Here is a 72,089-nt window from a genome sequence, read left to right as displayed (position 1 = left end):
ATACAATAGAGTTATCAGCAGCCTATTTTTTTTGGGGGGGGGGGCTTATTATCTATTCCAAACAAACTCTTGCTTCCCAGAGAAAAGGAATAGTAGTGGGACATACTGTACATATTCATGACTGACAATATGTCTCTTTCATGCTAACCTCGCTGTTAGAAGAGCAGGCATAATTTTGTGCTAGAAGTGTTATATTGAAATAACATATGATTGAGCTTTTAATATTAAAATATTTAACTGAGATGAACAATTTTGTTCAAAATCTATATGAAAGTAACAGTGTAAATAACATTTACTAATGAATTGTCAGACTACGTTGCTGTGACACTTTGAAGAAAGTTCCTATTTTTTAAGTTTAAAATGGAATTAATTTCTCATTCCTTGCTTTGCAGAGTTAACACTCACTTCAAATCTTTCTCCCGCAGAGAATTGGTCTGCATATTTTTTTTTTCCAGGCATGTTTTTTTCCAAACATGTTGCTTTTGTAAAAGTAGTCTGGCAAACACTGATGAATGAATAGTATTTGGGAAGAATATTCAGCATGCAATACAATTTGCCCTTTTAAAGTCTACTAAAAACAAACTCTAAAGAAAGAAAAAGTCATTAGAAGTGAAACTCACTTAGAAAACACTGTGAAAGAGAGAAGTAATTTTGAATGGAAAATTACATCTTCCAGATGGCAATCACACCTAGTGCATCCTGAGAATAATAAACAGGTTTAAAGGAGGCAAAGAATGTCAAATACAATTTACTATTGCTCATTCAGTTGTTTGATTGAAAAACATTCTCCATAGGATCCCTTTTAAGTCTTGGAAGTGACGATATATATGGATATTTTGAAATATATCTCTGTGCTGAAATAATAGTTGTATTTACCATATTTTCCAGTGTATAAGACGACGTTCTAAACCATGAAAATCTTCTCAAAAGTCGGAGGTCGTCTTATACGTCCAGTCATCTTATACACCGGAAAATACCGTATTTTCCAGCATATAAGACCACTTTCTAAACAGCGGTTCTCAACCTGTGGGTCACGACCCTTTTGGGGGTTGAATGACGCTTTCACAGGGGTTGCCTAAGACCATCAGAAAAGACATGTTTCCAATGGTCTTAGAAACCGAGACACTGCTCCTCTATCCGGCCGCCGCAGCTGCTGACCTCCTCCTCCTCCTCCTCTGCTGGCTCCTCTGCCTCCAGGGTGCCTTTCTCCTCTGACAGCAACTGCTTCTGCTACCACAGCACCATTGCGTGTGCCCCCGATGCTGCCCTGAGCTGGCTCAGCAGCCGATCCGATCTGAGCCGGGTCTGGGCCGCTGCTGGTGCTGCCTCTGGGCTGCTCCACCACTGCTGCCGCTGCTGGCTAAGCTGAGCTGCAGTGCCGAGCTGGTCTTCACGCCTCCTGGTTGCCCGGCTGTGCTCCACCCCCGGCCACCCTCCATGCCGCGTGGAAGCCTCCCCCGCACCGCCTGGCTAGCCTCCCTCGCCGTCGGAGGCCGCCTCAGCCCTCTGGCGCCCGGCGCAGCTGTGGGGCTGCCAGGCAGGAGCAGCTCCTTTGTGGCTCGCCGGGCTCCGGGCCTCGGAAGCAGCCAGGGGGCGGGGAAGAGGGTGAGGTGGCGGCGATTTCTGCATGTGCGTTGGAGGCCAGCCGGCCAGGCCGGGAGGGGAGAAGGGGCGCCTTCCGAGCAGGAGCTGGTGCTCTGGCCACACCCCTCTTGTGTGCGATGGGCTGCACAGCGTGGAAAGGGGCTCCCGCGACCCCACAGCTGCGATGGCCTCAGGAGGCTGGGAGAGGGCAAGAGGTGCCGGGATGAGGATGGGGGCTCCAGATTGGCAGGTGTGAGAGGGCAGCTGGCGGCTCTACCAGAGCCTCCCCCCCTCTCCGGGCAATTGTGCGGAGCTGCTTGTGCATCCTTGGTGGCGCCTTCCCTCTTCAATCTCCTTCCTTCTCCATCTCCTTCCTTTCCCCTTCAATCTTCCTTCCTTCTCCATCTCCTTTCTTTCCCCTTCAATCTTCCTTCCTTCCTTCCATCTCCATCCCTTGGCGGCTGTGAGAGGGCGGCTGGCGGCTTCGAGGCACACAGATCCTCTGCACAGCTTCCGAGGCCCCGGATGTGCCGCTGCTTGGCTCTCCACCAGGCTCTCTGTCAGAGCCTCCCCCCCTCCCTGGGCAATTGTGTGGAGCTGCTTGTGCGTCCTTGGCAGTGCCTCCCCCCTTCAATCTCTCCTTCCTTCCTTCCTTCCTTCTCCATCTCCATCCCTTCCCCTTCAATCTCTCTCTCCTTCCTTCCCTCCTTCCTTCCTTCCTTCCTTCCTTCCTTTCCCCTTCAATCTTCCTTCCTTCCATCTCCATCTCCATTCCTTCCCCTTCAATCTCTCTCTCCTTCCTTCCTTCCTTCCTTCCTTCCTTCCTTCCTTCCTTCCTTCCTTCCTTCCTTCCCCCTTCAATCTCCCTCCTTTCCCGTTCAATCTTCCTTCCTTCCTTCCTTCCTTCCTTCCTTCCTTCCTTCCTTCCTTCCTTCTCCATCTCCATCTCCATCTCCATCCCTTCCCTTTCAATCTCTTTCTCCTTCTTTCCTTCCTTTCCCCTTTAATCTCCTTCCTTCTCCATCTCCTCCTTTCCCCTTCAATCTTCCTTCCTTCCATCTCCATCTCCATCTCCTTCCTTCCTTCCTTCCTTCCTTTCCCCTTCAATCTTCCTTCCTTCCATCTCCATCTCCATTCCTTCCCCTTCAATCTCTCTCTCCTTCCTTCCTTCCTTCCTTCCTTCCTTCCTTCCTTCCTTCCTTCCTTCCTTCCTTCCCCCTTCAATCTCCCTCCTTTCCCGTTCAATCTTCCTTCCTTCCTTCCTTCCTTCCTTCCTTCCTTCCTTCCTTCCTTCTCCATCTCCATCTCCATCTCCATCCCTTCCCTTTCAATCTCTTTCTCCTTCTTTCCTTCCTTTCCCCTTTAATCTCCTTCCTTCTCCATCTCCTCCTTTCCCCTTCAATCTTCCTTCCTTCCATCTCCATCTCCATCTCCTTCCTTCCTTCCTTCCTTCCTTTCCCCTTCAATCTTCCTTCCTTCCATCTCCATCTCCATTCCTTCCCCTTCAATCTCTCTCTCCTTCCTTCCTTCCTTCCTTCCTTCCTTCCTTCCTTCCTTCCTTCCTTCCTTCCCCCTTCAATCTCCCTCCTTTCCCGTTCAATCTTCCTTCCTTCCTTCCTTCCTTCCTTCCTTCCTTCCTTCCTTCCTTCCTTCCTTCCTTCCTTCCTTCTCCTTCCATTCCATCCTTCCTTCTTTCTTTCTTTCCCCCTTTAATCTCCTTCCTTCTCCATCTCCTCCTTTCCCCTTCAATCTTCCTTCCTTCCCCTTCCCTCCCTCCCAACATTTTTGAGCAAGGAAGAGCAAGCTTCTACAGCGAGCATTGCTATATTGTTTTTGTGATTAATCACTATGCTTTAATTATGTTCAATTTGTAACAATGAAAATATACCCTGCATATCAGATATTTACATTACGATTCATAACAGTAGCAAAATTACAGTTATGAAGTAGCAACGAAAATAATTTTATGGTTGGGGGTCACCACAACATGAGGAACTGTATTAAAGGGTCGTGGCATTAGGAAGGTTGAGAACCCACTGTTCTATACCATGAAAATCTTCTCAAAAGTTGGGGGTCGTCTTATACCATCTGTCGTCTTATACGCCGGAAAATACGGTACCTATTATCAGGTCTTAATGATACTGAAACATCCAGACTTGAAAGCAAATTGAATCTCCTGAACTATTTAACTTTTAATTTTCTTTATTCTACTCTGTTAGCTTCTGTGCATTTTTGCCTTGATTATTTTTATCTTATGAGAAGAGAATAATGAAGAACTTTGTTTTTCGCATACTAACTACTGAGCTGGGTTCAAAGTGCTAGTGTTAGATGATATGGGGGTGGATGAATGAAATAGAAGGATCTGATTTCTAGCCTAAAATGCTGTGGAAAATGAACTCAGGTGGAGAAGAAAAGATTAAGGGGGAAGGAGGGAAAACTCAGACATGCAATCAAGCTATATAAACATCATTATAGACTGAAGGAACTCTTTCTGGAGAAAATATAGTGAAAGAGAAGAATAAAACTGGGTGGTGTTGGAAAATGGTCTGGGAATGGTTAGTGAGGACAAGAAATCATTCTAATATTGAATCTAGAGATTGGATATAAGTTCAAGCTTTGTCTTATGAATTAAGAACAGGCTTTATTACAGTGTATTTATTTCCACCTTTTATAATATTTCTAAATTATAAAAGCAGCAAACACACACAATACTCTTTCCGCCTCCTATTTTCCCCATAATAATAACCCTGTGACGTGAGTTAGGCTGAGGGAGTAAGACTGACCCAAAATCACTCAACTGGGTTTCCATGCCTAAGTCAGGACTAGTCTCCTAGTTCCTAGTCTGATGTCTTAATCATCAGATCAAACTGATTCTCATGACCTATCTGGACTTACTAATGTTTATTTGGGAATGGTGTGAAAAAGTGGCTCCTTGCTGGGACACTCACACCTCTTGGGAACTGAGTGTCTCGAGAAGTACTTTGATCAACCAGTGAAGACATACAACAGTCTATAGTTGTCCTCAGTTACTATATTTATAGCTAGTTTTAAGAAAACTACTAGGCCTATAATAGAAAAAGACATCATGTACATAATGCTCCCAAATCAACACATGATAATAGAGCAAACATGAACTAACCATTTAAACCAGTGGGTCTCAACCTGTGGGTCGGGACCCCATTTGGGGTCGAATGACCATTTCATGGGGGTTGCCAAACAACACAGTCTGCCATTTTTTCCCCCTTTTCCTTAGCTGTGCTACTCCCTTTTATTCTATTGGCTTTTTAAAGCCAATAGAATAGACTCTTGAATAGAGTCTAATTCTATTGGCTTTCAAAAGCCAATAGGAATTGTCCAGGCTGTCTCTGCCCTGGGTGAGCCCGCCAAAAGTCCCATTCTGCAAACGGTGCTGCACCAGTTGAGTAGTCCTCGACTTACGACTGGTTGAGTAGTCCTCGACTTACGACCGGTTGGGGGTCGCGGCATTAAAAAGGTTGAGAACCACTGATTTAAACTGATGTCCAGTACTTTTGGTGTTCAGAGCTGAAAAAGTTGTATCACATGAACTTGCTTCTGTCACTGATGGTCTTTTTTTACCAATCAGTTTGAAAATGGAGAAGGTAGTATTTCAACTATAATGAAATATAGTTGAATTACACTTGGAGTGCAATTTGAGGCATTTGAAGCAAAATATTTATCCTTTGGTTTTACTCTTCAGTTTTGACCTTTTAAAGTTTGTCACCCATCTTCCCCTTGGATTTCCACAGATCAAATGTGGAACTTTTAAAGACAACTTAAAATGATTCAGTAGGTACCAATACTGTTTGAGAGAATGAGGGAGGCGTAAGCTTTTCCTTTACAGTGTCTACAGTTTCCATTTTCATGATGGAAAAATGTAATATGGATGCTGGTGCTAGTCTCTATAAAGTGAAAGCAGGGATAGGGATAAATATAAAGTACAATATGAAGAAGCAGAAGAGGTGAAATATTTCCACTATATGCTGATGAAATTACTTTATGCCAGCTAATAATGACTTTAGAGGGGGTAAAAGAAGACTTAGGTCTCCCTTATTGACTTTTCATACTTCTGTTTTATAAAGAAATGGCAGCAACCCAGTTTGATACCATTTCACTGAGTGTGGTCCTTCTAAATCCTCATAGGGGTTTTGATTTAATTACAAATGCTAGATGCTAATAAAGCCTGAATTGATTGATTGATTGATTGATCTTACTCTGTATGCAAGAAACTGAATAAAGTTAATGAGAAGCTGATTGGCTTTTAGAAAAAAAAATCAGTTTATGGAGGCCATATTTTAATGTTAAGAGGCCTACACTCATTAACAAAATACCTGCACAGTTTTGTATTTAAATAGTAATCCTGATCTAAATAAAAGAGGAAATTTAATTATTTAAAGGTTGAATCTCTGGAAAAAGAGAGATAAACATCTCTCTTACAGCTGGAAGTTTATGGTTTTTAATCCATGAGAAGAATAAGACTCTGACTCAATTATCTCTGGAACAATGAGTTTACCAGTTTTTTTTTTAATTGAAGAACTGCACCGAGAGTTTTCTGGTATTCTATATACAAGCATCATACTCTACAGAGGAAACTGAAAAGATCAAATCTCAAGAAACATTTCTAGACTTTTGGGAGATCGATAAGAACATATTTTCATTACTGAGATATGGAAAGCCTTTCAGTTGGGTATTTATTGAAAAGATCATACAAACAACCAACTAAATTTATGCAATATGACTGCTGCAGATCATGCACCTGTCATCCCATGATGATCACAACATGCTATCCAATTTTTTAGTGGCAGAATACCATTCACTTTGTCTTATCAAAATTGGGTTGGAATATATTATAAAGCTGCCCCCCCCCAAGATGGCAGAAATGATTAGTTAGAATGAGGTGTATGGTAACAGAAAGTAACAAATTCTGCAATCAGTTCCTATTTCACCAATTGGATCAAGCAGGAAAGATAAATAATATAGATTGAGGAATGTCAAAAACTGTTTTGACAGATCTGATTTATCTCTGATTGATCTGAATGTGATCTACATACCTGAATTCAATTGCATATATATTGTGCTGATTACATGTAAAGCCTTTTCACTTCTAAGAGTCCTTTTGGCAAGGGGCACAATTTCTTCCCTCATAGTAGTAACTAGAAAGCCATTTTGGACAGTAATCTGAGAAGGAAGGAAATTGAAGCAAATGACAATCTTCATTACAAATCTCTGAATGCATCTGATCTGATTTCCAACTTCAAATTAAGAAGTACTTGTCATTTCAATAAAGATACAGTGTAGAGTAGGCTTTGGCCTTATTAAGAAGCTGTAGACTGACACTTGAATGCACATTGGCATGATGGAAGAAATAGTCCTTAAACAGGCCAGTTACAGTATGTATGGGATTCAGTAAAACTACCTGATTCAGGGCAAATAATAATAATAATAATAATAATAATAATAATAATAATAATAATAATAACAACAACAACAACAACAACAACAACAACAACATTAGAAATGAAAGAAAAAGATGATTCAATTTATTTTAGAACTTGGGAAAAAATTTATCAATGGTTAGAGATACGTTAGAACTTGAAGGATTTAATATTTTAGAATAGATGACTGATTTTTAATTGAGCTCTAAGTAACATTTTGATGATACGATTACTTTTCCTGATTTACTGATTTTTATTTGTTACTTTTGATTGTTAGGATTTATTTTTTATTTTATTTTATTTCTTTTTTGTGTGATTTTATTAGTAGTGTTTACTTAATAGATCAACGTGTTTGTTTACTAATTATTTTTAATATGTTACAGTTTAAGCTTTGTTAAAAAATGGTTGAATATGATACTTACTCATTATTATGAACCGGAAAGTTGCTTGTTTGTTGAAATATGTGATTGTACCTATCCTTATTTTACCCTAATCCCCTTTTTCCTTCCCCTCCCCCTTTCCTTTTTACCCTTCCCTTTACCATACCTGTATTCTTCCTATTTTTCCTTATCTATATAAATTTAATAAAATTTTGTTAAAATAATACTAATACTAATACTAGTACTACTACTAATAATAAAGTTGGAAGGGACCTTGGAGGTCATCAGGTCCAATCCCCTGCTCAGGCAGGAAACCCTACACCATTTCAGACAAATGGCTGTCCAGTCTCTTCTTAAAAACTTCCAGTGTTGGAGCATTTACTGCTTCTGGAGGCAGGTTGTTCCACTGGTTAATTGTTCTAACTGTCAGGAAGTTTCTCCTTAGTTCTAGGTTGCTTCTCTCCTTGATTAGTTTCCATCCGTTGCTTCTTGTCCTGCCCTCAGGCGCTTTGGAGAATAGCTTGACTCCCTCTTCTTTGTGGTAGCCCCTGAGATATTGGAATACTGCTATCATGTCCCCCCTCGTCCTTCTCTTCATTAAACTAGACATACCCAATTCCAGAAACTGTTCCACATATGTTTTAGCCTCCAGTCCCCTGATCATCTTTGTTGCTCTTCTCTGTACTCTTTCTAGAATCTCAGCATCTTTTTTACATCGTGGTGACCAAAACTGGATGCAGTATTCCAAGTGTGGTCTTACCAAGGCATTGTAAAGTGGTATTAATACTTCACGTGATCTTGATTCTATCCCTCCGTTAATGCAGCCCAGCACTGAGTTGGCTTTTTTGGCAGCTGGAGCACACTGCTGGCTCATATTTAAGTGAACTGGTTGAAAACTATTTTGCTGCTTGCAAGGAGAAAGTAGCATACTTCCTAAAGCTGGTAGAAGACCTCTTCTGAGGGAAGTCAGATTTTCCATATCTCAGCTTTGTAAAGTAAGATTGTCAGAAAAGACAAAATGAATACAGATAATCCCTAAGTTATGAGCGTTCCCTTAGTGAACGTTTAAAGTTATGCGATAAGCAGCCCCTAGTGTTTATGCGAAAGTCCCAAAATTATGAATGTTGCTGCACCATGACAGTCATTCACCCTTATGAACGACCACAGTGGCACTGCAACATTACCCTGTCTATTCCCTCCCTTTCCCCCAGATCTCCCTAGGCACTAGGCCTATGGATACTCACCTTGCGAAGATCGAGAGATCCTTCACTTTCTTGGCTGTTTCACTGCTTCCTTTGATGCATTCGCAAAGAATCACCAAAGCAAGATCATGTGAGATCAGTGATGTGAGATCTCAAGCTACTGCTCTCATGTGAGATCAGGATAGTTTAGACCAGTGTTTCCCAAACTTGACAATTTTAAGGCATGTGGACTTCAACTCCCAGAATTCCACAGCCAGCATTGCTGGCGGTGGAATTCTGGGAGTTGAAGTCCACATGCCTTAAAATTGTCAAGTTTGGGAAACACTGGTTTAGACCTCTGTTCTCTGCAACAGAGGATGGAATGTAAGCCAGGGGAGAACAGACCTCTGAAGGCATGCAAAAGCCTGCCCCAGCCTCTGTTTTGGGCCTGGGAGGCAGCCTCTGAGGCCCAGAATGGACCTCTGGAAGCACGTGGCCACTGCCCATGGCTTCTGTTCTGGGCCTCAGAGGACTGGAGGAGGCCTCTGACACCCGGATTGGGCCTTCGGAGCCCCACTGAAGTGTCCTCCGGTATCCTTTCTGGGTGGCAGTGACCTGGAAAAGGCTTCCAATGCCTGCATCATGCCTGAAGCATCCCCTAGCATTCTTTCCAGGCAGCCCAGAATGGAAGCCGGGGAGGTAGCCACATGCTTCCAGAGTTCCATTCTGGGCCTCGGAGGCCTCTCTCTGCTCTTGCTTTGAGCAGAGAAAGAAACAGAGAGGCTGGAGACAGACAAAGTAAATGACCCGGCATGGAAGGATGATGGGGAGCAATTGTGGGCCCCCAGGGGAGGAAGCATGAAGTATTTCAGTGGGTTGGGGAATGCCTTGGGTGGGTGTGAAGATGACCTGTTCCATAACTAGGCCCCCTTGGCCTTCCTCACCCTGAGATACCTCATGTTCACTCAATGTGCATTCACTCACGCATTAAATTAGCAAATGCGTGGGCAAAAGCTGGGAGTGAATTGATATATTCAAGGTACGAGATTCACTCCTATAAATGGAATGGGCAGGCTCCATTACATTTGTAACTCAAGGACTACCTATAAGACATCAGGGGAGATGATCAAGAAGTGTGGCCAGGAACAATGACATAATTGTAGTGAGACGGGATGTTGTGCTCAAACCTATCCAAACCTCCTGTCTAAATTCTCCAACAAATTTATTTACTTTTATTTATGTTTGCTGTTTATAAACCACCCATCGCCTTCAGAGAATGGAAATGGTTTGTATAAAAGTCAGTGTCTAAGAAGTAGAAAGTAGTACACTGCTAATAAAATAAGAGAACATGGAAAAGAAACTATATAAATAGAGAAAAGGGGGGATTTTTTTATAGCTATCCCTCCTCCATTAGACACAGAAAGGCAATTAAAAATATTTGTTTAATGGGACCTGAGTGAAAGCAATAAAGATAACAAACCACCAATGGACTTTAAATGATTCCTGAAACAGAATGCTTAAAAGGCTGTCCTCTAAATGAGAAAGGTAGGTGGTTTGAGCCACATCTTGGGCTCCACAAAATGCACATTACTTTATTACTCCTACAGTAGAGTTTAATACCTTGCATAGGCAAAATAATTCTGTGTACTAGGTAAACAGAAGCTTTAATTCTATCTTGTCTTTAGAGGGCAGAAATAAACAGTGGATTATTAGTCAAATGCTTATTTGCCATTCATATTGCTAGAAACTTGTAAATATGTTTCATTTATTTCTTGAAAAGAAAAAAAAATAAAGCAGCATGCTCTGTAGTGTTGTGATAAGTCTCCAGCTGGATGGAATAAATGGGATTTTTCCCCTCTTAATTTCTTCATTATGTGACGGGCCTGAAATGAGTCACTGACAGTGAAGTATGACACACAGGTGCTAATCTTTATCAAGAGTGCAAAAACATTGGCTTAATGATGCTGGCTTTCTATACCTTATTAATCATATTGGTGTGCAGTAAACAAAACCACAGGCAATCAACAATGTTGTCCTCAATTTGTCCAGGCAAACAAGCAACAACTTCGTTCTTTATTCTAATAATTAGTATTTTGAAAAGATATCACCATTCATTACTTGCTTGCCCCTACGTTCCTGTATTCTGTCAATGGAATTATTATTAATAATGATAAATGAGACAGGTAGCTAAATACCTGGGAACCCATTGCATCACAAAAAAGTGATTGACAAATGTAGCATTTCACAGTATCAGGGTGAAGATGCAACATTTGTCAATCACTTTCTAGGACTGTATCTGTAACAGTCCACCACAAGATTAGATTATAAAGTAAGCTATAATAAAGCAATGGCAGGAACTGTACAAAGGTCTGATTTGCCATTTATATGCAGATGAGTTAATGTAAATGAATGAAAATATGAGGAAAGCACCTTCACCTGTTCTGTCTTCCTGCATTCTTAGATGAGCAAAATATAAATCAATGTAAAATATGGAGTAAGTAGCACTAAACAGTTTAAATCCTCCATGAGACAAACAGTTATCCCCTCTTCAGCATAAATGAAGATAGCTTAATGAATAAAAACAGCTTTACTGTGAAGTGCATACTTTTTGTGACCAGAATTACAAGACCAAATCAGAGCTTTCTGAGCCGTTATTATTCCTTGAGCAAATTCTCGGTTGGTCTCCCTAATAAAAGAACAACTTGGTTCAGATCAAGATACTTGAGGAAGATCAAAGATAAGATCCTAGATTAGAAGATCTGGTAGGAATAGAGAGAGGAGAAAAATGAGTAACAATTAATGGGTCAGAAAGAGAAGCAGGAACAGTCAACACAAAGCAAGTTACAGGTTACATTAGATGCCTTCACCAAATATTATATTGCTCAAAAGAATATGAAGCAGAATATTAGGAAGATGGAAACATATAGACCAGTCATAGGGGGAAAGACTAGGGGAAAAAAGCAAATCAAAAGGAAGACTAATTTACATGATTTTCTTAGGGAGCCTAACTTATAATGTCTAGAACAGGGATAGGGACTCTGGCTCTGCAGATAGTATTGAATTACAAACTAATGAGAATTATTGCATCTCAGACATTGATTCCTACCTCTGTCTCTGGACTGAATCTACTCATAGAAGCATTATTTTATAGTGGTTCTACAACATCTTGCTTGCATGGCAGGAACTTCTATGCCAGCCATATTTCTCAATGCTCTATTTCAATGATGGCAAACCTTTTAAAGGCCAAATGCCCCAAATCTGGCCCCATCCGTTGCCTACCCCACCTGCCCCACCCGCTTGTCTCCACTGCTTGGCTGCCATGTCCTTGGTTGTATGGCTCCACGTGGGCCGTGCTCGGGAGAAACGCTTCTTTGGAGGCTGCTGGTGAGGGGGCCATGTGGGGGAGGTGGGGCTGGGGTGATGGCATGAGAGGACTCTGAGTGCCACCTCTGGCACGCGTGCCACAGGTTCACCACCACTGCTCTATTCTATTCTCTGTGTTATCTAAGATAGTCTCTATAGTTGCTAACTAAATGAAAATTCTGGAAGTGATTCTTAAGAATTTGGGATTCTAACTACCTGCGGTAGAAACCTGGTGTAGTGGTTGAAGGCACCAGGCTAGAAACTTGGAGACTGTGAGTTTGAGTCCTGACTTAAGTGCAAAGTCAGCTCAGTGACTTTGGGCTGGGCATTTTTCTCAACCTTAGGAAGAAGGATGTTTACGATATATTTTTGGAAACAACCAGATTTCTTTTCCAAGATGCCCTATAAAAGAGTGTGATTTCAAAAATTATTTTTTGCACCAAATGAAACATTGTGTTTTTATAACAGATTTAGGTGTTTTTGGACCAGTGGAAAGAAATTCAAAAAGGCAAATCTTAACACTTCGTCATAATGTTCAGGATTGGTAGGGAAAGATGAATGCAATTTATAGAAAAAACTAGCTTAAGGAGCAGGTATATTTGTGTTATTAAAGCCTCGTCCTTTTGGGTACCTTGCATATATATCTCTTTAAAGAAGAGCAATATATCTTAACTTTTCATAGCACATGATGTTCAATTAATTCTTCATAAGCAACAAGACTTCTGGGGAAAAAAAAGTATATCGCCTGACATTCTCTCTGGATCCCTAGGTAAAGAACCTATGGGCAATACCAGCAATATTTCAAATCTCAGGATAATAAATTTACTCTTTTGTGGGGATGATGATGATAAGTTGAAGGTATATATTTCTGCATGAAATAAATTTGGAACTATTGTTAAAGGGACAAATTAATATGAATTCTGAGCAAGTAGTAAACTGGAATTTTACCCAGTTTGCAAAGAAAAACAATACAATGGGTTCAACTTGCAATTTTCGGAAATCACAAAATACTTTCATTCTCCAGCATGATGAGTGGAGAATCCACCGGTGGGTTGTCTCAGCCTTCTTGCTCAGATAAGACTAAGTCTAAAAAGTTGCCACACCTCCTGCAGGACTAAACTGTCCCAGTTTTTCAACTTAGTTTTCACTCAGCAGGACACTATAATTTGGCTCCTTCTAGGCTTAGTTATTAGGCTGCGAACCCTGGTGAAATTTCCACTACATCATGAAACTGCCTTTTTCCCTAAAATTTCTAAATTTTTTCCAAGTTACTGGCTTTGGACTGTTTGCCTTATTTAACATACTTAGAGCGATCTTACTCACCTCAGCCGATCCGAGCCTCCCGGCCAGCTGGGAAGACTCTTCTTGAGGCGAGGGGGATTTCGCCGTTCCAGGTGACCCCCAACTGACTTAATTAGCTGGAGAATTTGTTGGATTCCTATTGGCCCTCAGACATCACACAGAGCTCACAGACGCCTTTTCGGAGGTTTCCTGGCTCTCGGGAGGCTGAGCAGAGCAGCAGACTCCTTAATTCATTCCTTTCTGCTCCTGGACAATCAGTGACTTCGACCTGGTCAGAACCTTCCCCAGGACTCCGGGCAGGCTGCTCAGGCAGCGCAATCTGCCCTCAGGCTCTGCTAGTCCTGTCAGCCAACTGTTATTTTGGGCGTGGCTGCCATTTTGGATGGCACGCAAACGGCTTGCCAGCTCCCAAAAAAGCTTTGGAAGGGGAGTTTGAGCACTTGAGGCCATGGAACCCCTTCTGGCTGCCCTGCTAGTGCATCATTGGGAGGAATTTTGTGCATACCCAGCCTCCCAATTTTCAATTAACTGGTGGAACCCAGGGTGAGGTGAAGTTGCCAAGGCCGCCATTTTGTGAGCTGCACATTCCTCAGCCTCAAGCCATTTCCAGCACTGGCTGTCAAGCCTTTGAGACCTGCAATTTGAGGCATCAGGGGAGCTTCAGGGACATTACCCCCCTTTTTTGTTAGGGAGGGATTTGAGGAACAACTCATAGGGTCCTTTTTCCTCATACATCCCCTGAGTGGCATAACCTCACCACCTGACAGTAATTTCACAGAATGTGGTTGCGGAGAAGCCCTTGATTACAGGGAGTTTTATCAGTGACCTTATAGGTGCTGGCACTGTGTCGCAGGGCCTAACAGGCAACTACCTGGCTGTCAGCCATTGTATCTGGGTCAGAGCTTGGGTTTCCCTCTCTGTCAGGCCAGAATTGTGAATTGCTCCCACACCAGATATCTCCTACCTGGAATATCTTGGCTACAATGGCTCACAGTGTGACTCCTCAAGCTATGCAGGGCTCTTCTGGTCCCCCTGCCAAGAAGAAAAGTAAACCCTCCAAATTAGAGGTAGCAGGGAAAATTAAGGCCAAGGCCATTTCCACTAAGAATCCCTCCAAAACTGCTGAGAGAGAAGCCATGAGGAGACATCAGGTGCTAGAACGTGAGTTCTCCAGAGCACAGAGGCTCACTTCCAGTGGGGCAGAATTGGTTTTCCCCACTCCACTGGAAGGGTCACCCTTCGAACCACAATATGTGCCACTTATCTCAGCCCCACAGGCTTGGTCTCCTTAGGGGAAAACTGGACAGGTGGATCTCCCTCCCCCTTCCCTTACTACAGGCCCCTGGGGGATCTCCCCTTCCCCTAGAGTTCAGCAACATCTGGAGGCTACCTTCACACCTATGGCAGCCGGCCTCCATCCACCGGAACAACAGGGGGCATGGCCTGACCAGTCTCAGTTTCAAACCTTCATGGCTCAGGCCTTTGCTCACTACATAGCCTCCTCTATGGGAGGACAGCCCTCCTTGGTACCCGGTCCTCCACCGTCAATCTGGCAATAGACTGAGTCAGCCCCCTTTCCAGGCTCTGCCTTCTCAGACAGTTCCTCCCAGGGAGAAGAATCGGGGTCGGAGGATTACGGGATGTCTGGAATGCTGATGTTTGATGATGAGGAAGCATCTCCAGACACTTCCTCTGTTACCGGCCTCTTTGACCAATCCCTCTTCAGGTCGCTGCTCCTGAAAACATGTGCTTTGGCGAACATTGCCCCTAAACAGGAGTCTCAGCCGACACCTTCTACCACCCAGGACTCAAACCCATTGTTCTCTGAGCCAGTGGTTGCGGAGAAACAAATTCCTGTTCTGCTCTTCTTCCGCAATATGGTACAAAAGCAGTGGTCCTCCTTGGGTACCCCCCCACTCCAAGTGGAACAGAGAAAAAAACTTTTTAATGTTTCTTCTTCCTTTTCTTTGCTCCTGGAGGTACCACTTGTGGACACACCCTTAACCTCTTTATTTTCTTCCCCCACTGTACCAGGGGACATGGCTGATATCCTAAGAGCAGAGGACAAGAGGTATGAACTTTCCCTTCACAGGTCTCACCAAGCCTTGACGTAGTCTATAAAGGCAGCAACATCCTTGTCATTCTTCACCAGATCTTCTATCATCTGGCTCCGAGAACTACAGACTCTAATTCCACCTGACCAGGTGCGAGCACAGCAGACCTTGGGCAAGCTGGTGGCTGCATCCGAGTATGTAGCGGATGCCTTTCTTCATTCTGCCAGGTACTCTGCCCGGTCTATAGCAGCCAGTGTCTCAGCCCACAGGCTGCTTTGGCTCAAGCAGTGGCAGGTCGACCTAAAGTCCAAGTGGCGTCTGGCAACCGACCCTTACAGCGGTACCCACCTTTTCGGTACGGTCCTCGATCCTTACCTGGTTGCAGGAAAGGACAAACATAAGGTCCTTGCACACACTTCCAGGAGAGTGGACAGGAGATCCCAGCAGGACTCCTGGAGGGCAGTCCTTCTGCACTGGCCGACATGGGACTGGAGACAGCCCTTTCGTGCTGGACCAGCCTGGCACTGGTCTCAAAATCTGCGTTCCTTTCCTCCCAGGCAGGATCGGCAGCAGGACCGCCAAAACTCCAAACCCAGGTCCCAGTACCAGACCAAACGGCCCTTTTGGGGCTCCGGAGGCCATCCGTATAGACGGAACAAATGACTCCAGGGAGGCCTCTCCCATAGGTGGTCAGCTATCCCTATTTGCCAACATTTGGGAGGCCGCCACCACAGACTCCTGGGTGCTAGACACCATCCAACATGGCCTTGCCCTGGAGTTCTTAACCATACCTCCAGGACGCTTCCTCACTTGCCCCAACACAAGGAACACCACCAAGACAAGACTTATGTCCATGACCATCTCCCATCTACTACAGATAGAGGCCATAGAACCAGTGCCCACGGAACAGGAGGGACAGGGGTTTTACTCCATTCTGTTTGTGGTACCAAAGGCCTCGGAGGGCTGGAGAGCGATATTGGACTTGAAAGGACTAAATTACCACTTGGCCTACAAGTGGTTCAAGATGCAGATTCTTAAGTCTTTCCTGGCCAGCATCAGGAAGGGGGATTTCCTGTCCTCCATAGACCTAACGGAAGCTTATCTTCATTTTCCCATCCTACCCGAGCACCGCAAATTCCTCCGGTTTGGTTACGTGCATCGGCATTTTCAGTACAAAGAGCTCCTGTTTGGCCTTTCCTCAGCCCCATGGGTGTTCATGAAGATCTTGGCAGTATTAGCTGTACATCCGAGAATGATCCCAGTGCGCATTCAATGCTATCTGGACGATACCCTTATCCAGTCCTGTTCCTTCCATTCGGCCCAGTCAGACCTGGCAATCACCATCAAGACTCTTCAGGTTCACAGATTCTCTGTGAACTTCCAAAAGAGCCACACGGTCCCTTCAAATCACCTCCTCCACCTGGGGGCAATCATAGACTTGAACCTTTACGAGGTTTTCCTTTCCCAAGAACACAGGAACAGCATCCGGGCCCTTGTACACCGGGTCTGAATGGAGAGGATTGTTCCTCTGGTCCAGCTGTCACAGTTGCTGGGAAAATGGTATCCTGTATGGGGATCTTTCCATGGGCTAGATTGCACTCCAGAGAGCTTCAATGGTTCCTTCTTCCCTACCAGAAGTTGAACATGAGCTCTTCCAAAAGGAGAGTATGGGTCCCACACCAGACTTTGTCTTCCTTCCTGTGGTGGACCTCACCAGCAATGGCCAAGGGATCCCTCTTCAAGGAGCCTGCCAGGCTCACCTTGACCACAGATGCCAGCTTGTTTGGATGGGGGGCTCACCTCCAGTCACAATTGGCTCAGGGTTGGTGGTTCCGTTCGGACTTTTGCCACAGTATAAACTGGCTAGAACTCAGGTCCATTCATCTGGCCTTACACCACTTCTCCACCATGGTGGCAGGACAGAATGTTCTAGTGTTAACCAACAACATGGCAGCAAAGGCACATGTGAACAGGCAGGGAGGAACCCAATCCAAGTCCCTTATGCTTGAAGCACACAATCTGAACTCTTGGGCAGAGACCAATCTAGACTCGCTCAAGGCAGAGCATATATCGGGGGAGGTGAACCAACAAGCAGATTCCCTGAGCAGAGCTACTGTGGACCACTCCGAGTGGCGCTTGGACCCAGCTCTGTTCAGGGAGATCTTAGACAGGTTCGGCCAGCCTCAGTTAGACCTGTTTGCCTCCCCAACCAACTCTCAACTGCCCAGGTTCTTCACCAGGTTCCCTTCCCCAGAGGCAGAGGAAACGGATGCTCTTCGCAGCAGGTGGCCCAGGCTGTATGCCTTCCCTCCCCTCCCCCTGATTCCGGCAACCATCTGCAAGGTGATGCAGGAGTAGGTGGAGATCATCTTGGTTGTTCCACTTTGGCCGAGACACCGATGGTTTGCTGACCTCATGGAGCTTTCCATCTCACCGCCATGGAGGATTCCTCCAGACTGCATCTCCCTCAGCCAAGGGGCCCTTCAACACCTGGATCTCCAGTGGCTCCAGTTGGCTGCCTGGCACTTGAGCAGCAGAATTTAACCAGACGATCCTATTCATCGAGGGTGATCGCTATGGTCCAAGCTTCCAGGCGCCCCTCTACAAATAGGATTTATGATGCGACTTGGAGAAACTTCTGCCTGTGGTGTACAAGGCACAACCTACAACCTCTTTCAGTGACCATTCCAAATATTCTGGACTATTTGATTGAGGGTCTGGATAAGGGGTTAACTCCTAGCACTATCCGCAGACAGGTAGTGGCCTTATCCACAGTGCTTATTTGTGACAATCTTATCCCTTTAGCCCAGCACCCAGTGGTAAGCACCTTCCTCAAGGGGGTGGCTAACGCCAGGCCACTGGCGATACGTCAATACACCTCTTGGGATCTGTCTCAGGTTCTTCAGGCCCTGACTTCAATACCATTTGAATCTATGCAGTCTTGTACTCTGTGGCTCCTTTCAATGAAAGTGGCCTTCTTGATTGTGGTCACATCAGTGAGATGCATTTCAGAGCTTGCAGCCCTCTCCATTAGAGGAGACCTGTGCATGTTCCATGAGGACAGGGTGGTCCTTCATTTAGATCCATCGTTTATCCCCAAGGTGAATACCTGGTTTCACAGGTCTCAAGAGGTAGTCCTTCCCAACTTTTGTCTCAATCCTTCCCATAGACTGGAATGGCAGTGGCATAAATTGGATGTACGCAGGGCCCTGCGTTATTATTTAAAATGAACGTCTGCCTTCTGCAGTCCGAGGCTCTGTTCATGTCTTTCCAGCGCTCTTCCATGAGTCAGAAGGTCTCTTCTTCGACCATTGGATGGTGGATCAGGGCTTGCATCGCCCGTGCTTACCTGTCACATTCCCTACCAGTCCCTAGCCACATCCACTTGCAGTGCAGCTACATCAATGGCCTGGTCGACGCAGGCATCGATTGAAGAGATCTGCAAGGCAGTAACTTGGTCCTCTCCATCCTCCTTTATCAGACACTATAGGTTGGACAAGTTTGCTTCTGTGGATGCTTCATTTGGCCTGAGGGTATTGCAACAGGTGATTTTATCTGGTGGGACACAAGCCCAGACTGCTTCCCCCCTGTAGGAACATGAGCGGCTTTGGTATGTCCCACCGGCGGATTCTCCACTCATCATGCTGGAGAAAGGACATTGTCTTACCTGAACGCCTTTTTTTCAGCATGATGATGGAGAATCCACACCCACTCTTTAAAGGCCGTCTGGACCTGTGTCAGGGGTAGGAGGAGCCAACGTGTCAGACTATCATTGGCTGCTTCTCCTCGGTCGAAAACTGGGACAGTCTAGCCCTGCAGGAGGCATGGCAACTTTCTAGACTTAGTCTTATCTAAGCAAGAAGGCTGAGACAACTCACCGTTGGATTCTCCATCATCATGCTGAGAAAAGGCGTTCAGGTAAGACAACGATTCTCAGAAACCTAATTATTTCAAAAGACACCATACTGTGACTTGTGAAGCAATTTTGACTGTACAGCAGAAAACTGTCATTGATGATATTATAATGACATATATGTCTCATTTGCTTAAATAGAAAAAAAATTACAAAGACATTTAACAAAGAGCTAAATGTGCTGAGTAAATTTTTTGAGATAAATCAATGGCTAAAATGTAAAACCCCACCTCTGTTTTTGTTCTAATCAATCATGCATGAAATCAGTTGAAGAGAGACTTTATTTTGAAAATGATGATTAATAATAAACCAACAACAGGCAATCAAATTGACCTTTCTTAGATGTCACTGAATGTCACAGGAACTAGACTTTACTTCTGGGAAAGTAAAAAAGCAAGCAACTAACCAACTTTTAGACTGACAAGTTTCTGTTTTAGAACAGAAGGTGAATTACCTTCAATCCTTAGTGAACAAAGTTTTAAATACAAGTTTAAGAATTTAAACATTTTTCTTAGATAAGCAGCAAAAGAATGATTAAAATTTTGATTTTAGAAAGTTACAAATGAACTAAGGGGCCAAATAAATTTGAAATAAGATCTTGGAATTTGGGAATTATAAAAATACTTCCTAGGGGAAAATGCTTTTGTTTTATTTATTTATTTATTTAAAAAACAATAAGATAAAAGTTTAAAATTTGGACTAGAAGGAACTAAAGATTACAATTAAAGAAGAAAAACACTTACATTTGACTTACTAATACAGAACTGAGCAAAATATTTTAACATTGGACATATTGAAGGATATTTTTGAACAATGGAGCTTGAAGTTAATTTTAAGAATGTCTGCCTCTATAGATAGACTGTGTTCAAAAGATGCTATGGAAAAAGAACAAGTTTTACCTGGTAAAGTTGATACTGATTTGAAAGTGGATTTAAAAATGATAGGCTACAAAAATGACATTGGACATGCCAAAGAAACTGGCTGATGTCTTAATAATTAGAAGGGATATACAAACAACAAACCAAGAGAATTGGTGTAATTGGGATTGGAAATGCCATAGTTAAGCAACGTGGTCATGGGTGCAATACAACATGATCCTTCTGGCTTACGATGGCAGTTGTAATCCCGTACGATTGCAGCATCACCATTTGTGACCTCATGCTGGCTTCCTCCTTGTCTCTGTTTGTCAGAAGCCAGCATTGAAGGTTGCAAATGGTGATCATGCAACCACAGGATGCTGAAATGTCGTAATTGTGAGCTAGGTGCCAACCACCCAAATTGTGACTGCAGGGTTGTTGTGCTGCAGCTACAAGGACCCATCCTAAGTCCCTTTCATTCAGTGCCATTGTAAGTTCAAATGGTCACTGAATGGGTGAACATTAAGTGAGAAGTACCTGTAAAGCAACTATGAAAATAAATGGAAGGCTTAATATCCAAAGCCTATGTACCTTTCTAACCATTTTTATATGGCAATAGTTTCCTTTTCCATCCTTACCTGTCAGTCTAGCATCACATGCCTCAGTTCCACCAGAAAAAGATAAGTTATAATAGTTATTTTAAGGTAATTAGTGATTGTTCAGTTCCAAGGAAATAAGATCTATAATCCTGAATTTCCTACCTAATTAATCCTACTTAAATATGACAAAAATATCAAAGTTTGTAAAATAAATTTACTCTTGCAGAGGCAAGGGTAAGAAGAACTGCTCCCCTGTCTGAATAAAAACCAATGGGAAGATGTTAAAAATGTGGGTATGTTAATTAAGAGAAAGTTGAATGAAGAGCTGAAAGAAGAACGAAATTAACTAGTCTTTTTTATTCATACAATATTCTGCAGAATAATAAGCTGATTTCTAATATTCAATTTCAAATTAATCCAAATAAGGGTACTATTATAAATGTACTTCCTAATTGAAAGAGAAATGTTGAGATAAATTGTTTCCTTTTGGTTTTGTAAATTGTAAATTTTTCAATATGGGTCTTCCACAATACTTTGATCCATTAGAAGGAGCATTTTGGTTATTAATTGATGGATCTCGTTTTCTTCTGCCCTCCAAGCCATTTCTTTGCCTTCTTTGGTACAATAGTGCAGATCTGAAATAAAATGTTGCACTGTTCATTTTGATATGACTTCTTATATTAATCGTATTTGCAAATCAACACATCTTTCTGGCAGGATGTTTTCATTAAAATGACTGCTAGGCAGGCAGAAAACAATCACTGAGTCTATTTATGTGGGCTATTTTGTGCTAAAGAATGGATGTTTTTTTATTTAGTCAAACTTTATATGTTCTTTCATATTTTGCCTTATAATAGTCCAGGTGCCATTCCAACAGAATAATTCATCCAACTCTGTATGGCTACATAATTCTCAGGGAATTATGGCAGAGTATAGGGGAAAAGAAAGGTGTTACCAGTATTACTTTATCATTTCCTTCTTCTCCACTTCCATCTGCTCATCAAGAGTCTTCAGATGTTGAATCCATGCATTTGGGAGTCATTAAGAATTTACTGTCAGCTACAGAGAAGCATCATCAACGTATCTTCTTCTTCTTGTGTCATATCTGTTATTGGATGTTGGCGATCTTGTTTTTATCAGCAGCCACATGAAAAAGTACTGCTGAGTTTTGTCCAAACCAATCCCTTAGATTTTGAAGCCACAATGTTCTTCTTCTGCCTGGACCTTGTTTGCCTTCAATCTTTCCCTGGAGGATGAAATGGACTATGCTGTATTTTTCTGGGTGTCACATCACATGTCCAAAATATTCTAATTTTCATTTTTTAATTGTTTTGATGATTTACCTTGGCTTTCCCAGGTGGCTTATCACCTCCTCATTTCATCAACATATATAGCTCTAAATTTATACTGCAGAAGTTCAGGTTATTTTGCCCAGGATTTCCTTATACATACCACCTGTCTGAGGCATGGTTAAATGCTGAATTTGTGGGGAAAAGGGTAACTTTTCCAGTAGATGTCCTAATACCCCAGAACTGGCTTGTTGGGAAATGAGTCAGTTCCCTTTCAAGAAGCTTAATCAAGACTCAGATTTGCAATAATAAGTTCTGACATATGATCTTCCCTGTTATTCCCCACAAAGAGCCTAATCATCCAAGGATTTTGAAGAAACTGGATAGAAACAGTACAGTTGCTTTTGAATCCTGGTGTTGGAGAATACGCCAATGGATGGCATTTTGAATTATATAATATATAGGATTCCTTTCAAATAAAAAGATCCTGGAAGGCAGCAAAGGATATATATGTCCCTATCTTTTATGGTAGCTCCTTGTACAATAATTAGACAAGAACAAGTCTGTAGGGCTGGCACTTACCAGACACAGAGATAGAAGTGTTAGGTTTTCAATCTAGTTTGGTAGTGGTTGGATCAATCTCAAGAGAGGAACAGAAGCCCTCTCCTTGAGATGGAAGAGGGAGTTTTGGGGATGTAATTGAGATGGATTCCTAAATTTGAGAGATGAGTTAAAGATTGGAAAGAGTCATGGACATTGTGGGACCCTTGGTTAGTGGGTTACTATAAATGGGCTATTCAAGATTCCTTGCCCCTGAACACTCTGTGAGAGGGAGAGTTCAGGATTGAAGTGAGTTGCCAAACAGGAGATCTTTGTGTTGGCCCTCTTTGTCTTCTATCTCTTCCCTGGCATGAAAGGAGGGAGAAGAAGGTTTTTTTCAGCTCCTGTAAATACAATGGTGGAGAAAGCCTCACAGGCCCTGCTAGGTTCACCTGCCTAGGAGCAGGAAGGATGCATCTAACTTCATAACCAAGATGGGGAGGAAGGGAAAAAACAGAAAGGTATGAAGGCTAAATCCAGCAAGGCTAGAAGAAGAGACCTTGTGATGGGGGGGGGGGGGAGATTACAGTAACAAAATTCAGATATCAACTTCTTTTTTCCTCCAAAGAACAGCTCTCAACCTGTCAAGCCATAAAGGCAGGATAAAGGGATTTACATGTTAAGCTTTGCTAAATATACGGCTTGCATCTTACAAGCTGAAGGTGCAGGATTTCTTCATGAACAACTTTTCTAATTATTGTAATAAAACTGGCTCATCAAAAGCAGTGTCTTCAAATCTCTGTCCTTCAAGGCTTCTAGTTTCAATATTTCTCAAGGAAAGCCCTGACAGTGAGTGACATGTATGAAAGACGTACATTCAGGCAGTTTGGTCAGATAGAAATTGCATGAGGATCTGATCACAGAAGAAATTTATGGAGGAACAGTTGATGGGTTGAGATGAAAGGGCACCACGAAAGTCAAGGTTAGATAGAACTGATGAATCATTTCAAAGAGAGAGGTAAGAAATTTAAAGAACAAAAGATAAAGTGTGAAGTGCTGTAGGGATGTGGTAGAAGTGTGGATGATTAAATGGCAGAAAGATACAGAGTAGTATAGTAATTGAGGCTGGGGTAAACTAAATGTAATAAAATCTCCTTTTCATTTATCTTATCTCCTGCCTCCAACTTCTTATTCTGTATCTACACTTGGCATCATGACTCTTACCCTGAAAGGAAGCAATATGAATGTATGTATCTACAAGAGCTAATATCACAGTTCAAAAATAAGATGATAATAGAACTTTCAAGGCTGGTTTTAGTCTTTGAGTATTTATTTATGTATGAATTATTATTTATTTTGGTTCATTGCACAATCAGCCAGATGTTTCAACTGGATTTGGCATTTTTGTCCACTTATTGAGTCCTTCCAAGGACCGGGGGTAGAGAGATGTGGATGTTTGATGACATTAAAGGTATTCTTGCAGGATTTCTATCTCTGTATATTTGCAGTAAGCACCTTTTCTTCCAGTAGTTCTGCAACTGCTGGCCCTGGTTGCTCAGCCAACAGTCCCATAGCTCATTTTTTACCAGATGTTCAGGAACTCGAACACTTAAGGCGGTCCTGGTGGACTTGGGCAATGACTAAGCCAGTATGGGTTTGTAATTTAGTATGTATGCATGTAATTTAGGTCTTACCATATTTTTTTATGGGAGAGACACCATTCGTCCTACTTTTCTGATGAGGCTGGTCAAATATAATTGAATCTTTATCATAACTCTCATCTTCCTCAGAGCACACAAGTCCCACAACCATGTCAAGGTAGAATTATTATTTATTTATTTGTATTATATTTATAATTTATTGAGTCTTCTTTATTAGGTAGGATATAGAGTTGCCGAATTTTTTTTTCATCCATCTCCACACTCTTCTTCATTCAGAAAGAGCATTAATTTCCAAAACTGATTATGTCAAAGGCAGCAGAATATGAAAATTTATTATGAACAACAGAAGTTGAATTACTGGCATATTTTTTGAATTACATAAGTAATCAGGGAATTGACAGTGAACAAGGAAATATCAACTGATATAAAACAAACAGATTAGCTTATGGTATAATTAGCACATGAAAAAAATAGTATTTTTAAACTGAGTGGACTCCAAGAGTTATAGTATTCACAAACATATGTTGAGATTGTAATTGTGATAAGGATAATTTAATGATGGTGAATTCTTCATTAGGCCTGAATGCATGATTATGTATTTCAGTTTGAGATTCAGATTTTCATTTTTTTAAAAAAAACTGCATACAACAGCTTCTAATAATTTGCAGAAAAACAAAGAACAAAGAAAGGCTTTTAGCTGTATTTTCAGTCAGTTTAGATGGTTCTTCTTTCTAGTTCCTCCCTATAAAATATCCAAGGGGGAAATTTTGAATTAGTTAAAATGCAAAGAACTAATTCAATAACTGAAAACTAATGGTCGAACACAATTGTTGTTATCTTGTTGATGTTGCTTTATTGGCTCCTAGATAAATATTTCTGCCTAGAACCCTTGAAAATGCCAGATGTTGCAATATGGAAATGTGCAAAACACTTCATTCCATCTCATTCCATCCTCTGAACAAAACTTGGCTGCTTACAGATTCTAAATGTTCTGCATGCTGCATTTGGGTTGCTATTTGTGGCTTGCAATTTTTTTTTTTTTCTGGTTGCAAACTTTTTTTTTAGCCCAAGTAATACAGCAGCAAGGACCAGTTATATTCCCACTGGCATTAGATGGAATAATTTGGAAGTGAATTTATGAGAAAGAAAAGAAGCTATTAGAACCTGATCAGACAGAAGATAATTGTTCAAACTATGTACTTGCAAAAGCAGTAGGTGTGAGCTTAAATGGACTCCAGAAGATGGTAGAGGACAGGAAGGCCTGGAGGAACGTTGTCCATGGGGCCGCGACGGGTTGGACACGACTTTGCAACTAACTAACAACAACAACAATGTACTTGCAAGGCTGTCTGTTAAGTTATTGTTTTTTTAAAAAACAGTTTGGGGAAGATTAGGTATTGGGATGGGGAAGGTTCTGTGAATACCATATTGGGTTTTATTTTGTAGCCAGATAAAATCAAAGAAGGTCTGTGCTTCATATTTAGTGCTACAAATGCCGCTCTAGTGTAAATGCAAAGCCTTCTTGTAACAAGATGGTTTGGTTTGTGTGTTTGTGTGTGTTTGTGTTTGTGTGAACTACACACTCTCACCAATGTACTAACATCCAATGGATTCCAAAGAAATAAGATTACAAACGTAATCCAAAAAGAAACCCCCACTAAAATCCAAAGCAAAGAACAAGAAAACGGCAAACCCCTCCTCCCATACATAAAAGGCACCACAAACAGAATCAGTAAGATCTTGACTTTAAAAATACCAGAACCATTGCCAAAAGTGAACATTTTAATAACAGAATAATCAGAGAAGCCATCGAGATAGAAAAACGGCCACACAGCATGAACAAGCGAGATGATACCTCCCGCCTACCAGCCATTTGGAAACCCGCCCTTATTGACAAACGACTCCCTAACACAAAAAATGATACCAGACCCACACTCACAAAAACCACACAGGATTTCATCACCACACATCCATGCAAAAAGCAAACCCAAAGCCACACAGACAGTGAGGCACGACCACAAACCAGAAGCCAGACCACAGCTGCATCATTAGACACTTTAAACCCCTCCAATCCATACATGAAGCAAACTGACACCCTCCATGAAGATGAAGCACGACCACGAACGCGAAGCCAAAAAATAGCAAGGCAGCCCAAAATCTTAAACCCCCCTGCAACTCAGACTAACCTGAGCACAACCAAACAGAACACTCCCCCAGCCAATCAGAGCACAGCCAACCCCCCAGCCAATCAGAGCACAGCCACGCCCCTAACCAATCAGAGCACACCTCCACCCAATCAGAACACAGCCCAGCTCCCACCCAATCAGTTCATACCCCCACTGGCAGTTAAAAGGAAGAAACAGCTAAGACCACACATTGCTCCTCGAAGCACGAAGCTGAAAGCACCAGCCTGAAGATGACGAATGGGACTTTGTCGAAACATTATATATATATATATATATATATGAATAAAAGAATAAAATACGATCACCGGGAGGGTTGAAGTAAGAATACTTTACTAAAAATATACTTATACTAAAAAGTTGCCAAGCTTTCGCTGGGGGAACTCCCCAGCATCGTCAGGGCTAAAAGGCCATTACAATAAAGGTGGTTTAAGTAGGTTCAAGTAACGTTTGCACACGGCTCCTAGGCCGTGTTACTGGCCCTGATTGGCCAGCTGATAACCAAGATGTGTCTATAATGTTATGTTCTTTTCTTCGGATACCCTTCCCTATCCCTCCACTATTGGTCTTTGGAGGCGTTAGTAACCTTGCATCCCCTCCTCTTCCGATAATACCAACGCCTGCCGTATCGGGGGGAGGATTCAATCTGATGTTTTCTTGTGTCTTATGATGGGGATAGGGTTCCACTAACTGTGGGTTAATATCCCTTTCCAATTGTATACCTCTTTCTTCCTTTGTCATGTCAACAGCTCTTATCTGAGTATGGTATGCCTCAGCAATCATGTCTTTATTCCCCACCCCAGTCCTCCTTACATCCGTTCCCTCCCGTTGTTTGGCACTCAAACCGCTCTCATTACTCCTCCCCTTACTGATCGAGCGGGTTGTCATTCTATGCTTTCTCTCCCCTCTCCATGTGGGACGCTCCTCCTCGTTGCTATGGGCAACCGCAAACTCCGAGATTTTAACAAGTCTTTTAGGTGTTCCGGCTCCACTGGTATCGCTTCCTCCCTCCTGGGGTGTGTGTGAGCCTCATATGGGGTTGTTGGATGGTGTGTAGATCATCTATATCAGGCGCCCCCTCCCTTTCTTTCTCCGTGTGTGGGGAGTCCGTAGCCTCTATTCCAGCATCCACATGTTGGGGTGGGAGACTCTCTTGCTGCACGATCCGGCACCGGTCACCTGGCAAGGGGGTGTTGATGGTATAGTTATTTACGTCCGTATGCAGGCATTCCCGGTGGTGGGGGGATGCGGCTTCCTGTCCATAACACCGCAAGTGTTGGTATGATCGCTTGCGATGTAATGAGTGGTAATTTGAGTCCCATTTCCGCAGCGCTTGTTGCGCTGGATGCAAGTCAATGCGACGATTAATTGAGCTGTCATTTGAGAACCAGGCCTCTTTCAGTAGCCAGCCTCCCTTCGTGGCATCACTAGCTACGATACAGGTATTAGCAAAGCCAAATCGATGGCCCTCTTGCGCCATATGCATCCAAAGTTGTGAATGCTGCTCGCCCCGTTTTATAGCCAATTGGTGTTCATGGAGATGAGTCTTCAGGCGTTTGGCTGTTTCCCCCACATAGTTGCCTTGGCAATTCCTGCAATTGATCTTATAGACAACAGATGATTTCTCCATAGGAGGTAGGGGGTCTTTTGGGCGCATGACTTTAGACCGTAGAGTTTGGTTTGGCTTGTGAGCCACCTCTATTCCATGGGGGGCCAGCAATCTGGCCATGGCCTCTGAGATATTGTTAATGTATAGGAGGGAGATGCGTGTTCTCTGTAAGGAGGGTTCTTCTCTACGTTGGTTGGCCCGAAGATGGGTTGTTACGCTATGCCGTCTGATGAATCTTAATGGGTAACCGTTATAACGGCATATGCGAAAGAGGTGTCTCCTCTCTTCATTCCTATATTCATCCGTACTGCAGTGGGAGTCAACACGCTTAAATAACGTTTTAATGCAGCTGATTTTATGGGAAACTGGATGATTACTCTGATAATGGAGGATCCTGTCCATGTGAGTTGGTTTACGGAACACTTTTGTATGTAAGGATCCATCCAATTGGCGATGGATGGATACATCCAAGAAGGCGAGGGTGTTATGTTTTTCCTCCTCCACAGTAAATTTTATATCAGAGTAGATGGAATTCAATATTCCCATAAATGCAGCTACATGTTGTCTTTTGACAACAGCGAACGTGTCGTCCACGTACCTCATCCAAAACATGGGTTCAACCCTCCCGGTGATCGTATTTTATTCTTTTATTCATAATTATGCAACATTCTTGTATATATATATATATATATATATATATATATATATATATATATATGTGTGTGTGTGTGTGTGTGTGTGTGTGTGTGTGTGTGTGTGTGTTTTCTGAGGTTTTCGCGGGTATTTGTATGTAGGTCTTTGGTTGTTCGGGTTTTCTCCCGCGTAAAATTGGAAGTGTCTTGGCAACGTTTCGACGAAGTCTCATTCGTCATCTTCAGGCTGGTGCTTTCAGCTTCGTGCTTTGACATTGCTGCTCAAAGCACAAAGCTGAAAGCACCAGCCTGAAGATGACGAATGAGACTTTGTCGAAACGTTGCCAAGACACTTCCAATTTTACGCGGGAGAAAACCCGAACAACCAAAGACCTACATACAAACACCCGCGAAAACCTCAGAAAACATATATATATATATATATATATATATATACACACACACACACACACGTATACAGAAGCATATGTGTGTATATATCAGTATCTCAATTTTAATCTAGCTTCCTGAGGCAGGTAACTGTGATGAGTTTAGAACCTGAATGCTGGAGTACCAAATTTCTTCATCAAAAGTAAGGGAAAGGGAAGGAAAGGGAGGGGAAGAGAAGAGAAGAGAGAAGAGAGAAGAGGAGAGGGAAACTGAAGTTCACTAGGACTCATTTGTGTTATCAGAAAATATAATCCTATTCGAAGCAGACCATAGTTTTCTTTGTCAGATCCAAATGTAATTTCATCTTTTCATCAAATGTATATTTTCTGTTTTCTGCCTCTTAGAGATGCTTCTACAAAGCTTTCTACATCTGAAAGTTGCTGTGAGTAAGACTTGAATGGGACAATATGCAAGTGATTCTTGAAGGATAGAATATTAATGTAATTAAAAACACATAGATCAAGTATAATCCATGCTTATTTATTTTAGTCACTAGGCATACTCTTGACAAAAGATAAACTCTTAATTTTAATTAAAACTGTTATATCTCATATTGATTTAAGATGTTTTCTAGATATTAGACCAAGTGACTCAAATTTTCACAGGCGAGAGAGAGAGAGAGAGAGATTGAGAGAGAACTAGACACGACTTTCAGCTATGATTAATGCAATATATTAAGATTAACTTTAGGAGAAAAATGATTTAAACTGAATTGGATTAATAAGAATGTATATCTTTTGAAGATCAAATAGCTATATTTGTCATTTTAACATAAATTCCTATGAATAAAATATGCCTTGATTCTTTAATAACTTTTAGTCAGTGACAGGACTATAGAATAAGCTGTTAATCAGTAATTGTTTCACATTCACTCCAAACTGCACTCCCATATATATTTATTGTCCTCTAGAATTTGGTCTGCACAGAATAATTCTTACTGCATGGTTTTCATATGTGTGGGAAAGTATATTTTGCACCAAGTTATAACTGTTTGATGTTTGACACACTGAATGGTAAGTGTTACGAAGTGTGAAGGTTAAAGATATGGGAGTCTGTAGAAATCATCTGTGTTCTACTATCTGTGCTTGAAGGGAAATATTCTGTTTTGTCCGTTTCTAACTGATTTTTTTTTTTTGAAAAAGTTTGTTAAAAATCTGCATTTTTTTCATTAAGGACTTTTTCTAATATGCCAAATTTTTGAGAATGAGTATGTGTGGTAATACATGAGGAAGAAAGCATACATGGTGGGTGGGTGAGGTGGAAACAGAGGACACTGTGGGTGGATTGCCAGTATGGAAAAAGAGAACATACCTGCTAGATAAGGAAGGGAGCATATATTATGGGCATGTGGATGGCGGAGAGCAAATGCATGGTGGGGGGCGTACGGAAAGCAGGCTGTATGTGGGTGAAAAGTGCTATGTTGGAAAAGTTCTCTTAAAACAAGTAATTACCCTTCTTTGTAAGCAATCCTTAGAGCTATGGTGGTGCAGTGGTTAGAATACAGTATTACAGGCTAATTCTGCTGATTGCCAGCAGTTCGATCCTAACCGGCTCAAAGTTGACTCAGTCTTCCATTCTTCCAAGGTCAGTAAAATGAGGACCCAGATTGTTGGGGGCAATATGCTGACTCTGTAAACCGCTCAGAGAGGGCTGTAAAGAACTTTGGATTGGTATATAAATCAAAGTGCTAGTGCTAGTGCTATCCTCACCTACCATCTTTGTATTAAAGAGCAAAATTAATGGACTCAGTTGAGCACCAATATGGATGCAGCTCATTTTGCTTACTCTTGCAAATCCACTTCCATCTTTTTTATCATTCAAAGGGGCACCATGACTCAGGAAGCTTTTTACTGACATGCCTGTTGAAGGGCCTGACTACAGTAAGTGAAGCAGCACCACCCCTTTTCTGTATAAAACTGGACCAATTGGGTCATCAATACGGTAGACCAGTGGTTCCCAACCTTTTCTATACCCCGCACCCCTAGAACGCTTCTGATATATTCTTGCACCCCTTACAAAAGTTTGAAATAATGGCAACAAATTATGCATATACACTATAATTTTGAAAACTCAAGTTTTCGCACCCCCTGGAATATTGTCTCACATCCCCAGGGGGTACAAGCACCCTTGGTTGGGAACCCCCGCAGTAGACAAATGGCATTGGGCATATGCAGAAGCTTTGTTCAGTAAAATCACTCACTGATTGAGGTGGCTTTGCCAAGTTGTGATGCTTTGCATACTTCACCAATTATAGTGATCACAGACATGCATGCAAACTTGACCAAGCCATTTTAAAATAAATAAATAGGAAAGCCATAGTTCCAGTTTTCCTTCTACCTAATCCAGTGCTGCAGAACAAGTGCCAAACACTGATCAGATTGAAGGGGAGGCTCCCACAACAAATCTGCCAGAAGAAGATCACCATTGTAGAGAATCACAGAGGTGACCTTGGAGACAGAATGCAGTGCTAGCAAAACATGAATGAAGCCTAGGAAGGAAAAAAATGGAAAGAAGCTAGACTGACTCCATCTTAACCCTCACTAATATAAGGAGGGAAGGTAAAACATTTTCAGATTTTCAAGATTCTATTATTATAGTCTACGTCAATAAAGTACAGTTCCAGTATTTCTTGAGGTGTCTGTTTCTTGATCTGTCCTACCACAAAAGGATGACTGCCATCCCCAACTGCTTCAGCCAAAGTTGTGTGCATCATGGGTGGTCTCAATGGCAGAGTCTTGAGCTTGGTTAAGAGGAAAACTATCCCTTATGGAACACAGCACTTCAAAGTTTCTCTGAGCTGTTGTGGTCTGAACTTGACACAGTAGAAGACTGAGGACACATGCTTTGCAAATTGTTGGAGTTTGTGTGTGTGTGTGTGTGTGTGTGTGTGGTTAAGGAGGTTTAAGAATTGTCAAGGTGTGCTCTTCTGGGTAATTCCCGTGAGCAATTATGCTTGCTGACATCACTGAAGCAATGCTTTAAGACAGTGGTTCTCAACCTTTTTAATGCCGCGACCCCCAACCGGTCATAAGTTGAGGACTACTCAACCGGTCGTAAGTCGAGGACTACTCAACTGGTGCAGCACCGTTTGCAGAATGGGACTTTTGACGGGCTCAGCAGGGCAGAGACAGCCTGGACAATTCCTATTGGCTTTTGAAAGCCAATAGAATTAGATTCTATTCAAGAGAGTCTATTCTATTGGCTTTCAAAAGCCAATAGAATAAAAGGGAGTAGCACAGCTAAGGAAAAGGGGGAAAAAAATGGCAGACTGCGTTGTTTGACGACCCCCGTGAAATGGTCTTCGACCCCAAATGGGGTCCTGACCCACAGGTTGAGAACCACTGCTTTAAGAGGACTATTGAGGGAGTTATGTTTGAGTAGCATTGATATATCATCAAGAAAAGGAGAGGTTTTTGATCCATTAGATGGGATATTATATTATTAACTAGATGTTTGAATATGGTGGAGAATAGATAATTGCTAGAAATAGAAATATTATCATAACTAAAAAGATAAGATTTGTAATTAAAACATTAGATTTTGATATGAGAAGGGAAACAGGAAAATACCAAGAGTTTGAACAAAGGAAGCTTTTGGTTACCCAAATATAACTTACTTTGAAATTATAAACAATAGAGATATTTTGAATACTGAGGGGAAATTAAAATTTTAAAAAAAGTGAAAACAGGATACTGATTGAACATATGGATATTAAGTGCAAATGCAATTAAGATATATAATAGTTTGAAAAGCTATCTAAAACTGACATTATTGATATTATGAGAAAAATGTAACAAAGATGTTGATATTCAATTGAGAATAGGAGAGGTGAGAAGTTAGAAGAACAAAAGAATTACCTGAACATGAAATAGGTGGCAAATTAATTTGATAAACAAACAAACAAATGACAGTGTAAGAATTAGAGCCTGGAAGTGTTAGACTGGTTTGTAATGGAGTTGCTTTAAATTAAATGTAAGCACATTTCTTCTTTAGGACTGGAAAAGGTCAGTTTACATTCCAATTCCAAAGAAAGGCAATGCCAAAGAATGTTCAAACTATCGCACCATTGCACTCATTTTACATGTAAGTAAAGTTATGCTTAAAATCCTACAAGCTAGACTCCAGCAGTATGTGGATCGAGAACTTCCAGAAGTACAGGCAGGATTTTGAAGAGGCAGAGGAACTAGAGATCAAATTGCCAACATACGCTGGATCATAGAGAAAGCTAGGGAGTTCCAGAAAAACATCTACTTCTGCTTCATTAACTATGCTAAAGCCTTTGATTGTGTAGATCACAACAAATTGTGGCAAGTTCTTAAAGAGATGGGAGTACCAGAGCATCTTATTTGTCTCTTGAGAAACCTATATGCAAGTCAAGAAGCAACAGTGAGAACTGGACACAGAATCACCGATTGGTTCAAATTGGGAAAGAAGTCCAGCAAGGCTGTATTCTGTTGCCCTGCCTATTTAACTTATATGCAGAGCACATCATGAGAAAGGCAGGGCTAGATGAATCAAAAGTTGGCATTAAGATTGCCGGGAGAAATATCAACAACCTAAGATATGCAAATGATACCACTCTAATGGCAGAAAGTGAAGAGGAACTAAAGAACCTCTTGATGCAGGTGAAGAAGGAGAGTGCAAAAGTTGGCTTGAAACTCAACATTAAGAAAACCAAGATCATAGCATCCGGCCCTCTCAATTCCTGGCAAATAGATGGGGAAGAAATGGAGGTAGTGACAGATTTTATTTTCCTGGGCTCCAAGATCACCACAGATGGGGACTGTAGCCAAGAAATTAAAAGACGCTTGCTCCTGGGGAGGAAAGCTATGGCAAATCTACACAGCATAATAAAAAGCAGAGACATCACCCCGCCAACAAAAGTACGTATAGTCAAGGCCATGGTTTCCCCAGTTGCAATGTATGTTTGTGAAAGTTGGACCATAAGAAAGGCTGAACGCAAAAGAATTAAGGCCTTTGAACTATGGTGCTGGAGAAGACTCCTGCGAGTCCCCTGGACTGCAGGGTGATCAAACCAGTCAGTCCTCGAGGAGATCAATGCTGACTGCTCTTTAGAAGGCCAGATCCTGAAGATGAAACTCAAGTACTTTGACCATCTAATGAGAAGGAAGGACTCACTGGAGAAGAGCCTAATGCTGGGAAAGAGTGAGGGCAATAGAGGAAGGGGATGACAGAGAATGAGGTGGCTGGATGGAGTCACTGAAGCAGTAGGTGTGAGCTTAAATGGACTCCAGAAGATGGTAGAGGACAGGAAGGCCTGGAGGAACATTGTCCATGGGGTCGCGATGGGTCGGACACGACTTCGCAACTAACAACAACATATTTCTTTTTGCTTCCTCTTCTGTCATACCTTTAATTTTCATTACTTATTATTTCTTACTTCTTTTCTGCACTTTTCATATACCTTCTGCACTATATTTTAGAGAGTTAGCATGATGGACATATATGTATGTTACTGCAGTAAAGCTCATAATGATATTCAGAGTGAAACTTGGCAGGAATAGCATTTTCTAAAGGGCCTATCATCTCTGGTTTTTCATCCCATTCTGCTAAAAATGGAAGCAGCTTCCATACGATGCTTTCTTATTAGAAATTATGGATAAGTTTTTAAAGTCAAATTGAAAATATATATTTGAAACAAGCTGCTTTCTGAATTCATCTCAAATATGAATTAAATTAGGGTTGGTTCATGCAGTTCAGTGCACATTGTAAAACAAAAATAAATAAATAAATCAAAGAACTTGTTAGGCCTGAAGGATTGGGACCGCACACTGATTTCCAATTAAGCTGATTTATTGTTCATGCCTATATACAAGAATCTAGTCAATTAACAGTCAGCACTAATTGTGTACTAGATAAGAGTTAATGGAATTCAAGAGGGGTTGGACTTAGACTGCTTGTGGCAACATAACAACTCTAGACTGATCCCTCTCTTGACTCTGCCTCCAGGCTCTATTGCTTCTTGTCCTGCAGAACTAAGATGAAAAGCAAACTTTTTAAAAAAAGGAACTTGGATTTGATGAATTGATATATAGAGACCCAAATTTTGGTTTTCTTGTCTAACTTTCTTGTTTTTTTCATATAGGCTTGCACTCATAGAAACTTAAGAAGTGAGATCTCATTGTTATCTTTACTAATGAAATGCAGTCAATGACCAGGACAATTAAAACAGAATAAAATATACTGAAAATGTAAGTAAACAATAAAAAGAGGAGGAGGAGGAGGAGGAGGAGGAGGAGGAGGAGGAGGAAGAAAAGAAACTGTTAGCCAGAAATATCAGGACAAACCCAGTATTTTCCTTCTAAGAGAAGAATCCATAAGAACTTAGCCACTCTATTTGTAACAAATTTATATCCTACCAGAGAAGATACACAGCCTCTACTTCAGAATGGCATTCAGTTTTATGAATGAAAATGGAAGAAAAATGATCATAGAAGAGATACTAAAAAAAATGTGGGTAATATTTTTAGGCTTACTCAAATCCTTTATACAAGAGGAATTTTCTAGTACGGTATCATTGTAGAGAAGACGTCAAATGGACCAGGGAAAACTCAGTGGACATGAGATTCAGTAAGTACAGGAGCATAAATAAATGCAGGCTCAAGTGAGTTTTGATCCAGAATCAGCCTGTGAGAGACACCAATAACTCCTGCTCAACACACCATGCTCAATCATAGTTTTATTGGTGGATTTCTGCTCTGGCATCCCTGCGTTTCTACATATTATGAGTCCTGGAGACAGGAAAGCTGAGGGAAGGATGTGTAACAGAAAGCTAGTAAACTCCAGAAGCCTGAAAGTTATTTTCAAAGACTATAAGAATGAAGTAGTGAGGGAAAAAAAATTATTTCACAGGCGAAGAAAATTTCTAAGAAATTGCAAAACAGTTCTTACATAGCAGCATTTTCAAAGCTGGTTGTCATTTCCAAGTGATGCTCATCCCATTAATGTGTTTAACAGGCGTGATAATTATTGGGCTATAAGTACCGGTATTGGAATTACTGAAAGAACAACTTCCAGATAGATTTTGATACAAATACTAATTTGTTTGTTTTTCACTTCCAAGTTCTACCCTATTGGATACAAGAAGTATGCAGTATCCAACCGCTGTTGGATGAGAAATACCTTATAAATGTAAAACGATGTGAACAAAAATATATAGAGGAGTAAATAATTCAGAACCACTGGATTAATTCAACCTGACTCTTATAGCTCTGATCTTTTCTCTAACAGCAGGATAAGAGACAAGAGACTGCCAGCCTTTTGACCTTTATTATGGAAAGCCTTGGTCCTCTGTGTTTATACAGCATGTGAACACAATGGAATTTTGGAAAGCTCATGTAAATAGGGACCTTCCACTTATCTGTCTCATAACATGAATTTAAAATGGCACCAGAATTATATCTCGTACAAATATTAGATCTCTGGAGGTTTGCCTAGGGCATGCTGCTTTTTGTTTTAACTATTTTTTTTCCAGGTGAAAAGTTGGTTGATATAGCAGGTAGAGAATAGCAATGTTCATGAGGTTTGTGGGGGGAGGGAGAGAAAACTTAATCTTACCCACCCTCCCATAATCGTGAACAACCTTGATATTTCCCTGCTTCTGTTAGCAACAGAGAAAGAGCAATTTGTTCCTCTTCAGCTGAGTGGTGCAAAAAAGCGAGTGCATGAAGTTAAAAACTGTCTCCACCTCTGGCAAAGAAACCTGATCAGAATGATTAAGATGGGAGAGAATTGAAGCATGCCACCACCAATCCCTAGCAACCTCCGTACAGGGGTTTGGAACAAACTGACTGAATATTTGAGAAAATGTCTTTGTGATGGGACCTTCTGAGCCACCATCACATCCAACTATTTCACAACTCTAGAGGAAGGCAGGGAATAAATAGAGTGTCACCTCCATCGGTAACCATTGCACCACACTGGCTAGTTCTGTTTCCTTAGGCAAATGAAGGTACTTCCCTAAGACTCAGTTTGACTAATTGACTAATGAATCATTTAAGGAATGTCCTCTCCACTTTTTTCTGATTCCACAAGGAAGCAGTCTAGGATACTGCTGCAGCTTTTCCAATTCTGTTTATAGTATGCTGGATATTGTGAACTTTCCTGCATAATAAAGGTGAGAGAACTAAATGCAAACGTTGGACTTGTATTAACTATGGATGATAAAGTCTGAAAAATCTAGAGAGCATCAGACTGAAAGCATCACCACAATGAAACTGTTCCATCCATTTACCCATCCATCCATTTACCCATCCATCCATTTATCCATCCATCCATCCATCCATCCATCCATCCATCCATCCATCCATCCATCCATCTATCTTGGAAGAGCCTCTAGCAATTTTTTGGACAAAAAAAGAAAAGAAAAGATAAATGTTTAATGTCATGCCACTCACATGAGCAGTTGGTGTTTATTTTTTGATACTAATCATGTTGATGGAGCTTAACACAAGCATGCAAGGAAAGTGTCTTCCATTCTTGTCTGCACTTATGAGAACTATTACACTTCAATGTGGTAGAATCCCATGTTGATAGCATCAAGTTACAGATTTGTCTTCTCATTAGAAGGCTGCTGATTCCATTATAGAGAATCACATGATTGCCTTGATGATGAAAATGCATGCACAAAACTTATTGTATGAGATTGTTTCTTTAGTTGTTACATTTATATCCCATCTTTCATTCAGGAGCCCATACAAAGTGGCCCCTACCTCCTGTTTTCTCTATAGCAGGGGTGTCAAACTGCCAGCCCATGGACTGGATGCGTCATGGCAAAACCATGCCCACCCCATTGCCCGCAATGGAAAAAAAGTCATGATAGGTCGCAACACATCACGTGACATTGCGAGTTTGACACCTCTGCTCTATAGCAACCACCCTGTGAGATAAGTTAGATTGACAGAGCACAACTGGTCCAAAGTCATACAGAGAAATTTCATGACTGAAGTTGGATCTGAACTTGAAACCACCTGTTACTAGTGTAGTGTCTTAACTGATATGTCACACTGCCTCTTTACATTGCACTAATATAACAGCAAACAATTATTTTGTGATCCACAATGCAAAGTTCTGTATAGGGATGGAGCTAAGATTTTCTCCCCTTTCTTCTACCTGGGTTTTTCAACTTGTAAAAAAAAGGAGGCTAGGGAAAGCCTGCAAGCTCTTGGAAAGATTTACAGTCTGGAACAGTGAATAGTTAAGCCTGGCCTTTGTATAAGCTGATATTTATAGTTTCACTTTCATGATACTTCTGCCTAAAAGAATCTGCAAAGTACTGCCTTATTTTAACATTTATTTCAGCATTAGAATGTTCCAGTTAGTTCCAGCTTCTACATTAAAGAAGGATTTCACTACCAATGCTCTTGTTTTTTTCAAAAGCTCTGCATAATGAATGTTCTTTGGTTCATTATTATCACCACACAAACACATCTTCACCTATTATGGTTGAAATACCATAATACAACAAGCTTAAGTATTCGCCTGTAATGAAACATGAAGCATAGCTTTTAGGAAAAAATTGCATTAAAGTTACCAGGGCTAAGTATATACAACAATGTGAAGGTATCTAAAGCACAAACATATTATTTACTGTTAGAATAGAACAGAATTCTTTATTGGTCAAGTGTAATTAGACACACAAGGAATTTGCCTCCAGTACATAAGCTCTCAGTGTACATAAAAGCAACAAGTGATAAATCAAGATTATCATAATAAAATATTATTACTGTTGCAGTAGTTAATAATACTCTTAGCAACAATTATAAAACAATAATAATCTAATGTCAGCTAATTTGGTGTGGTAGTTAAAGCATCAAGATAGAAATTGGAAGACCATGTGTTCTAGTTCTTCTTTAGGCAAGAATCTAGCTGAGTGGCCTTGGGCCAGTCACTCTTTCAGCCCTAGAAAGGAGGCAATGGCAAACCTTGCCAAGAAAATTGCAGGGACTTGTCCAGACAATCTCTGAGAATTGGACATAAATGCAGCAAAAAAATCTATTAAAAATGGAAAAGTTGAGGAATACATTTCAATAAGTTGCAATAATAAAATAGGATTTAATATTTTTTTAGACACATGGTTACTTGCATTTTGTTTTTAAAAAACATAATTTTAGATCCTTATGTGATCATCTATTATTTCTTTTCCAGAAATTAAAAAAAAATCCTTTTCTCTAGTTAGTTTAGAACAGAGGTCCCCAATCTTTTGGGCCCCAGGGACTGGTTCTGTGGAGAGAGGTTTTTCCGGGGACCGGAGGGGGTGTAATTTTGTGTGCTGCTTCCATCTTGTGAATGGGGCTTTGCTTGTTTGTGCAGACTGGTTGCTGGCATGCTGTGGCCCAGTATTGGTCCACAGACCAGGGGTTGGGGATCCCTGTTTTAGAATATTTACAACCATTAAAAAAAGGCTATCTTTTAATAGTTTTTTTTCTTTAATGATTATATTTCTTTCTTCTTTCAGGCCTTTCCAAATTGCTTGAATTGGATTTAAATGCAATTGCAATTTGTCGTATTGATTTTCAAATTACAAATCTGCAGACTTCTTGGAATGCAGCATTAATATAATCAGCATTCTGTTGATTGACATAATGAGAAACTTGGCAAACTATGGTTTTGCTCAGTTTTTAGTCCAACAATTTCCTATTTTCAAAGCATCATAAACCCAGTTAAATTGGCATTCACGAAAGTATTCAAGTTGGCTTGCAGTACTTAAAATCCCAATAGCAAAATTAGGCAATCAGAAACAGCATGCCAACAATAACACAAAGGTTAGGTTCTATAGCTTGTTCAAACATATTTGTTCAACATGTTCCTACTTAACACCAAAATAAACCAGAGTACACAGCTTCAGGACCATGTGTGGTTCCCCTGAAGCTTTACTGATAATCTTCCAGATGTTACTGGCAAATCGCAAACTGTAATGTGACACAAGGAAGAAATAGTGGAATATGTCCAAAGCAATCAAATTAACTGTATTTAATTTAAGATAATTATAATTGTGCTTAACTTAACTTAGCTGTAATTTTTGCCCTCATCTATTTCTACTTCCAGATGACCTTACATCACTTTGGCCCTTTTTATGATATGGTTCCTCATGTGCCACTTGAGAGTGTAATGTCTGTTTGTGTTCCTGATTCTCCAAATTCCCTATACCATATTTAACAAATGACAGTGGCTGAGTTCACATAAACTAAGATACCACCTCTCCCATTTCATTATAATTAAATGCAGCCATACTCCTTAGGCACCCTCTAATTTTGTCAACTTAAACACCCATGAGCTTCATCAACGGCTGAAAATCCTATGTGGAATAGTGATTAAAGTGTTGGTTTGGCACCAATGTGCCCACATTCTCTTGCTTATGAAAATATGGTATTTTAGTTAGAAAATGCTTACTAAATGATGAATCAAAGCACAATAATAACTACTCAGTCATGCCAGCCAAACACAATAGGCAGAGCCTTTTCTACTCCAGAAAAGATAGTATTATATCTGTCACAAGAGAAAAAGAGGGATCAGTAACCTTAATCATCATTGCAAATAATGCCTGGATATTCAGGAATTCATGAAATAAAAATGTAACCCTGCACCAAACAGAAATATTTCCAATCCATATATCTATGAATTTCTCTCTGTTTACTTCCTACCAACTTCTTTATAGTGTATTTATTTATTTATTTGCTGCCAGATTTTGCTATATTCATGTTTGCTACAGCCACATTGGCACTGGATACCTTGTGAGTGATGGAATGATCCTATAAAATCTCAATGGAGATTCTCAGTCATCCAGGTCATGGTTGTCCCAAAGGTGCTTTTTCAAGAGGGAACTAGACTTCCTTATTATTCTTTGAAGACGTTTCGCTTCTCATCCAGGAAGCTTCTTCAACTCTGATTGGATGGCGGGGAATGGAAGGATTTATATTCCTTGCAGACAGCTGATCAGTTGCATTCTTTCTGAGTGGTGCAAATGGATGATACAGTCCTTTCAGCAGTTCCAAGAAGGCTCCACACCCATTTGCAGTACTCAGGTGACCCTGAGGAACACAGACAAATCTCCAAGGGGCCTCAACAACTTTCTAAAAGAATACAAAAGACCAGCTGTCTGCAAGGAATATAAATCCTTCCATTCCCCACCATCCAGTCAGAGCTGAAGAAGTTTCTTGGATGAAAAGCAAAACATTTTCAAAGAATAACAAGAAAGTCCAGTTGCCTCTTGAAAAAGCACCTTTGGAGTCCCATAAAATGATGTCAGTGACATCTAATCAAAACAGGCCTTTCTCCAAACCAGTGTATTGAATTGTATTGTGGTCTTGCTTTGTACAGAGGCCAACATATATATAGCTATTCCTGTGAAAGCTTTCCAGAACCAGACATCTGCACTGAACATGTAGATGTCTGAAGGAAGCCACTCTGATTTGAACAAGACAAGAGGTAGTGAGGAGGCTTATCACAGGATGAACATTCCCAATTTACAATACCTCTACTGGGATTAGATTCGTTTTCTCCCATTCTCCTTTCTCTTCTGAATTTTCCCCTTTATTTATCTTACCTGTGCAACCAGCTTTGCCTCTGAGAGCCCTATTGGTTTTCTCAAGTAATGCCAAATGGCTCTGTTCTGCTATTGCAAGCTTAAAGAAAACAAAAACTCAGGCATTTAAGATACAGGGCATATCCAGCCTGTTCCGTAAATGAGCTGCCTTCATAAGTTTGATTGAGGTGTCCAAATAGGCATGGATCAGAGCTGCTGGCTGTAAATCCAGGATTTATAGTAGATAGACTTGAGTATAAATCCTGGTCACCACTGAGAGACACATGAATATTTCCCTTTAGTATTTATTTAGGTACAGTAACATCAAGGTCCCTTTTTTTTTTTTAGTTTATTAAATCAATTTATATGGCTGCCTTTCTCACAAATGCCACTCAGGGCAGCCAACAGCACATTATTTAGGTAGTTCAAAAACTTGGGGCTATTTGCAGGATAAATTATTTAATTATTTATACTATTAAGACTTGATTTACTTTCTTATTTTAGATATGACATGCTTTCTAAAGAGTAGAATCCATGTAAACCATGTCTGTATGTATACATGCGTACAGAGTATGCCCACGCACTGTTCAATTTTTGAAAAAGAAATGAGAGATCAAAAACCAGGGTATGAATTGTGCAAGAGATGCTTTAGGACAGTGTTTTTCAACCCTGGCAACTTTAAGATATCCGGACTTCAACTCCCAGAATTCTTTAGAGTGTTTTATTCCAGTTTTGCCATTTGATTTTAAATTGATGATAGGGAAAGAGGATAAATTAAACTATTTAGGCTTTCCAATTTCAGGGTGATCTTCTGAGGGCAAAATGATATCTGGGGAAACAGCTGATCCCTTCCCAGATGTATCCCTAATACTACCACAACAGCTTGGATAATTATGGTGCCATTGCTAATTCCATCTTCACCTCTGAGCAGTTCTTCCATTTCTTCAGTGGATTTTTTGCCTAACCTGTCTTGTCTCTTCCCCAACACCCCTATCATAAGACTTAAGAAAATATTGCTCAAGCCATCCACTTAAACAAAGCAACTCTTTAAATTTTTCTTTTCAGGTTATCAGCTGAACCACCGATGTCCCTCTAACAGCTGTTTCTGGAGAGTAAAAGCCATTCCCTTCTGAAAATTTCTTATACAATGGAGGTAAGGTATATTTTGAATTTAATAGTTTCTATAAACCCAATCTCTACTTTAGGATAAAGCTACTTATTTTGTGTTAAATCTGAATCAATTACCTCTCACATTTTTTCACTTACTGATTCTTTTCAGTTCTTTCCAACTGGAACTCTCTAGTTCTACACATTTTTTAAAGATCTTTGAAGCTTAAGCTTATTCATTACATTTCTAAAAAGTTTCTGGAAGCTTAAATATGTAAGCATTTGTGTTATTTTGGACTCCATTTTACTTCCAAAATAAGAAATTGCTGATCACTTATTTTTACAATGAGAACAAATTCTATTTCCAGAAAACATAAGTAACATGAATAATGGTGCTGTCATGAACATAAAAATGCCTTTTCTTATCCATCAAACAGTAGTTGTATCAGTTAAAATAAGTGATAATCTGATACTGCATAATTACTCATTTATCTCAATTCAATACTAATGTAATTTTAACTTGACAATGTGCATATTCCTCAACACAAGAAGTGTTCTGAGACATTGAAATAATTGTAACACAAACTTAGTAAAAAAAATCTACCATGATGATAAAAGTGAAAGATCATCTTTAATATTTTTCTTTTCATTCTCTATCACCATAACAACAAGATCTAAAAGAACTATAAAAAGAAACAAATAAATCTGCCTTTAATTCTCACTGTTTTAATTTTTTCATCATACTAATTAAATTTGCCCCCTACAATTAAATTAAATGAGGCCTGAGAAATGAATTCATTTTCTAAAACATCCTATCTCCTACAAATAGAGTAAAACTCAACAACTGTACTTGACAAACGAATGAGACTCTAATGCTCATTCTCTCTTTTTTCTGTCTTTGAAAAGAACTGAAATGAGAAAATCATAAATTAAAGGTTTAATCCTAATTTTTAAAAGGTGCTGTCTGGAAGGGTGAGGATGATTTATTTTGGCTGACTGAAATCACATTCTCCAAGAGCTGAATGAAAAGCAATGGCTACAATGTTATAAATCACCACCAGATGGCGATATTGATGTGCTAGAAGCTCTGACGTGTTCTTTAGCATTTCTTCCTTCACTACAATTGGTGGCAGTTTCTGTAAGAAAAGGTTATGTTACTATTATTCATGAAATAGAAATCTTTCAGTGATTTTAAGCAACATGCTGTGATTGAGTTTTTGACTGCTGAAGAAGTTTAACTGAAATTCACTTCTAAATACAGATTTATGATTATTGTGTTGATGTGAATATTGTGCAAGATGGGCAAAAAATATATAAAGATAATGAACTAAGAACTGATTTTGTGATCAACAATGGAATGTATGACCCATGGCAGCAACTAACAAGCTTCCCATGAGAAATGCTAATCAATTGACAGAGAAATGCTTGACATTTCACAAAACACAGACCACATTATTGATGTCCTTCAATACGGAAAGATTTGGGCAAGATGGCTTCCTTGCAGGCTGATGGGAGAGATGAAAGTTTCAAAAGTTGAAATTTTCCAGTCGTCATAAGAATCAAGGTGATGATTTTCTTTATAGTTTCACGACAGCTGATGAAATATGTATCATTTTGGCATCATTATGGCTTGTTAAAGATGCCACTATTTATAACCAATTTATTTAACTCATGCTTTTTTTCTTAAGCCATATATCATATAGTTATAACCTTCCAGCAGAAGCGCAGAGCCTTCTGTTAATCCTGATTGTCATCTGAATGTAGATATTTTTCCATTTGCTGAGTTTGTGCAGCATGTTCTTCATCCAGGAAAGAAGCAAGATGGAACCTGCATTCTAATAAACTGGACTGTGGAACAAGAGGATATTTCTGTTTTGTTTCTGGGCAGATAGCTCCTAGGGGAGCTATGTGTACACACACACACACACACACACACACACAAATCCCTTCTAGCATAAATCATTTGTGTTATTGATTTAAACTTCAGGAAAGCATTGTGAATGCAAGATATACATCTTCATAGCCTTACAGTATCTACTTTGGCTAGGATGCTATACAATGACCAAGACAAATGATAAAACACAAGAATAGTTCTACCAGGTCATGTCTAGCTCAAATTCAAATGCTAAATGCTTACGAAAAAATGTGCAGTTGGGAGATTACAGAGTAATTCATCTTTTGTTGATCACTTCAAGCGTGTTTAGGACACCTTGAACAATCCTCCATAAACTTCTCATTTCAAATTTTGCTCATAGATCCATCTTTTCTAAGCAAAGCTAAAACATTTTGTTGCTCTGCTTGATGATGATGATGATGATGATGATGATTTTAATATAGTGAAAGAGCTAAAAGGAGAAGGGTGGAGGTCATAACAAGAAAAAAATGTTAAGATGAGAAAAACTGAGAGCTGTATATTATTTGAAATGGGGATGTGGATATGGAAAGAACAAAAAGCTAAAAGCAGAAAGAAAAGGAGAACAACCATCTTTTTTTAAATAAAATCAGCCAATCCTACCCACTTAAATCAAGAGGGGATGCTCTATACTGTCCCTTCCACAGGTAAGAGTAACAGGGACTCCCAGGTGCAATGACATGCAAAGGTGACTTTGAGGATAGGGGAGAAGAGATACTATCTAGAAACAGTCCATCAGGAGAGACAAGAGCCCACAGTTACTAAATGGTCAGAGAAATAAACTAAAGAAGGAGCTGCTGTAATGGAGCAAGCAGTTAGAAGTGGAAGATGGGAAGTTTTAGACTTTTAGACTTGCCAAATTCGTTAACCTAGCCTTACAATAAGCTAGATTTAGTTCATCTAGTTATATTTCCTGACAGATTTACCTAAAAAAGGCTGCTACTAGTGCTTTAAACCAGCATGTCCCAAGAAACCAGGATGACCTCCATATTGTTGGTCCTTTTGAAGGCAACAAGAACAGTTTTACTTTGTCAGATATTTGGAAATGAGCATCCTCTAACTTTTTAGGCTATTAATTCAGAAGTTGGTCATCTTAGGTTATTGGAATTTTTATGGGATTTTATGGTATTTATTTCTTAATTGATTTTAAAACCTGATGATTGCAGGGATAAACAGATACTATGACAGTTAGGTAAGTAAGGTTCCCCTGTTATCAACCCGTTATTTATTTTTCTAGAAAATCATTGCTTTTCAGCTAAGCATTCTTTTTGGTTTAATCTTTTTAGACCTCTGCATTGGCTCCCAGTTTCTTTCTGGGTTCAGCTCAAAGTGGTGGTTATTACTTTTAAAGCCCTATGTGCCTCGGTGCCAAGCTGTGGGATTTCCTATCCCTGAGATTATCTGCCCTTTCTACTAGGTCTAATCAAATGGACATCCAGGTCCCTTTCCATCTAGTGGGTGATATGAACTGTGCGTTTACTACAACATCCTGGGATCCAGCAGGCTCGTAAAGTTTTAGCTTTCCAAATAGAAGGCCATAAACAGTGGCTTTTCCTGCAAGGGCTTTGAGAGGATGAGTTTGGAGTTTAGGGATGGTTTTGCTGGGGGTATTGGAGACAGATGGCTTATATTGGGGGTGGGTGGGTGAAGGTTTGTTACTGTTGTCAACCACTTAAAATTACAACACTTAATATGATTTTTTAAAAAAATAAATATATGTATGCACTTATTCCTGCCAATGCTTGGCAAGTTTTTTAAAACTGTCAAAAATAATTCCATACTTTCTTTCTTTAGCCATGTCCTGACAATGTATTTTCTGCCTCTTTATTTGACTCAAATAGATGCTCAAAACGGTATTCCTTAAATTTTAGGAAAAGATGGAAGTTTTATGATGTCCGATCTGGACTGTATGGTACATAGTAAAATCCAACTTCATAATTTTTCTTGAGTTGCTTATAAGATATGACATTTGGGTCACAGTATAAATAGTAAAATAGTTACATATATTTAATCATTGTCTCCTTTGCATCCCTTACTAATGTCTGGAGTTCTAAATTAGCGAAATTCAAGTAGCTAATTTGAATGAAGGTACCTTTTGCAGTACAGGATTGCAATGTAGCTACTACTGCAATTAATACTCCTGAGGAAATTAAAATAAAAAGTTAAAAATTCAAAAAGACTGTAAATAAATTTCATAATATTTAGCAATTACTTTCTTTAATATCCCTACCATTCCTTTTTGCAAGATTTCCTAACATAAAATTATTATGTAAAAGTTATAGAATTATTGGTAAATGTTTATAAAGATAAGATAAGATAAGATGATAAGTTAAGATAAGATAAGATAAGATAGATAAGATAAGATAAGATAAGATAACCTTTATTGTCATTTTTTTTACTGTGGGCACAACGACACACATCAAAAATGAAATTTAGTTGCCTGCTCTCAAAGTGAAACACATGCATGACACACACCTAAACATACTATGAACAACATATGTATAGACCCACACCCCTACATAGACATAACAAATAAATATTAAATACTGTCCATCTTGAATATATAATGGAAGAAGGAAGCTTGAGAGTTCACAAGGTTAATGCTGTATGGAATGAAACTATGGCTGAATCTGAATGTTCTGCTGCGGATACCATGAAGGCTCCTTCCAGAAGGTAACAAAGAAAATAGGTTGTGAAGAGGATGTGTAGTGTCCCAGATAATCTTATGGATCCTGCTCAAGCAACGCTTCTGTGCTATGTCCTGGATGGGAGGAAGGGAGCTGCCAATGATCTTTTCGGCCATCCTTATCACTCTCTGAACCGCCTTCCTGTCTGAAGCAGTGATGCTTCCAAACCAGACTGTGATGCTGTATGACAGGATGCTCTCGATCGTCCCCCTGTAGAAAGTGGTCAGGACAGGAGAAGGAAGATGTGCTTTTCTCATGCAATGCAGAAAATGCAGGCACTGCTGAGCCCGCTTCACCAGTTTCTCACTGTTGAGCGACCAAGCCAGCCTACTCGTTAGCTGCACACCCAGGAATTTGATGCTGGTAACCATCTCCACAGGTGAATCATTAATGCACAGAGAAATGTAGCTGTGCCTTCTTTTTCTGAAATCGACAATGATCTCTTTGGTTTTTCCGGTATTTAAAACTAGGTTGTTTTCCTTACACCAGTTCACCAACCCCTCAATCTCCTTGTGGTAAGCTTCCACCTTGTCATCTTGAATAAGGCCTACTACTGTTGTATCATCTGCAAAATTCACAATATGGTTGGTGGCAAACCTAGCACAACAGTCATGGGTCAACAGGGTGAACAGCAGCGGACTTAGCTGCAGCCCTGAGGAGAACTTGTGCTCAAGAAAATGGTATTAGAGGTATTTGTTCCAAATCGCACATATTGGGGCCTGTTGGAAAGAAAATCAAGGATCCAGTTGCACAAAGGAGTGTTTAAGCCTAAAAGGGCCAGTTTGTCTACTAGATGCTGGGGAATGATTGTGTTAAATGCCAAACTGAAGTCGACAAACAACAAACAAATGTGAGTATTTCTTTCCTCTAAGTGCTTCAAGCTCAGATGCAGAATGGAAGAAATAGCATCCTCCGTAGAGTGATTTGGTCTGTAGGCAAACTGAAGCCGGTCAAATGCTGGCAGGAGGCAAGATACCATAATGTCCTTTATCAGCTTCTCAAAGCATTTTATAATGGTGGATTTCAGTGCAACCGGACAGTAATCATTGAGGCCTGTAACTGTGAACTTTTTTTGGCACTGGCAAGATGATGGCCATCTTAAAACACGATGGGACTACTGCCTGCTGCAATGAGAGGTTGAAAGTATCTGTGAGAACACAAGCCAGCTCCTCTGCGCATTCCCTGAGGATATGTCCAGGGATGTTATCTGGGTCTGCTGCTTTCCATATGTTAACTTTCTGCAGTGTTTTCCAAACAGAGGTGACATCAAAGGTTAGCACTTGCTCATCAGGATGGGGCACAGTTTTCCTAGCAGGAATGCTATTTGATGCCTTAAATCTAAAAAAAAAAAAAAATGGATTCAGTTTATTTAGGAAGTCTCTGTCGTCTTTGCATCTCGATGGAGCCACCTTATAATCCGTAATGGCCTGGATCCCTTGCCTCATTTGCCTGGTGTTTGTTGGGTCCTGAAAAAAGTTCTGAATTTTCTGGCAATGGGTTTGCTTTGCACCTTTTATGGCACTTTTCAGATTTGCTCTGGCTGTTCTAAGGGCCAGCATGTCACCAGATTTGAAAGCCACATTTGTGCTTTCAGCATCTTGCGGACCTCATAAGTCAGCCACTGTTTTTCATTCGCCCTCACAACAATGCTTTTCAGGAAACAGACAACTTCTATGCACTTTTGAATATATGCAAAAGTGGTGGCATACTCCTCAATATTTGTATGTTGGTTAACAGTAGCTGCTTCCTTAAACATGCCTCAGTCTGTGCTCTCAAAGCAGTCTTGTAATGCTTCTATCACTCCCTCTGTCCAAACCCTCACCTGCTTTACTGTAGGTTTCACTCTAACTAATAAAGGTTTATATACAGAAATAAGCAGCACTGAGAGATGGCCAGAGGACCCAGGTGAGGGCGGGGGATAGCTTTGAAAGCCTTCTTGATGTTGGAATAAGCAAGATCCAGTGTATTGTCCCCTCTGGTTGCAAAGTCCACATATGGATGGAAATATGGCAGGGTAGCTTTCAAATTCACTTGGTTAAAGTAATCCACTACAATAAATGCACCCTCTGGGTGAGTAATTTGTAAGACACTGATGGTATGGCAGAGAACCCTCTTCTCTGTTTGCATCAGGGGGGATATACACAGCTGTGATAATGGTAACAGAGAATTCTCGAGGCAGATAGAAGGGTCAGAACCACATCAGGGGAGCACAGACTTGAAATCACCTTGGCATTATTATTACAGAATAAACCATGTAGCTTTATAGTATAGTATAAAATTTCTACAGGGATTAAATAGCACAGAGTATTTTTCAAAAAGGTTAAGTAAATCTTTCTCCTTTTATTCTGCCAAAGTCCATTGAGACTCCTTACATAAAATAATATCATTTTAGAAGAAATGTTATTAAGAATAACATGTTGGGATGATGATCCTTTAGATGAACAAACCAAATCAACCCTCATCTTCTTACTAGTTAAAAGCTAATACTTCAATTTGTATTCTTCTTGAAGTTTTCTACATTCAGAAAACTGGAAACACTAGAATATGTAGGGGCAGCTAGACTGAAAACAAAATAATTCATGTTTTTGGGTTGGGAATAGATACCAAAGAGGTTTGATTACTACACTGCAACAAAAACAAGCAATATGATTTGCTGCAAAGATTCAGAAGAGGCTGAATAGTTGTCAAGTTTCCATTATTTAAGGAAGTCTAATTTAATTTAAGGGAAAAAAGAATGATATGGAACACAAGGAGAATAGCTTATAAACAGATAATATTATAAACAGATACCACATCCTGTCATATTAAGTAGTGTTAATGATTGGTATTTGCAGGGCTTTTTTTCTCATAGAACGCCCAAAACGGAGTTCCGGCACCTTTTTTTGGATGGAACCTTATAGGGTAGGCAAGGCAGGTTGTATGACGTGTGTGAGTTCCGGCACCTTTTTTTTTTTAAAGAAAAAAAGCACTGGGTATTTGTACCCCAAAGTTGTTAACCATCACTTTTGTTTATACCTTAAATAAATCCACAAATGAAAGAAATGAGAACGCCAGTAGTGAAAGACGATTTAAGGAGAACTTGCTTGCTATATATAATTTATATCATTAGTGAACAGATGTTGAAGCTTTAAATGACAAGTTGTATCTGTACCTGGATCACAGCCTAGACAAAATTAATTTCTTTTAATTTCTTTTCTTTTAAATTTTGTTGACAGGGATGAAGAATTAGCTGTTACAAATACACTGTTCAGTGAGAGCTGATGACAAGGCAATGACATAAGAAGTGAACTGATTATGTTTATGTAGTTCAGCTTGGACTAAACCCTGATCTGGAATAAAAGGGCAATTAACACCTTGTGAGATACACAGCTTTATTCCTCATAACCGGAGTAAGTTTAACTGCTAATAACTACCAACATCTTCAGAAAGGTTTAAAATGTAACCAGCAATAGTCTGAATGATTGATTCAATAAGCCATGTCTGATTTGAAGGGTCAGTTGAATTCAGGATAACTCATTGATTTCATGGAGAGAAAATTGTGTGTGAGTGAGAATGTGTGTTCATGTATATGTATGGATAGTAATCTGTCAAACTGCTGAATGGGATTGAATCAGACAAATTAGATTTAGCACATCAAACTGATTTGGTGATTAGAGTCAAAGATCCAATGCAATGGTGGTAAGCATGTGTATTGAATTAATTTCCTTCAATTAAAACTTTGCACAGTTCCTTTTAGCTACGTGTTTCAACTTCTTTTGTTGAAATCAGTTTAAAGTTCTTGAATTTGATTTGGTGCTTTAAGAAAAAAAATGTGTCTGATTATAAAATAATTAAATCAAATCTTTCTTGTGGTTATAGATCAGAATTAAGAAGAGGATGTGCAGTGATTAAAAAGCATAAAGGTTATATCAAGATGAAAAATTAAAATCTAAAAAAATTACGAAAAGCTGGAAGATATAAAACTATTATGAATTAAAAACTAAAAATATACAACACAAGCCTCTAAAAAGAATTTGAAAAAAGGAGTAGGAGGATGGCACAGGGGAGCAGAAAAGCCACTCTTAATATGGCCAACTAGGTGCTCATTAAATCTAGATGATGGCACATTCCATTATCTGATAATCTGATGCTGCATAGAACTTGGCAACATTGTATAATTGTTCTGTGTGATCTGGGTATTTTGGTGGTAATGGTGAAATGGGGCTAGCATGAATCTTTCAGCAATACAGGCAGGTGCTCTGTGGTTTCTGTGTGGCCACAGAAACCACAGAAACTAGGAAATTTTTCTGTATTGGTCTTCAAAGGTGTTCTGTTTTAGAATCAGAGACATTGAAGCGAGGCAGGAGTAACAAAACACAACTTCTTTATTGAGATCACAAACAGAACAGAACAGCAAACAAAATGGCGCTGGCCCTTTTATACTTCCTTTGCAGGGATAGCATCAGCCTATCAGTGCAAGGCTAGTCTCCCACCTTGCACATGCTCACAAGGCTGGAGACAGCCAGTCTGGTCCTGGGCAACCACATGGTCTGCAGCCTCCTAAGCCTGCTGAGGCCCAGGACATAACAAAAGACAGCTAAGGTGAGGGCACGTCATTGTGCCGGAGTAAAGGCCTTTCTTTGTGTTGGTAGTTTGAGTTTAGTTAAGTAAGCCATAGGGAAGGCAGAGTATCTGTTGGACTCATTGGCAATAAAGATTATAAAGTAAAATGTGGTATGTGATTATGAATGAGAACATCACAGAATTCAAGATTTTAAAAAATAATGAAGTTAGACAAAAGGTAATGTTAGCTGACATAAGCAGGGACAATTTTATGCAGTATTATTGAATTGTAACTTTGATGTCTTATGGCCTAAATTGGATTTGTCCTTATCTGACTGTAAAAATGCTCTTCCAACTCAAACCTTTCTTAAGCTACAGTTTGATGAGTTAATCTTTCTTGGGAAGAAAAATTGACAAAGCAACAAATGGTTTCTATCTTTCTAAAAAAAAATAAAACAAAAATGTATTAATATATTAATCCTTTAAAAAAATCCAATTAGTGCAAATATATAATATCTGTAAATGGGGGTGGAGGGAAACCGAAAAAAAGGCTGACAGGAGTGGATGATGAAAGGCAGGAACAGCGTGCAGACCAACGGGATAGAAAGAAAGGGAGCCCTGATGGCAAACCTTTTGGAACACTGGGTCTGAATGCGCAGCCTGGAATGAGTAGGAGGGAGCGGTTAGAGAGCACACCGGCAGCAACGTTGCTGGGAGGGAGGAGATTGACAAGGATGAGAGAGAGGAAAAGTGTGGAATTGGAGTGCAAAAAAGAGAAGGCGGGACAACCAAGGCAATTACAGTTAATCAGGAAGGATGGCCCTATCACAAGGGCAATGAGTAAGCAGTTAGACCAGCAAGATGTATAAAAAGAATCTCCCCACCACCCTGAGCCTCACTAAGTTGTTTCTTTTAACATTGTAAATAGTTGTTTTTATTGTTTTTAAATATCTTTTTAGCAATAAACAACTGGTTATACCTCTCCTGGAGATCAAAGTTTGTGTTATTGAACACACACACACACACACACACACACACACACATACACACACACACACGTTTTCTGAGGTTTTCGCGGGTGTTTTTATGTAGGTCCTTGGTTGTTCGAGTTTTCTCCCGCGTCAAATTGGAAGTGTCTTGGTGATGTTTCGACGAAGTCCCATTCGTCATCTTCAGGCTGGTATTTTTGGATCTTGTTTCTAGGAACACCAGCCTGAAGATGACAGATGGGACTTCGTCGAAACATTGCCAAGACACTTCCAATTTGACGTATATATATATTTTTATATATATATATTTTTATTACCCTGGTGATCATTTTATTTCTCACCATATATATATATATATATATATACACATATACATATACATATACATATACATACATACATACATACATACATACATACATACATACATACATATATATATATATATATATATATATATATATGTTAACAATTACACTAAAAATATGATCCCTGGGTATATCCATATTTAAAATCAAACAAATAAACGTGAGCACCAGGGAGTATTTAAAAATTTTAGTAAAATTTAATACAATACCAATAAAATCACCATAAAAATTAATAACTAATAAAATGCCTAGCTTTCGTCAGCAACTGCTGACATCATCAGGGCTCAAAATGCCGGTCAGTGGGAGAGTCCTCTTTTATAGATTAGTCAGAGTCTGCACTCGGCTCCTAGATCTTGTCAATGGGCCTGATGCAATAGGCTGTTTCTCAATTGCCGGTTTCTTATTGGCAATGATTGCTTTCTTGCGTTTTCTATTTGTGTAGTTGGTCAGCAGGTTAAGGGAGGAGGAAAACTGGAGAAGGGAAGATTGACAGGAATGGATGAACAGCATTCAGATCAGCAGACTGGGGGGGGGGGAGAACCGGAGAAGGGAAGATTTATAGAAATGGATGATGGAAAGCAGGAACAGTATGTAGATCAGCAGACCAGGGGGGGAGGAAAACTGAGGAGGGGAAGATTGCTAGGAATGGATGACGGAAGGCAGGAACAGTTTGTAGATCAGCAGACAAGGGGGGGGGGAGAAGGAAAATTGGAGAAGGGAAGATTGACAGGAATGGATGATGGAAGGCAGGATCAGCAGACCAGGGGAAGAGGAAAACTGGAGAAGGGAAGATTGACAAGAATGGATGACGGAAGACAGGAACAGCATGTGGATCAGCAGACCGGGGGGGGGGAGAGAAAAACCGGAGAAGGGAGGATTGACAGGAATGTGGTTACGCATTCTCGGATGACAGCAGTACGGATGCAGGGGAGTGCAAGCGTGAGGACTGGATTTGAGTTTCCCTTGGAATATACCCAGGGGGGGATGGTTGATCGTTCTTTGGATGCTGAACCGACATGGATACGGACCATAATAAATCATCGCGCACCCCATACGCGGACAAGTGATGTGTTAGGGGCTGCGGGGGGGGGAATGGGAGTGAGGACATGGACATAGCTGTGTGTCCCTGGAGAGTAGTGCGGCGAACATGGGGGAAGGAGGTGGTCGGACCTGAGACCCCACCAGATGATTGGGCCAGTATCACACAAGTTACTTTGATGCAAAATGACACGAGATGCTCCCCCCCAACCTAGGAGTCGTGAGTAGTAGAGAAGGAATCAATCGTAGGAGCGCAGAATTTGAAAGTACGTCTTACATGAGTAATGCAAGGATCAACCGACCGGGCCCTGTCACGAGGTCTATGAGCCGAATGCGGGCGCGGTTGCGCTCATAAGCGAGCTTCCCCACCCTGGCTCAGGAATTCTGGGAGTTGAAGTGCACGAGTCATAAAAGAGCCAAGGTTGCTTACCCCTGATATAGGGTTTCCTGCTTGTACGTGGGGTTGAACTAGAAGACCTTCAAGGTCCCTTCTAACTCTGTTATTCTGTAAAAAAGAGAAAAGAGACTTTTGCATGGCTATAGGTTGAGATAGTTTTTTTCCCTAATGCACATGATGACTCTGCACACTTTTTGTATTATGAATCAATCTGACAATGCATTGCACTTTCAAAATGCCTCAAAATGGAGGTTCTGGGTTTCAGAAGGCAGCATGCATGCTTCTGGCATTGTCAGTGTGAATTTATAACACCTCAGTATTAATTCTGATTTAGAAAATAGCCGCCCTCCCCCAATCTGCACCTGTAACTGACTCCATGTGAGTAAACCCCACAAAAACAGGAGTGTGTTGTTATGAACTCAGATAATTCTGAATTCTGAATGGCTACTTCAAGTTTAAAACATTTCAAGTTCAGAGTGTTTTGTGCATCCTTAATGCACACTAGACAACCTTGTGACCTGTTGGATCATCCTTTGAGAGAAAGGCAGTACAGTCTGATGTGATCAGAATGAACATTTTTGGCTGTCAATATTTTTTTTTTACCCCAATGCTGGATGATCTCATGATCATCTAAGAAGAGTATATATCATAAATATAAAAATAATTGTAGTGGCAAATGAACTTCAATCAATATTTACTTTCTAACCAAATAAACAGAATGCTCAGGAGTGTGCAAAAAAGCTGTGGGAGCGGAAGTGACTTCTGAATTTCTGCTGGCTTCCCCATTGATTTTGTTTGTGGGAAGCTGGCAGGAGGCATTGGAAATCTTGATAACTTTAGTGGGGGAAGCTAAAACAGCCACAATCTGCAAATAAATAAGTATGAATATTGTAGAAGTTTCAATTCCACAGGAGTAATGGGACCCGGATTTTATTAATTCATTCTTTAAATTAGCAAATTTGAGGTACCATGTTTCCTCAAAAGTAAGACCCAATCTTACTTTCTTTTGGGCTCTGAAGTAAGCACTAGGATTTATTTTTGGGGAGGGCTTACTTTTTGATGGTACGAGTAGGCTGCGATAGTGTGGGGTTGGGGCGGGGCCTGTGGGGTGGAGAAGCAACATGGTGGCAAGAGTGTGGTGGCAGACCAGGTACGGTATTGGTGCAAGTGGGCTGGCAGGGCTTGTGCCCTTCCCATGCTAGACCAGCCCCTGCAGCCCCGGAGTGGCCATGCTGGCCAGCAGTGGGAAGGGTGCCAAGGTGTGGGTGGCCAGGCTGACCAAACTGGCCAGATGGAGTAGCGGAGGCGTGGGGACGGAGGGTGGGTGAAGTGAGTGGGCGGGCGAGGTGCATGCACTTCCCATGCCAGGCCAGCTTCTGCAGCTCTGGGATAGCCATGCTGGGCAGCGGCAGAAAGGGTGCCGAGGGGGGAGTGGCCAGCTGACCAAAGTGGCAGATGGAGTGCCGGAGGCTCAGGGAGGGAGGTTGGTGAAGCAGGCAGGCATCCTGCCATCAGCACACATGCCAGCTACCCCTTCGCTGTGGAACTGGAGAGCTTGCCACACCACCAAGCAGATGCTCTCGGTTCCCCAAGGAATTGCATTTTTTTGCTTACCTGACTTCCAGCCCTGTGCCGTTTCTCCTCCTCCAGTGCCACTTACAGGGAAACAAAAGAAGTTTGTGTTTGGGGGGGGGGGAAGGTCAACAATCAATTCCAATTTCATGAGATCTTTTTTTTCCGTGAGAAGTTGGAATTGATTGACCTTCCTCCCCCCCCCCAAACTTCTTTCAGGAAACACAGCAGCGGAAGAGGAGAAACAGCACAAGGCTGGAAGTCAGGTAATGAAAGAAATGCAATTCCTGGAGGAAGTGAGGGCATCTGGGCAGTGGTGTGGCAAGCTTTCCAGCTACATGGGGAAGGGGCAGCTGGCATGGGTGCTGATGGGAGGATGCCTGCTTGTTTCAGCACCCTCCCTCCCTGAGCCTCTGGTCCTCCACCTGCTGCTTTGGTCGTGGACTGCCACCTCCCCGCTTACCTCTCAGGCAAGCCCGGCCAGGCCAGGAAGCCAGTCTCCCCAGATCCCCAGGGCAAAGGTCCCCTGCTCTAACCAAAGGAGTGTCGGCCTGGGTGCCCTCACCTCGAAGCCCTTCCCACCGCTGCCCAGCATGGCTGCTCCGGGGCTGCAGGGGCTGGCTTGGCACAAGAAGGGCATGTGGCCTCCCACCCACTTACCTTACTGGTAGAACCACTGCAACCAGGCCTCCTACGCCATTGCTGCATGGTGATTTCGGGATGGTCCTGCCACAAGCAATGGTAATGGTATGGAAGGCCTGGCTGCGGCAGTTGTACCAGTAAGGTAAGCAGGTATGGGGCGCATGGGGCAGCTTCACCCCCCCCTAACTCCATCCCGAACTAGGGCTTACTTTCAGGAAACACGATATCTTGATTCAAAATTTGTTGTGTTATAATGCACCATTTGTGCTAACTTGAGGGTAGAAACAGGCAAACAGATAACATGTTTTAGTAGTATATATGGCACTGGTGATTAGATGAATACCATAGAAATGCTATCTAGATCTTATTGAATGAGCTTTTCTGGAACTGACTGTATAAATATCTATATTTAGAAAATGGGTGATATGCAGAAAGAAATAAGCAAGAAAAAGATAATCAACTATCCTAGTGTAAATTCAAGGTCAAAAGGAAAAAAAAAATCTGATACTGATTTTAGCTGCAGTCACATAATCTGTGGCAGATTATTTCTGAATGTTTATAGTTTTACTATTGAGATACCCTTTTTCCTTACACAATAAATATGTATCGCAAAGTAATTTAATACCTTTTCTTTTTAGGATTATTGATATCATGTTTTCCATTTTTTTGTGCTGTCTGATACCTTTTTCATTTTCATGCTACTCTCTTACAATTTTGCTAGTGTGCATTTTTAAAATAAGTATTCTATAGGGAGACAAGTATATCTCTGTAAAAAAAAAAATACTCTTAATTATTCATTCCCATCGCTTCTTTGTTCAGGAGACAAAAATTCCCTGTGGGGTAAATTCATGTTTACTGTTCTAAAAAAAAAGTGTACTTGTGCTTTAGTATCTTCTCAAATGAACATGCTCCTTTTTAACAAGGTAACATAATTTCTGCTGGTTCCTAACTTCAAAGGGCCAAATTTATCGGTAACAGTTTGCATTTATTTAGCCTGAAATAATGTGTTGTGTATGATAATGGTGGTGAATGGGGTAAAGAGGAGAAGAGACCGTTTCTCATCCTCAGCAAGTTTAAAATGTGTGGACTTCAATGCTTGGCCAGCCAGAATGCTGGGAATTGATATCCACAGAATCTGCCTGAGGTTGAGAAACACTCTTGTAGAAATAGGCAGAAAGGGAAAAATGAGCTTTGTTCCATGCATGAACAAAGACCAGATATGTCCAGTGAAAACCTCTTAGTCTGGGTTCGGCTGTAACAAATTCTAGGCAGATCTTTATCCTACTCTCCCTTCTTCCTTCCAATGGCCTACACATCAGCCTACCAATCATTCCAACATCTTCCTTCCCTTCATTGCTGGTGACCAGACTTCAATTCAGTCTGGTATATCCCAATCTCTCCCATGCCCACCTACATCTTCTTCTAACCCCTTTCCCATGTTTCATTGTCAGCTTTGCTCTTTCCCTGTTGTCTCCTACCCTGGAGCACCTGTGCCCGGAGCATGCACATTCTGGGTCTGTGCTCAAGTCAACAGAAATGTCTTGGATCTGAGTCCATATAGAACACTCCTAGTTTGATCTGGCTGTGAGCAATGTGCATGGAACATTTTGCACACCCCTGTAATACGGGTAGTCCTCGACTTACCACAATTCATTTAGTGACCATTACAACAGCATTGGAAAAAGTGACATGACCATTTTTCACATTTACAGTATCCCCATGGTCACATGATCAGAATTCAGATGTTTGACAACTGTCTCCTGTCTCCTCCCAGGGTCATGTGATCCCCTTTTGCCACCTTCTGACAAGTAATGTCAATGGGGAAGCGTGAATCACTTCACAACCAGGTTACTAACTTAGCAACTGCAATGACTCACTTAACAACTGTGGCAAGAAAGATCATAAAATGGGGCATAGTTCACTTAACAAATGTTTCGTTTAGCAACAGAAATTTTGGGCTCAGTTGTGGTCGTAGGTTGAGGACTACCTGTACATATCTAAAATTCCTTTTCAGTATTAAACAGCTTACTTGTACTATTATTTGAATAACATAATTTTGATTTTGTTTTTCAGTACCTATGTGCATAGTAATATATGTTACTCTTCGTTTAGCAACTGTCTCATTTAGTGACCGTGCACAACTATGATGCTGATGAAAAAGTAACTTTGCAACCAATCCTTACATTTACAACCTTTGCAGTTCTGTAATGCATTGGAAATTTGATGTAAGATAATAAGTACATTTGCAATTTTGCTTAGCAATGATTTCACTTAGTGACCAAGTTGCTAGTCCTAATTGTGGTTGCTAAACAAGGACTATCTGTATCAGTGATAGTCAGTGAGGTTTGTTCATAGCTTAATAAATGAGTAATGATTAATGAATAAATTAATATTGTAGCAACATGAAATGGATACCTCACACAGTCTCCCAAAGCTTGTGGATATGGCCTGAGCAAAATCCAGGTTCCCATTTTGCATAAACCCAGAAAATCAGAATACACCATTGATATCTTAGGCAAAGCCTCTAGCAATCCAAAAAGACCCCCCAAAAAGACACCCTTTTTATCTGCTTACACTGTAATCCTAGGACAGTCCTGATAAGAAACTGCAACACAGTTACACAGATGTTCTCTTGCTAATCTGATTACCTCTGTGCTTAGTTTCCTGGATAACGGACCTCATCACCTGCAGAGAGTATAGTGAATTGCCTTGATGGAAAAAAGAAAGATCTATTACCAAGGCAACAATCAGATAAACATAAATTGAGCCCAATAAAGTGATTTACAAAAAGATCATAGACAGCCCCCTCCCTCTATATCAGCGGTTCTAACCTGTGGCTCACGACCCTTTTGGGGGTCGAACGACGCTTTCACAGGGGTCGCTTAAGACCATCGGAAAACACATATTTCTGATGGTCTTAGGAACCAAGACACTGCTCCTCTATCTGGCCGCCGCCGCCGCCCTTCTTCCCCTCCTCCGCCGGCTCCTCCACCTCCAGGGTGCCCTTCTCTGACAGCGCCTATTCCTGCCACCACAGCACCATCATGCGCACCCCCGATGCCACCCCGGGCCGGCTCAGCTGTGTGGGCGGCCGAGACGAACCGAGCCGGGTCTGGGCCGCTGCTGGTGCTGCCGTCACTGCTGGCTGAGCTGAGCTGAGCTGTGGCGCCGAGCTGGTCCCCACGCCTCCTGCTTATTGGGATGATGCAGCTGCTTCTGAAAACACCACCTTTCCTTTACAATAAAATACCCCCTATTTACATGGACAAGAATATGCCCAGCTATCTCAACAATCAATCAATAAATGATTGGGACCCAATTATCGTTCAGTGTTGTACTCTTTTCTTCTAAATTTTTCAAACTAAAAGTTAAGTTTTCAATAATTGCAAGGAGCAAGTAAATGCAATGATTTAGTTTGGAATTAGCATGCACAATCAAGGGCACCTATCTGGAAAGCTCCGAAAAGTCAAGATGGAATCTTTCATCACATGATTAAAAACACAGTCCTGATATTTTTGAGCCAACTCCCATCAAGTCCCCTGTGTAAAATATTTATGATGAGAGGCCAACTTTTTCTGGACAAATGTCATACTTTTTCTCCCAATAAAATAGTAATAACAAAGAAATACTCAAGGATCACAGGAGGAATGCTGATGACAAAGACCTATCATAGAATGAATGATGTTACTGTTGTGGAAAAAACCACGATACTTACATCAGAAGACAAGACCACGAAGGGTTGGAGAAAACAGGCTTTATTTGTGCACAATGGTTCAGAGCATTCACATGACAAATTCTGAACCCTGAGTACTCTGAGGGTGTCACTTTTATACAGCTTGCCGCCCACGCTTAACCTAATAGATGACTTCTTATCTACCTTTAACACACTAAACCAGAGAAGTTTATATCTTGAGGCTACATAAGGAAAAAGGAGTTCACACAAATGGTTGTCTTACCACACCTTTCTGCACGGGTGCTATCTTACAACATCTGTGACTTTTAGTTGACACTGACACTTCTTGTAAAATGGTTTCTACATAGCATGAACACATCTCTATAATTATGACACACAGCTTATATGATTTAGGTTACATTTCACAGCCAAACTTAATATTATCTATTAACTATTATCAGCAACAAGCATTCCTATTAAGATATAGATATATTGAACTATTTCCTGCCCACCTCATTTCCTCCCCTTGAAACTTCACTAAAATCATGAGATTATTGAGGAGTTTCATACCTTGGAGGATAACATAAGGTAGCATATTCCCCTTCCTCTACAAGGGCCATGACCTGGGCTATGGCTCTTTTCTCAACGAGCATAGAGAGGCTCTTGAAAATGGTGCGAGTAACAATAGGTAAAATACAAGGTAGAATTAGACAACCAAGGGCAATGATTCCCACGAGGGCCACAATGGCTTGCAAACCAGGCAGCTTTGGAAACCAAGATGTAAACACTTGGGTAAAATCAAAACCTTTCCATTCTTGGTCAGCATTATGGGTAAGTTGCCTCATTTCAGTGGTCAACTGCTTAATGGCTTTTCCTGTCTCATCAATTTGCAAACAACAATTGGAAAGGTTGAACTTACCACAAACACCTCCTTCCTTTGCCAAGATGTAATCTAGGGCCAACTTATTCTGATATACTGCTCTTCGAATCTTATCAGTAGTGTCAGACAATATATTGAGAGCCTTATCCAAACGTTGGCCTGCGAGATCCAAGACAGCTTGAAGTCGGATAATCCTGTTTAACATATAGATAGGTGTTCTGTAGCCATATGACCCATCCTCAGCCCATGTAGCCTGTCCATAAGAGCACACTATTCTTTCCGAATTCCAGACATTGGTCTTCTCATATTCAGCTAGCTCTTTACAGGGGAAATTAGAGAAAGCGGTTTCCACATCTCTCCTTCGTCTCAGCATCCCTATGGGGTCATATACAGGTACACCTAGCAGCTGTCGGGCCCTGATAGGTAACAGGAAGAAGGATGGTTTAATCCAACCTAAAACACAGGTTCCTGCCCAGTTTAGGGGTAGCCTCTCATAGGCCAAATTACCACAAATCCAATACATGTTTTCTGGGGCAATCCACTCATTTTGAGTGCCTTTAAGATAGGGGAGCAGAGTTCCCTCAAATTCAGCGGGCTCTGGGCTTTGACCAGGAGAGACCAATTTTACATAGTCCTGATCCCAATATCCCAAACAGATTAGATGTCCTACCGGCACAGTATGGTTTCTGAAGAAACAGTTCCTCCCAACCAGGTTAGTAGCCAAAGTCCACACAGCTCCCGAGAAGCGAGTTCGAGCTGTCACGTTTCCAGCATTAAACATGTTATAAATTTCAGGGGTGGCCTCTAAAGCTTCCCATGGCCATTGCTCCCCCATGTTGGTACCACCACATACAAAACAATTCTTTACAGTGAGTGTTTTTGCCATCTCTTCAGCCATTTCAATAAACAAATTAATAGCTGTTGTACTTATAGGGAGGGGGTCATCTTCCAGTTTCTTCAGATTATCGTATACAGACCAGCCTAAAGACCTAATTTGCCCATCATAGATTCGTTCTACTTGGACCGTGAGGTAGGTCTTAGGGTCTTCACCAGTCCCCTCAATACCAAAGCCATATAAACAAAGTGTCTCCCTGTAGGAAGGTCTACAAAACATTCATCACAAGGAGGGACATGGTCTGAAGGGTAAGGTCGTGGGTCCTCCAAGAGATATTCATCACCACTTACTCCCTTATGATCTCCCTCCCTTGTGGAAAGACCCTGTCCCACAGAGGTTGATACAGGTTCTGGAGAACTTAAAGTGGGGGATGGGGTGACAGCCTTACTGATATCCAGATCATCGGGTTCAATTAGCCAGTCCTCAGGCACACCCTCAACCCCCTTCTCTTTGACTGTGATCCCTCTATACAGAAACAGAGAGTTAATTATAACAATGATTAACAACAATATTACCACCACCCAAATTGTTGGGATGAGCCCTTTCCTAATACAGGCAGTTTCCCTCATTCTCTGGGTGGAATCCATAACCAATTAAAAAGACTTTTAAGACCAATGATGTGAATGCAGTTTCCAAGGTAGGGACCTTTTGTTGCCCATGCGATGGGTGTTAGCTTCCGGAGTAACACCTGCAGGGGTTTCCTCACCTCTCCCATTCGCAGGGGTGCAGCTTCCGGGGTGTCACCAGAAGCGGAGAGGCTCCTTCTCCTACGATGCAGGGATAGTTTAAAGGGTTGAGTTGGGTTACTATTCACTTTCCATTGGGTGGGGGCTGCCAATTTAACCCTGGACCAATGGAGCCACAATTTGATTTCAGTCACCTTAATAGCAAGGGGAGAACACATAACAACAGTATACAGCCCTTTCCACTTTAGGCTTAAGACTTCCCTCTTCCAATCCTTTACCCAGACCTCCTGTCCCGGTAGTATATTATGTGTTAGTGTAACCAAGACATGGGGTCTTTGGGTTAGAACATATTGGTGTAGCCACTGGACTATAGTGTTAAGAGCCTGCAGCTGTTCTAATTTAACAGTATCTGCCACTTGTTCAGAGTTCTGGACACCTGGTTTGAGTAAGTTGGGGACTCTGCCATACAATAATTGAAAGGGAGGCACGAGCAGCCCCCTTTGTGGGGCACACCTTACCACAACCAGGGCCATATTTAAAGCATCTGGCCACTTAAGCTGAGTCTCCTGACATATTTTTGCCAATTTTTCCTTAATGGTCTATGTATTCTCTCCACCCTTCCTCCTGATTGAGCATGGAAACTACAGTCAAGCTTCCATGTTATTCCTAGCATAGCTGCTATCTTTTGGGTGGCTCTATGGATAAATTCAGGACCATTATCTGAAGAGATTCTAGATGGCAACCCATACCTGGGAATAATAATATGAAGCAAGGCTTTTGCGACCTCAGTTGCTTTTTTTTTCTTTTCTTCCTTGTAGGGATGCAATCCGGCCATCCAGTGTATGTACATACTATGACTAGCATTGCATTATAGGGACCTGAGCATGGCATGTCAGTGAAATCAATCATCAAGGAATCAAAGGGATAATTTCCTCTGGGCTGATGTCCTTGAGGCAGTTGGGGTCCTTGCCTTGGGTTGTTGGTGGAACAGATCTCACATCTAGCACAAACATTTGCTGCAATACTGTGTATTTTGTCAATATAAACCTCTCTCTTCAGGGCATTTGCCAGTGCCGCCTTTCCCAGGTGCAGTTGCTTATAAACCTGTTGCACTGCATCCCATGCCATATATCCTGGGATAAAGACTCGCTGGTCTGGCAAAATCCATCAACCATCTTCCTGCCTTGCTTCCAGCATCTCAGCTTTGTCCAAGTCTTCCTGAGAGTAGTTTGGTTTACCCTGTTCCTGTTCCTCAGGGGTCCACAAAGCTAGACAATTTGTATGCTCAAAAGGTGCCTTTAGTACAGCAGTGCGAGCTTCCCTGTCTGCCTTATTATTTCCTAATTGAATATCTGATGCTCCCTTCTGATGGCCTTTGCAATGCATTACAGCTACTTCCTTAGGCTCCCCACACTATTCAGCAGACACAATATCTGTGGTCCATATTTAACATCCTTTCCCCCTGATGTTATAAGTCCCCTTACTTTGTATAAGGCTCCATGGACTTGCACTGTTAGGAATGCATACTTAGAGTCTGTGTAAATATTAATGCACTTTCCTTTTGCCAACTCCAAAGCTTTAGTTAATGCATGCAGGTCAGCTAGCTGAGCATTTGTACCGGGCGGAAGTTGCTCAGCTTCCCATACTTCCTCCAAAATCACCACAGCACATCCTGCCTTTCGAATGTCTTCTTGCATAAAACTAGTTCTACCCGTGTATATTGTAAAGTCTGGATCAAGCAGGGGGACATCTCTCATGTCTGTGCGGCTAGTGTAAGTTTCTTCGATGGCTTGTATGCAACTATGTGTGGTTTCCAAGTCTGGTTCAGGCAACAGCGTGGCTGGATTCAGTGAGTTTGATTGAATTAATATAACCATTGGATTATATATTATTAGGGCTCGATACTTCAGCATGCGTGGGTTGGTCAGCCACAAATGTCCTTTTGCTTCTAAGACAGCTTTAAGAGCATGGGGTGTGTAGATATCTAACTTTTGTCCAAAAGTCAACTTGTTAGCTTCCTGTGTTAATAACGCTGTTCCAGCACTTGCTTTAAGGCAAGCCGGCTATCCTCTGGCTACATTGTCAAGCTGTTTAGACAGATAAGTGACCGGGTGATGCCAGGTTCCTACTGCCACATTTTGCTTTGTATCTACAAACAGTTGAAATAACTTTTCCAAGTCTAGTAGACCTAAACTAGGGGCGCACATTAGAGCCTCCTTGAGAGCGGTGAAGCTGTTATTTTCTTGCTGTTCCTATCGCAATGGTTCTTTATCCCCCCCCCTTTGTGGCCTCATATAGGGATTTGGCTATTAAACTAAAGGTAGGGATCCATATTCGGCAGAAGCCAGCAGCAACTAAAAATCATCTTAACTCTTTCCTATTCTTCAGTACTGGCAGCTGGCAGACAGTGGATGATGCCTTGCAAAACCAGGGGGGTTGTCCTCTGCCCACAGGTGTGGCATATTGTACTCTTTCCACTTTGTATTTGCTTCTACTGCTTGTGCCAGCATCACCATTCTCCATTCCTCTGCACGGGGTACTTCCATCATCACCTTTCCATATTTTATGGCCATTGTGCCATCCTCTTCAAAGGAGATCTGCACCCTTAGTTTACAAAGCAGATCCCTTACCAATAAAAGAATTGGCATATATTCAAACTGATGGGTTATAGTTTTTCCTCCCCTAGTGCAACTTAAGGGCTCCAAAAAGGGTCGCTGCAATATTTTTCCTGTTGCTCCTTGTATGTTGATAGAGTGAGGGAAGGCTTGGCTTAGGGGTTGGGTTAGGACTGATCGGGTGGCTCCAGTATTCACAAGGAAGAGAATAGGTTTGCCTCCTACTGTTAAACTGACCACAGGTTCTGGGAGGCGGGCTGAACCCAGTCGGTCTCAGTCCCACTCCTCTGCTTCTGCCAGGCCTATGAGGGGAGTTCTTGAAAATCCTCTTCTTCTTTCTCTCCCTCCCTGGCTTCTCCCTGGGCCACCTCTGTAGCTCTTCGCAAACCTGCCTCTTCCCCCTCCTTTTTCTTCATCCTTTTCTCTTTCTGGACATTCACCCTTCCAGTGTCCTTCCTTCTTACATATGGCACACTGGTTTTGTCCTAACACCCTTCTCCATCCTCTACCTCTGCCACCTCCCCTTGACACCCCCATCATAGCAACTGCAAGCAATTCAGCTTTCCTTTGCATTTTCTGATCCTTTTTCTTTTCCTCCTCCTTCTCTCTATTCACAAAAGTCTTTCGGACACTTGATTTGTTTTTTTTCACTAAATGGGCCATAATGAAATTTCCAAGCAAGAAGGTCTGATGTAGTAAAAGGCATATGTTGGAATAGAGGAGCTGTGGCTGTTTCTGCTGGATCGTCCTTACTGACAACCAATTGATCTACTTGTCTAAGGGGAGCATTCAAAGATGCTTCCTCAGTCTTTGTCCTCGTTTGTTCAGCTATCAGTCCTCCCACTTCTCTGTCTTCTGTTTGCAGTCCCATCCGTTCCTCTTCTGCCTTGGACCCCCTCAGCACCTCTTGCTGAAGGTCCAGTTTGGGTCCCTTGATCCTGGACATCTGGTTGGATTATGGCTTGTCCCCAGCTTTTTCTATCTTCTAAACTTTTTAACATAGGGGACAGTTTTGCATTTCTGAATCCATGGTGGAAATCTTTGCAACAAGCCGAGCCACACATCAATATAGGGTGCCTGGTCTGGGTGCCCTAACATGCGATTGAACACTAACTAATGTACTTTTAGAGCAATGAATGGATCTAGTGTCCCTATGCTTGGCCAGCCTATGTTAAAGCTGGGCCAATCTACCTCACAGAAGATCCTCAACTTATGCCTGCTCCACTTAATACCATAATCCTGATCCTCATAAGCAGATTAAAATGCTTTAACATACACCCCAATGGAGTAAGGAGTACACTTTCAGCATCACCCCATGAGCATCCCAGGGCACCAGACAAGACAAATGAGGAAAGGGGATGAGAGGAAGGTAAGGGGTCCTTCCACTCGGGATTACACTGAGGGTTTCACTTATACGTGCTAGACCCAGGGAGCCGGAAACTCAACGGTCACTGATGGGAAGTTCGAGCGCTACTCACTCACTGCAAACACACACAACAATCCTCCCACCTTATTCCAAAGAGAGGGTGATCAGTCCTCTCCTCCGTCCCTGCTTACAGGGAGGGATTCCTTATTTCCCTTTCAATACTTGCCTGCAGGCGAATCCTTTGTCCTCTAGCTGGCTGGAAAGTTGCCTGGTCTCCTTCCTTACCCTTCACCAGTGGTTCTTGGAGTGGCCGACCGCCAATGCTGGAGCCCTGTGTCACAGGGAAGTCCCTTGGAATAAAAAGTCCGATGGCGCCTGGGATGTTCCCCCTAACACTACAGGCCCCTGGCATCAGGGTGTGCCCTCCAGAGAGCCCCAAGACTCCTTGCCGTCCTGCCGCGGTCGCCAGATAATTGTTGTGGAAAAAACCACGATACTTACATCAGAAGACAAGACCACGAAGGGTTGGAGAAAACAGGCTTTATTTGTGCACAATGGTTCAGAGCATTCACATGACAAATTCTGAACCCTGAGTTACTCTGAGGGTGTCACTTTTATACAGCATGCCACCCACACTTAACCTTATAGATGACTTCTTATCTACCTTTAACACACTAAACCAGAGAAGTTTATACCTTGAGGCTACACAAGGAAAAAGGAGAAGTTCACACAAACGGTTGTCTTACCACACCTTTCTGCACGGGTGCTATCTTACAATATCTGTGACTTTTAGTTGACACTGACACTTCTTGTAAAATGGTTTCTACATAGCATGAATACATCTCTATAATTATGACACACAGGTTATATGATTTAGGTTACATTTCACAGCCAAACTTAATATTAATGTTTGAGTCTTTTTAAAAAGTCAGCGTAGACTTACTAGATTCAGTGTTTATTAATGACTGCAATATTGGGGAATTTTTAGAACTTCCAAATTGGAGCAAATTGGGACCTTTAGACAACCTACTGGCTACCTATTTCTCTTCTAAAGGCTTTAAATTAAATACAAAAAAATTATGAACTCTGAATCTTGTTGAACATCTCCAAATTCCTTAGCACGGGCCATGCTGCTTGAATTGATAATTGTTGTAGTTAGAAAGGTTGGTGAACCACAGTCATCTCTCCTGTATTACATAATCAAGAAAATTGTCCTGGATTTGGAAGAAGCAGGATAGAAAGAATATTCTTTGTTGGAACATTGATGATGGAGAAGATTCCTCTCTTTCTCTCTCTCTCTCTCTCTCTCTCTCTCTCTCTCTCTCTCTCTCTCTCTCTCTCTCTCTCTCTCTCCCTCCCTCCCTCCCTCCCTCCCTCTCTCCCTCCCTCCCTCCCTCCCTTCTTTATTTTGCCTTCAAGTCATTGTTGACTCTTGGTGATTCTATGGACTAGTCCCTGCAGTTTCCATGGCAAAATTTTCAGAAGTGGTTTGACAGTGTTTTTTCCTTAGGGCTAAGAGAGACTGACTAACCCAAAGTACCCAACTGGGCACCCAGAAACCTGATACATTTACTATTATACCAAATTGTCTTTCTTATTTTAATAATAATAGAAATACAATAATACTGACAATATCGTCCAAGCTCTAACAAACCAAAATGGAAAAATATCTTCATCTCATGCATTTTCCATTAAAAAATACAAAAATAAAACTGCCACCTCACTTCTGTTGAAGGGAAGCACTCAGCTTTATTTCTTGCCATTGAACAAATACGTAATGCAATTTTTCTGTGAGAATTAGCTCTGTAAGAGCAATATATGGATTCTAGATATGATTTTAAACATTTATCTTCATTGGGGAAATTAAGTACAAAACAACTATACATGATGAACATAGTGAGACCCACAGGTATAACTGATCATTAAAGTGTACATTTCTTCAACAGGTAGGCAAGACAATATTGGAACACTGTTTCTGCCTCTCCACCCCCCCCCCCGTTTTTCTTTCTGAAATTATTGAGTAACCAGGTGGTATTATAAATCAATTAAACTTTCTGTACTAAATAGAATTTCATGGGACTTACTCCAAAGTAAGATCATGTAGAATTTGCAACCTTGGCAAGATATTCATGAAAGTAAATCCCATTGCTAATTTGATTTATATGGCTTCTTTTTTTCCTCAAGGCAGTATGCTTAACTTTCTTAGAGCAGCCTTGTAAAATAGGTTAGTCAAGAAATAATGACAGAACTAACATCCTCAGTGAGTTTTATGAGATGAATAAAAGCTGAATATCAATTTCTTCAGCACAATGCTTTAGCCACTATACCACAAAAATTCTAAATGGAATTGCTTTCAAGCAAACATAGCTAACACTTTGTATAAACCAGAGTTTGTGTGTTTTGAACTGGGATGATGGTGGTGGGCTAGCAAGAAAATAGACAGGTCACTCAATTGCCTTTCTTTCAAGTTCTTTCTAGGCCAGGTGTCTTCAAACTTGGCCCTTTTATGACTTGTGGACTTCAACTCCCAGAATTCCTCAGGCAGGCACGCTGGCTGAGGAATTCTGGGAGTTAGTCCACAAGTCATAAAAGGGCCAAGTTTGAAGACACCTGTTCTAGGCAGTTTTACCAGCCTGATGCAAATGTACTGCATGTTGCATACAAAGAAGAGTGATACTTATAGATCAGGGGTCCCCAACCCCCAGTCCGTGGACCAGTACCTGGCCATTGCATGCCAGTAACCGAGCTGCACAAACAAGCAAAGCCCCATCCATGAGATGAGGCAGCACTCAAAACCACACACTTGCCAGTCCGCAGAAAAACTTCTCTTTACGGAACCAGTCCCTGGTGCCCAAAAGGTTGGGGATGTCTGTTATAGAGCCCTGGATGAGGCTTAAGCCTTTTTCTACCTTCTTCCTTCTCCCTTGTTGCAATTGTAATTCAAATGAGGAGTAATCATTCCTGGAGAGCCCAAGACTTTCATGCAAAGTTCTGACCACCATACTATAGGGAAAATTTGGATAGGGGACAGGAAGGAGGACATGCCATGAGAAAGTAGACATGAGAAAATGGTAGAGTGGAAGAAAGGATATACAGAGATTGTTCTGTCCCTGGAAGATTTGCTTCTCTGGCAGGACAGGGTTAATTTATTTCTTATAGGTAAAGTTTAGCAACCCTGACCTTACTGGCCAAAATAGGTGCAGCATGTTTTACAATGTAAAAAAGATGTTGAGACTCTGGAAAGAGTACAGAGAAGAGCAACAAAGATGATTAGGGGGATGGAGGCTAAAACATATAAGGAACGGTTGCTGGAATTGGGAATGTCTAGTCTAATGAAGAGAAGGACTAGGGGAGACATAATAGCAGTGTTCCAATATCTCAGGGGCTGCCACAAAGAAGAGGGAATGAAGTTATTCTCCAAGGCGCCTGAAGGCAGGACAAGAAACAATGGATGGAAACTAACCAAAGAAAGAAGCAACCTAGAACTAAGGAGAAACTTCCTGACAGTTAGAACAATTAACCAGTGGAACAACCTGCCTTCAGAAGCTGTGAATGCTCCAACACTGGAAGTTTTTAAGAAGAGATTGGCAGCCATTTGTCTGAAATGGTATAGGGTTTTCTGCCTGAGCAGGGGGGTTGGACTAGATGACCTCCAAGGTCCCTCCCAACTTTATCATTATCATTCCTTCACAAGGAAGTATTCAGGATTATTACATACTTCCTTTTTCCTGTCTCATTGCTTCCTGTTACAAAGCATTGATGGGAAAGAGAAGGGAACTGAGGCCATTCCAGCTTCCAGCTTCCATGCAGAGAAGCCACTCAGTTCCTCAACTGCAATCTCAACCCATCTGGAGTTTTCGCAGGTGAGCAACATATCCCTTCACACATTTAGGCAGTTTAGGTCCTATATAGTTTTTAGCCTAGAGTCCCAGTGATGGTGAACCTTTTGGGTTGCAGCCCAAACTGCAACCCAAAACCCACTTATGTATTATCAGGTGCCAAGTGGGCGTGGCCCATTAGGTGGGCATGGCTGTGGTGGTAACAGCAGACTGGGTGGGACTAAAAAGTTCAATCAATCAATTTCAACTTTGCAAGATCTTTTTTTTCCCAGCGAGAAGTTGAAATTGATTGATTGATTGATTGAACCTTTTTTTTTTGCACACGGCGGCAGAGGCCTAAAGCGAAAAGGTTTTATAAAACCCAGTTGAAGGCCTAGGACTGGGGCGACGGTGCAAGTGCCAACAGAGAGAGCTCTGCGTGCCACCTGTGGGACGCGTGCCATAGGTTCGCCACCACAGGCCTAGACAGTGGATAAGCCATGTTATAGCTAGGAGCACATGGTCACTTTTATGGAGCATGGTTGTTAGTTATTATGTATGTATATTCGTACGTATGTGTGCCTATTCATATGCTATTGCGTATTTTTTATAATTTTATCTGAACTTGCAGTGTTTAATAAAGATTAGATGTCTCCCTTGTTTAATGGCAATAAAGGTTAATTGCTTGGATAGCTTTCCATAGAGACACTGGGTTATGGATTAGGGAATCCAGGACAGAGACCAAACAGGAAAGGATAGAGCAGACAGACTACAATGATATACTGGGATAGAGAGGCAGAAGCAGTGTACAATCTGCTGGTGTTTGGCAAGTTGAATATTTTAACAGAGGTTAAGAGGAATTGTTTTAAGACAAGAAGCCCCACCCTATTTGTTCCAGTGGAAAGGACCTACTGGAATGCCGTCGGCCAAAGAATTGCAGCTGGTGCTGTCTGTCCCTACATTCCTGGCCTTCCAGAAGAGTCTGAAAAATTGGCTCTACCATTTAGCCTGGGATCCTAACAGAGGCCTGCTACATTGGGGTGGGTAAAGAAGATGCTCACCCCTCACCCAAGGCTGCCCATCAGCTTGATTTTTTTAGTTTTCTATTCAATTTTTCTAAGTTTAATTGTTTTCTGGAACTTTTAAAAAACTTTTTATTACATTTTAAGACACCCAGAGTCACTCTGTCAGTGAGATGGGTGGCATAGAAATTTAATAATCTATATAAATAAAAATGTAAATGTTCGTTTGTTCAAAATCTTAAATCTCCAAACGTTCTTCACTGATTGCTTTGAAATTTTAACACAA

Source organism: Crotalus tigris, unplaced genomic scaffold (assembly GCF_016545835.1).
Source record: "Crotalus tigris isolate CLP2741 ecotype Arizona unplaced genomic scaffold, ASM1654583v1 scf7180000017678.2327064, whole genome shotgun sequence".
Taxonomy (NCBI): Eukaryota; Metazoa; Chordata; class Lepidosauria; order Squamata; family Viperidae; genus Crotalus; species Crotalus tigris.
Note: the sequence above shows the minus strand (reverse complement) of the source record.